The sequence below is a fragment of the Myodes glareolus genome, chromosome 18 (genome assembly GCF_982192425.1).
Source record: "Myodes glareolus chromosome 18, mMyoGla1.1, whole genome shotgun sequence".
Taxonomy (NCBI): Eukaryota; Metazoa; Chordata; class Mammalia; order Rodentia; family Cricetidae; genus Myodes; species Myodes glareolus.
In genome coordinates, this window is record NC_142043.1 from 60,506,116 (window position 1) to 60,575,869 (window position 69,754).

At 46.9% G+C, this 69,754-nt stretch overlaps 4 protein-coding genes across 5 annotated transcripts; all 4 read right to left on the bottom strand.

Moving 5' to 3' along the window:
- Positions 1-2,116: 2,116 nt before the first annotated feature.
- Positions 2,117-4,610, bottom strand: LOC125411412 (D-dopachrome decarboxylase). The gene is made up of 3 exons (XM_048451478.3): positions 4,414-4,610; positions 3,917-4,092; positions 2,117-2,391 (listed from the first exon to the last, which is right to left on the bottom strand). The coding sequence occupies exons 1-3, from the start codon at positions 4,519-4,521 to the stop codon at positions 2,319-2,321; spliced, it is 357 nt and encodes a 118-aa protein (XP_048307435.1). The 5' UTR covers positions 4,522-4,610; the 3' UTR covers positions 2,117-2,318.
- A 686-nt stretch (positions 4,611-5,296) lies between these two features.
- On the bottom strand, positions 5,297-15,247 carry LOC125411408 (glutathione S-transferase theta-3). The gene is made up of 5 exons (XM_048451476.3): positions 14,646-15,247; positions 10,077-10,164; positions 7,626-7,776; positions 6,943-7,119; positions 5,297-5,924 (listed from the first exon to the last, which is right to left on the bottom strand). Exons 1-5 carry the CDS (start codon positions 14,755-14,757, stop codon positions 5,730-5,732), a joined length of 723 nt encoding a protein of 240 aa, XP_048307433.3. The 5' UTR covers positions 14,758-15,247; the 3' UTR covers positions 5,297-5,729.
- Positions 15,248-16,365: 1,118 nt separating this feature from the next.
- Positions 16,366-31,828, bottom strand: LOC125411407 (glutathione S-transferase theta-1). Of its 2 annotated transcripts, none has more exons than XM_048451474.3 (5): positions 31,625-31,828; positions 30,645-30,732; positions 26,899-27,049; positions 18,276-18,452; positions 16,366-16,729 (listed from the first exon to the last, which is right to left on the bottom strand). In XM_048451474.3, exons 1-5 carry the CDS (start codon positions 31,734-31,736, stop codon positions 16,535-16,537), a joined length of 723 nt encoding a protein of 240 aa, XP_048307431.1. In that variant the 5' UTR covers positions 31,737-31,828; the 3' UTR covers positions 16,366-16,534. The 2 variants fall into 2 exon arrangements, with proteins under 2 accessions (XP_048307431.1, XP_087754365.1); XM_087898239.1 differs by lacking the exon at positions 31,625-31,828 and adding an exon at positions 31,410-31,520.
- A 25,575-nt stretch (positions 31,829-57,403) lies between these two features.
- LOC125411410 (glutathione S-transferase theta-4) lies at positions 57,404-65,102 on the bottom strand. Its single transcript, XM_048451477.3, has 5 exons — positions 64,828-65,102; positions 62,629-62,716; positions 60,395-60,545; positions 59,158-59,334; positions 57,404-57,728 (listed from the first exon to the last, which is right to left on the bottom strand). The coding sequence occupies exons 1-5, from the start codon at positions 64,937-64,939 to the stop codon at positions 57,534-57,536; spliced, it is 723 nt and encodes a 240-aa protein (XP_048307434.2). The 5' UTR covers positions 64,940-65,102; the 3' UTR covers positions 57,404-57,533.
- Between the last annotated feature and the right edge of the window lie 4,652 nt (positions 65,103-69,754).

The following is a 69,754-nucleotide window of genomic DNA, read 5'->3' on the forward strand; positions in this document are numbered from 1 at the left end:
CTGCCAGCTTTGGAGGCCAGCTTTGCCAGAGAACAGGTGGAACTAGGTTCCTTTGGCCATTTTACCCAAAGCCTTAAGTTATTTCTCTGAAGACTGGCCAATGAGGAACAACAGTAGCCAAATAAGAGGACAATACTCTTCCAAGAAATAGCTAAAGCACTCTGCATTGGCGGTCTTCTCTCCATAAAATCTCCCACTTCCATACATTATGGAAACGTCTCTTGGCTTGTTCCTAATGTGGATGTTTTTTCACCTAATAACTGTTTAGGGAATAATGTCTATAGCCAACTGTGATTTCTATTTTTTTTTCACTCACTTGAAAGTATTTCCAGGTAGCCCAGAGTATGTAAAAACATAAGGGACAGGACTGCCTTCTGGAAGCTCAGGGGCCACGGCACACGGGGAGACTGCCAGGGCTCCGTACCTTGGTTTTAGCGCTGTGACTCAAGGTGGTTAGGTTTGGTTGTCTCTGGCTTTTCAGGACCTGGTGTTCTAAAGCCCTAGATTTTTTTATTAACAGAAAGCAGCATTTCCTGGGAGGTGTGCCTGTGCCCACCGTCACTATGACTCGCCCTGTACCATGCAGGCCTGGTACAGCAACTCTGCAGACATCCAAAGGGCTTAGGACCATAGATCTGAAGGTATTAGTGGTCAGGGGCCTTCCTTGGTGTTGTGGCTTAGATATGGTACATAGGATGTCAACACTGGGGAAATGCAGTGGGAAGAGAAGGTACCGTGGTCATTCTCCAGCCATCTGGGGGCGGGGGGGGGGGTATTTTCATCTCCATATGGTACAGAGGAGGAAAGAAGCTGAAAGGGTAGGCGATTTGCCAAAGGTCGCACATCAACGCACTGGGCCATTCCATCATCTGATCTCAGGATGTCACAAAAGAAACAAAACCTCATGAAGGACTTGGATCCATTCCCGCCATCTCCCCTAGAACAGACAGAGCTAGCAGCAATGCTACTGACCCCCTTACTCTCCTGGGGTGAGAACATCCTCTTAGGTAACAAAAGGCCACTGCTACCTATCCTCTGGGAGTTCCTGGAATCTCTCATTCCTCTTCAAGAGACTCACACCTCACATCTGGTCAATGGCCTGAATATAACATCTTGCTCATATAGTTGTTAGAATATGCTCTGTGAATTGGACTCTGTTCCGGAGGTGTTGTATGGTCTCAGTACAGGATACTGTCTCCCTGTATCTCCATCAGCTGCATGCCCGGAGGCTGACTTTGTCTCCCATTATCCCCCACATCTATGGCCAATACTTCTGCAAACCCTACAGCTAGCACCATGTTCCACATCACTCAGCCAGCTGCCCTCACCTCACATTACACGTTAGTAGCTTCCTCACTCCAGCCTGGGAAGTATGCTAAACTACAGGGGAGCCCAAAGGGTCTCCAAGGCAGAGCCTTCAATGAGAGGCCCCAGCAGCATCACTCACAAATAGTAGGTCTAGGCAAATACTACTGGAAACCAACTTTATGAGCTTACGGGATAAAAAGTATGATGTGAAGTTTCATCGGTGTCTAAAGATGAGGATAGGCAACCCATCTAGCCATGCAGAGATATCTACGAGTTATAAGCAGTAAGCTCTGCAGAAAACGTATGGAAAGGAAGAGATGGAGACTCCTTTGGGCTCCTCACTCCGCCTGGAGAGTCTGAAATACAAAGCCATGTAGATGGGAAACGGGAATAGCAGCTGTTCCGTTCCTAGTGGAAAGAATCGCATCTCCGGACCTGGCATGCTAGCAGATATTACATCTCCACATTTGGCATCAACAAGAGTTGGGGTACACAGTGAAGCCCCTGGGATGATCCCTGAAATGCAGCCAGCCTCATTCTCCAGGCCCAGCCGAGCAGTCAACAATGATAGCCCAGGCCAAGGTAAGGATCGTCTTTCCATCCCGCCAGACCAGTTGCTCTCACGACCCCAGTGGGCTGCACACGGGTGTGGAAAGCAGGCCTTCCAAGTGTCTGCACCAGATCTTAGCAAACATGAAACAGCAGCCCCGTGAACAGGAAACACCCCATCCTTTGCCCTCGTGAACAGATCACACCCTCGAGAGTGTCCAGGATGCCAAAGAGGGGTGACAGAAGCAGAGAAGTCATGTTGGGGTTACACTCTCTTCGTTTATTTGACCTCATATTTATTCATGAGACCGGAGAAGAAAAACCGAAGTGTGCAGTGAAGCCACAGACACATGTACAGAGGAGTATTTGGCAGTGGTTTCTACCCAGCCACAAGTCTGCCAGGAAGCTTCTCTAGAAGGGCTCTGGACAGGCTCAGCAGGCACCTGGATTCTTTGTTTCAATCACAGAAATGTCATGACAGTTCCTTTCTTTCCAATCTGCCAGGCCTCCAAGGGGATGAAGCGGATACATATCCTTCAGCAAGCAGGAAAAAAAAAAAGTCAACTCCTTGGCAAACTCCTTATCTGCCAATGTCCCTGGCAGACACGCCAAGGTAAGATCTCAGGCCAGTCCATATCAGACTATAGGGCATTTTACCAGTCTGCCCACCCCAGCTAATGATCCTTGCACCGAGAGAGTCAGGTGCACGATGATAGCTGTACATAGGCCCAGGACAGACATAAATATACTTTGGTAAGTTTATTCTGTACACAGTTGCATATGTCAGGCTATATATAGGCTGAGAGGGACAGTCCTCCTCCTAACTTCAGACTCCTCTGGGCATGCCCAGGTCACAGTTATTTCATTTTTAACCAAAGTCCAGCTCAAAGCCAGGCATAGGTCAACCCTGAGTCAAATCTGTGGAATTTGATTCATCAGAGATATTTTTTTAAAGTGCTTAGTGATCGCTTGGCACCAGGGGGCGCTGTGCTCAGGGCTGACACTGTAAAGTTGGTCTAATGCAATTATCTACCTCATCAAGATACCAAATCTGCACAGAAGCACTTGTGAGGGTCAAACGAGGTCATGGTTGTAGCAACCCTGGTACCTGCCCAGCTCGAGAGTGTTACAGTTAAAAAGTATTCAACTGTCTCTAGAACTGAAGGATGGGGTTTAAGCAGCCACCCCAAGCAGTCATTATCAACTTTCCTGAGCCCAAAAGGACTCCATTTTGGAAGGTTCTTTCAAAGTTATCCCTAGTTCCTCACAGGCAAGGATTAGGCTCAGGAATATGAGACCCTAACCCTGGTCAGCATGTAAAGTTTTTTTTGTTGTTTTTGGGTTTTTTTTTTTTTTTTGGTTTTTGGTTTTGTTTGTTTTTTGTTTTTTGGATTTTTTTTTGATTGGTTGGTTTTTGTTTTTGAAAGAAGGAAAGGGGGCACCTTCTTGTCAGGGAAGGAAGTCACTTAGCCTGATCGACTACTTTTATGAAAGAGAAGGCTACAAATTGGAGATGGTTCACATCCAGGTTTATCTGGGATCTCTTAGCTGTGGTAGTCCTCAAATCAAGGTGTTTACAGCTACCTGCGCCAATGGTCTTGTAGCTAGCTACCTGGTGACTCACCTGAAACCTAATCTTATCTAGTCCAAAGTTCTTTGCCTCAGAACATAACCAGATTCCCTCTGGAAAGGTTCTCCCTGAAGACCAGACACCCTGGTTCTGAGACAGGGCAGAGGCGATCACCCACAGTGGTTCTCAGGGTACCTGACCACATTCTCAGTACACACAGAAACACGGGCACTTCCCAAGCCATCCTTACTTGGGGCTAACAGGGATGGCTGCAGGTCTTCGAAGAAATCAAAATCTTACTACCATTCTAACCACAGGCCCACCGTTCCAGGGCCTAAGGAGCAGATGCATCTCCTTGCTCTAGGTCTTGGAGTGCTTTCTGGAACCAGCAGATAATGTGTCCCCCACAACCTCATTCAGCGGGGAGTCAGGACCACTGCTCTGGCGGCTCAGCAGTCCCAGGTAAGTTCCCTCACTTGCCCTACTTACCGGTCCTGGTTCAGGGCCAGCTCCTTAGTGAGGAACTCGAAGAAGCGGGAGCTGTGGCTGCGGTTCTGCTCTGCCGTGCCCACAACGCCGATGGAAGAGACCAGAAGCTGGACGCAGGGCTCTGTGGATCCGTTCATCAATAAGGTCATGCCAGGCCTTAACGTCACACTCACGCGCTGCAAGGGGCATAAAAGTTAAAGTCCTAAAGCTTAGGCAGGCCGGCTGGAGTCCGGGAACCGGCAAGCCAAAGTCTTAATGTGGGGGAGTCTGACGGATGAGGGTTTGGGGCACTGGCCTAGGAATCCTGGAAGTTAGACACGGCAGGGTCACACCTGGGAGGGGCGACCAGGAAGGGACCTGGGGAGGGAGGATGGGACACACAAGGTCAGAGGTTAGCAGGCGGGTGGGGTCTCTGGTGATAAGAGTTAGGGTCATTGGGAGATCTGACCCCTAGCCCACAACTTCCGCTCGCCCAGGGCTCCCCGATCCTAGCTCACGTCTTCGGGTTTGTCCAGGATGGCGGCAGTGGCCGAACACAGCCGCTTCTCTAGCCCTGCAGGTATGCGGCTAGCTGGCAAGTTCGTTTCCAACTCAATGAATGGCATGTTGGGGGGCGAGAAGAATCGCAAAGCGGCAACTGTGCGGAGAGAGCCGCCGAGCCCGCTGAGGTTCCAGAAAAGGGACGTGGGGCGGGGCGTTGAGAGGGGGGCGCAGCTAAGCTTCTCATTGGCCGGGCAGCGTCGACAATTCTGGATTGGCTACCTGGGCTACTCCTCTTCTGCAATCACGTGTGCGGGCTCCAAATTACCTAACTCCTAGCTTCAGAGCCTTTGGCCCTCCCAGTCAGCAGGGGGCTCTGTTTCCCTCTGAGCGTCCCAGCTAAACACCCACAACGCATACATTTCTGTAGACTTCACAGCGTTAGGCTGACTTTCTTGAATGATTATGATTATTTCAAATTCAATATGAGAATTACACTTCTTTTGAACAGTCTTGTTCAAAAGGCATCACCTGTGAGTGAGATGTGTTTGGGCGAGACCCTAGGACAAGGGCATCTCCAGTTGGACCTAAAGCTACCTAAGTTTGTAGCCTCTTCTGCGCGTGATGAGTCATTGTCCACTAGAGGGTAGCAGAACCATTTAAAACAAGGCAATCTGGCCGGGCAGTGGTGGTGTACGCCTTTAATCCCAACATTTAATCCCAACATAGGCAGAGGCAGGTGGCGCTCTGAGTTCAAGGCCAGCCTGGTCTACAGAGAGTTTCAGAGAAACCCTGTCTTGAAACCCCCCCCCAAAAGAACTCCCCCACACATACACAAAGGCCATCTAGGTGTACATACTAAAGGAAATGTAAGCAAATGGATTGACTCAACCATCACTCTTGTTCTATTAGCAATTTATTTATTAGGTAATTTGCACAGACCAGAGGTCCTACAGCACAAGATTAAGTAGCCTGACAATTTGGAGTTGGAGTTAGAGGAGCAACAGGAGAGCAGAAGAGGGGCCTGAAGTGAATGCAGCCAGAAAGGTGTGACTTGGAGGGAGGGGCAAGCTTACAAGTTCAATGGTTTATAAAGTTTCAAAGCAAGTATTTCCCCAGGGCTTTGGTGCAGCTCTCTCCAGAGGTCAGGTAAAAGCTGCCATCACAGCACAAGCAGGGTGGGGACACAGAAGGGACACTGATGATGTCTAAAGGAAATTGTGAACCAGAGACTCCACGTCCTAGTGACAGCAACGCGGACAGTCTGCCTCATCTCTTCACTTGCACAGCCCAGTGTCTTCCCTTGATGGCGCCACGGGTTCGGGCCACTCCCTCAATATAACAAAGACTGCACCGAGAGCTTTAGTTTCTCCCTCAAGTCAGGGTCCAAGGGAGGCATATCCTTGGCCTTCAGGACAACTGCGTGGGCCTCCTGGAAGAGGTTCTCCCCCACGGCAGCTTCCACGCGCTTACGCCAGGCATCCAGTTTGGGTCGGCTCTCGAAGATTTTGCAGCCAGCACTGACAGGCTGTGGGGAGGAGTCAAGCAGAGGAAGGGCTAAGTTCCACGGTCTACAAGGCAACATGGCCTGTTTCGGTCTTCTCCCCACTATACTCTCCCCACCGCATTGTCCCTCCTCCACCACGTGTGATGCACCTCTCAATGCCCCCACTGGCAGAAGTTATAAAGATTTACTTGATAATGCTAAGAAACAGTGATGGTCAAAAGCTCAATTATAAATCAGGCATTTTATGCCACCCCCTCCCAAGGTTTAGGAAGGAAATACTGGGGAAGAAGTGGAAAGAATATAAGAGCCGGCAGAAAAGGAAAAGAAGTCCTGTGGAGGGGCTGGAGAGATGGCTCAGCGGTTAAGAGCATTGCCTGCTCTCCCAAAGGTCCTGAATTCAATTCCCAGCAACCACATGGTGGCTCACAACCAACTATAATGAGGTCTGATGCCCTCTCTGGCCTGCAAGCAGACATGTAGGCAGATATTGTATGCATAATAAATGAATAAATATTAAAAAAAAAGAAGTCCTGTGGAACACTGACTTCCAGGAATGGAATGGTATGGCATTTGCATATTATTGGACCCACTAGCATCCTGTCCCAAAGGGACAAGGGACCCTTGGGGTCTCACCCCTCTCTGAGGATAATAGTTGTTGAGAGAGGACATTTTCTTCCGTGGCCACTGGCAAGGTGCCCACGCTTTTGCAAACAAATCCTCACCCATCCTCCTGTGTAAGCAACCTTGATGAAACTCATTGAAAGACAGACAGACAGACACACCAACATGATGGTAGAATGGAAGCTAGTGAGAGACGAGGAGGGGACAAGAGACAGAAAGGGGTAAATCTGATCAAAATACATTATGTACACGCACGAAAGTCATACGAAACCTATTATGTACAATTAATATATGCTAATAAACATTTAAAAAATCACATTATAGATGAAGACTCAGGCTCAGAGGGAAAAGTGACCTATCCAGGCTCCCCCCAGGCCTTGCCATCATCCAGCAGATCGCCCCAGTCCACAGCACTTACATGCATCAGCTCCGTGATGGCCACCAAGTCAGCCATGGAGATATGGGGTCCCGTAAGGAAGGCCTGGTCCCGCAGGAACTTGTCCTCCAGCATCTGCAGGCACCTGTCCAGTTCAGCCAAAGTGGATGCCAACGTCTCTGGGGGCACCAGCTGCCCCAGGTACTTAGGGAACATCATCTGGTGGACCGGCAAAAAGAAACATTTGGCTCTGCCCAACACTCATCTTTTGTCTTGCTCTTACCCATCCCATCCATTTCAGCTCCTAGGGCCTTCCCTTTCCCTTTTCCTGCATCAAGTCATTCCTGGCTCTCAGGACCAAGACCTCAACACAAAGCCCTCCCCGTCCCCCCCCCCCCCCCCCCCCCCGTGTAGCAGCTGCCATCCTGTCCCTATTCCGGATTCCCTTTTACTTCAAGTGGGACTTCTCGAGAGAGACTTGGTAGTTGATACACTGTTGAGGGAGTTTACTGGGCTAAAGCCGGTACTCAAGGCAACTTGCAGGGACCGGTTCTCTCCTTCTACCATGCGGAGCACAGGGATTGAACTCGGGTTGTCAGGCTTGCTGACAACTGCCTTTACACCCACTGAGACAGACCACTGGCCCAAGAACTTTCACTTCAACCCGGAGCACCATCTCTGATGCAGCCTGAGAGGGGACCCTGCCCTTCTGTCCTGTGGCTCACCTTCTGCCACATGGCCCTGGTGCAACAACTCCGGACGGCTGTGTGCTGCCATGACAGGTACTCATCTACACGGGCTCGAGCCTGAAGGTCCTGAGGGTACCAGTGGTCAGGGGCCTTGTACTTCCTACTCAGATAGAGCAGGATGGCCACACTGGAGGGAAGCAGAGGGAAGGAGAACACGCCCCGGTCATTCTTAAGTCACCTTGGTCCATAGCCAGAGTGCCTTGTGCCTGAATTTCCAAGTGCCTTCTTATCCAGCCTGGGAACCCTTTCAAACACCAGGGGGATGGGAATTCTCCTCTGCTCAGGTTCCCCTGAGGCTCTTCCTGCCCACAGGAAAGGTTCAAGTCTTTCTCTATCTCCCAATGCCCCCCCCCCAACTCCTTCACCCCAGCAGTGCTGACCTCAGTCCCTTCATCCTGTACCCCTGCGTGGTTTAATGTCACGGCCTTTGCCTTTGTCCTTCTGGCCAGAGCACACCTTCCACATACCCGGCACATCCAGACTTCCTGGAAGTTCCTGCTTGCGTCCCACCTCTGCAGCAAGTCGCCCTCCTAACCCCTCACTTGCAATCACACCCCCGACCTGTGTCTCCTCCATCTGTCATGTCATTGCCATGCCTCCCTCCAAAATAAGAGTTCCATGCGGGCCCAGATTATGGTCTGCTCAAGCTCCAAGGATAGACAGTGACCTGGTGCTGCTGGGTGCTCGGCTGAAAGTGACTAAGTCCAACAGGTGAGTCTTTGGCTTCAAGGGAAGCAGCTCCCACTCCCCTGCCCAACCCCAGGATATGTGGTAGATGTGGTATTTGCAGAGCCTGGTATAGCTGCTCTTTGGCACGGTCCATCCTTGGTACAGCCATATCTGATACGATCGGCAAAGGTGATAATGCCAGTCCAGATGCCTGACAAAGCTGAGCCGCATGATGGTCCCTGTGTCACCTTTGGTTTTCATCTCCACCTGTTGTCTTGAGGGACTTTTAATATTTGTACAATTTGGAAATATTGGATTGATGGAAAATTTCTTATGAATCATTTACGTCTTCTCCCAGGACAGTCCTGAACACACTTTGAGGGAGTCAGCCTTATCTAATTGAAAGTCTTCCTTATGCCTTGAAGGTTGTGACATACATAAAAAAGCCAGAGGTCTCTTTATGAGGCTACGAGACATTCTTGAAACATCTGTTCCTATCCCTATGCAGGAACAAGATATTCACAACAAAGTAAACTCAAAAAGGTCAACAAGATTTGGTGGGCTGGAGGAGTTGGCCACAGATCAGATGGTATATATAGTGTGTGTGAAGAGGTTTATATATTTTATATAGCTAAGGTTACCTCTACCTTATAGAGAGACTCATATTGATGGGCAAAGGATGATGTAGAAAGACGATAAAAGAATGAGAGGTCAGGACCTCCCTTTCTTAGAAAAGTTAGCTCACACAGAGCCACTGTGGTGTCATATGGCCAAGGAACCACAGAATGCCAGGACTAATCCTGGCATTTGACATACAGACAAATTCTATAAAGATATAAAATATAAACATTGTATTATTCCAGAATTTGAATAAGAACTTTAGCAGCTTTGGTCTGAGAACTTTTCTTGGGCCCTCTGACCATTAAGAGTTGATAAAACACTGCTTGGGACATGGCAATATGCCCAGGCTGGCTTGGAGATTTTGCTTTGGTCTAGTGTCCTTGTAGCCACAAGAGCTGCCAGCCTGAGAACAGGCTGTCATATGCCCCTAGAGTCTTAAAAATTGGGTCATGGGGTTAATAAGTATGATTTAAAATGATAACTGTTTACCAATGATGTCAAAATGAGGGGAAATGATTGGAAATGATAACTCTGTTCTGCCATTGCTTATTAATGACGACTAAAAGATGAGCAAAAGGTAGTGAGACAATGTGCAAAAACAAAAATGACATGATCTATGTTTTGGAACAACATAAATGTATCCTGCTTACTAAAGTCTGTATAAATAAAGAAGCACTCTGGCTGCTAGTCAGGCAGGCTGCAAGATTCTCCTGACCATCATGGCCTGGATCACTTCCTTCCCTCACCAACTCCTTACCTCCCCTATTGGCACCTGTGTCTCTGTCAGGGATGCACTTCCTCTCTGTCCGTCTCTCCTAAAACAAACTACGAAGTGTTTGATTCCTCCCGTGTTTGATTTCTCCCACTGCTGCTCTTGCATCCATCCATCAAGGAGCTGGGAAGCAGCCTGTCCCCCTCCCCCCATACCCCTGGCTCAGTTTCCCCATCCAAAAAAATGCAGAGGATGGCAGGAATAGCATATCTTCAAAAGCCCTATCTCAGCCCCGGGTACCTATCTGAGTTTCATCCAATTCTACCCCTGGGGCTGACACACAACCCACAGTCCAAGTTGTTGGCAGTGGGCTCAGACAGGTGGCCTGCCTCACACAGCTTGGTTGCGAGCCAGAAACACATTACCTCTCTGCCAAGAGGAAATCCCCATCCTTCAAAGCGGGCACTTTCCTCAAGGGGTTCACCCGGGCAAAGTCATCAGTGTAGTGCTGGCCTGCAGAGAGACCAGACCGGTCAGGAAGAAGACTCCGGGGCTGTCAGTACCCTTCCCTCCCTCCACTCGGGCACGACTTTTCCACACAAAGCCTCAGCGAAGAGGAAGCCACCGTGCTGGACAGTGGATCACAGATATTGATCCTATCGCAAATCCATTTGTTTTCACCTCTGTGTCCACTTGGGTATGGGAACGAGGTGGTTTTGTGCAGTTATGGCCTACAGTCACCTTAGGCAGACACCTAGTCTCATTCCTGGGCTCTGAACCATCTTCCTGTCCCAGGCAAGAACTTGGTGGGTTCTTCTGACCAGACCAGGTGACCTATGCCCACCCCAGAGCTCCAGCCCTCCCTCTTCTCAGTTCTCAGCTCAGCGTGGCTCTTGCCAGGAACAAGTGCCCTATTTAGCCACCTGGCCCCTAGCAGCTCAATTCTTCCTTTTCTGTGCCATGTCTTCAAAACTCTTCCCCACTTGAGGTTCCCAGACCAAACTCATTGCCTCTTTCCTGATCACTGTTGCCTAAGCCAGATCTGATGATACAAGGGGGGGGGGGGGCTGCCCAGTCAATATGAGTTGAGTAAGCAGGCATTTGGTGAAGCCAGGAGTCTAGACTCATCTGTGGGCCTCTGTCTCCTTCCACTAAATGGATCCCATCACCTCGGTCCATTCTCCCAAACTGCCTATGTGCAGCCCCTGTCCTGCACAGTAGTCCAAGTTGAAAGTCCCAAAGACTGCCAGTGGGAGGTGTAACATGAGGGGGGCCGGCTTGTTTGTGTTTTTCTGTCCTGCCTGGTACCCCCAGCTGTTTAGTCCCAGAGAAAAAAATCACACTGAGATCTCTATAAGTTATAAAGCTGATTGACCCATTAGGTCAGGCTACTTATTAGCTAACTCTCTCATCTTGATTAATCCATTTTTCTGATCTATTTTAGCCATGTGGCTCAGTACCTTTTTCAGTGGGGCAGCTCACATCCTGCTGCTTCGATGATCTCGACAGGAATGGGAGGAATCAACTTTCTCCTCCCCAGAATTCTCCTGCTCTCCCTGCATCATTTCCACTTCCTGTCTGGTTTTCCCACCTACACCTCCTGCCTGGGCAATCAGCGTTTATTTAAAACATGATTGGCAGAATACAGACAATTCTCCCGCACCACTTCCCCCTCTTTTTTAAAGAAACAAAGGAAAATATTCATAGTCCATTTTTTGAGAATGTGGGCGTAGTATTCCAGGCTTCTTCCAGCTGTTTGGAGGTGCTGATAATCTTATAGGGACCTAAAGAAAAATTTAGAGTTATGATCAAGTCCTGACTGAAGTATCCTGTGAGTCTTGATCATCTCGGGCAGCAGTCTTGAACCTGTTCTGGAGGAAGAACTCAGACATCTGGGCCATCTATTCCTGTCAGAGAGATTTTTCAGGTGTGACCTCCCTTTGTCAAATGGGATTTTTCTTAACTCAGAATAAATCCAGAGCCTCTCATTTTCTGTGGAAACAAAAGCAAAATCTCTTCTCCAAAGTAACATACCTTTTGACTTCAATTTTGAAGCCAAGGTATTTTCAAAATACCTATCTTGGATTAATTCTGCAGCATTTATAAACAAATATCTTTTAGCAGCTGTTGCTCCTTCCTCAGCATTTAAACAATTCAAAGAAAGCATAATAGCATACAGTATCAAGATTCTCTGTGTATTTTCCATCTTTACGTGGCTTTATTTTAACCTCTATTTCTTTTATTTTTACTTTTAACTTTTGGCTTACTGAGACAGGTTCTCTGCATATCTTTGTCCTGGAACTCCCTCTGTAGACCAGGCTATCCTTGAACTCCCAGAGATCTGTCTGTCTCTGCCTCCCAGGCTACTCTTTCTTTTTTTTAACTCTGAGAACTTTAACCTTTAGCCTGTATATATTTTTAACACAATGTAAACCATTTAGAGGTTCTCTTACTCTTTGAATCTCTCTTTACTGTATATATATCTCTCTTTTTCTGACCACATAGGTCTTTAATTTGCTAAGGAATATGGAGAAAACAACAGTCAAAAACTCTTAAGGCATTTCAAGGTCCTTGCCAGGAAGCAAGCTGCAACAGTGTTTCCATAGTCTGGATTGCCTGCTTGAAAGAGTCAGAGTTTTCCCTGGCAGGACTGCCCAGAAAGCCGGCGCAGCTTTTTTCCTGCTAAGGCTGAAAACTGAAATGCTTTACTCTAGTCTTTCCCAAGCTTTCTCAGACTTTCTGCGGATGCAGTTATCTACGTGGGCGCCATTATGTAACATGAAAAGGCCGGGCCTGCTTGTCTAGATTTTCTATCCTGACCAGCCCCCCAGCTGTTTAGTCCCAGAGAAAAATCACACTGAGATCTCTATAAGTTATAATGCTGATTGGCCCATTATCTTGAAAGACCCCCGCCTGGCTGCTTAGCTGCTGTAACGCCATTATAAGCAAGGCTTGAACCAAGAACTGGGGGCTCATAACAAGGTCTTGGAGCTCATAACAAGGGCACAGATGTTATTGTCGAGTCTGCATAACAGGATGCCTGTGGCAGGATGCCTGCGGTTAGACACCAGGAGTTATGCCACCCGCATGAACAAGATTAAGGGGGAGAAATGAAAAGTCCTCAAGCTGTCTAAAAGCCCCCAAACTGTCAGGCACCCAGCAGAAAGCCGACACCTGTCTTAGACATGACCTCATGGCCTCATTAAAATTGACCAATGAGACCCCTGTAACCATGCATCTGCTTCTATACGCTGACTTCTGCTTACCCCAACCCTATATAATCTGTCCCAAAATCCCGCCCGGGGTGCTCAGTTCTCCATGTGACTGCAGCACCCACAGGCCCTGTGTGAACAATAAAAATTGCCTCTTGCTCTTGCATCCAGTGGCTCAGACTCGGTTCTTGGGCGAGAGTCTCTGAGTGTTTAAGACACCCTCTGGGTGGTCTTTCAATCTCTAGTCTCTTACTAGGTCAGGCTTCTTACTGGCTAACTCTCACATCTTGATTAATCCATTTTTCTAATCTATTTTAGCCATGTGGCTCAGTACCTTTTTCAGTGGGGCAGCTCACATCCTGCTGCTTCGGTGATCTGGACAGGAATGGAAGGAATCAACTTCCTCCTCCCCAGAATTCTCCTGCTCTCCCTGTATCATTTCCACTTCCTGTCTGGTTTTCCCACCTACACCTCCTGCCTGGCCAATCAGCGTTTATTTAAAACATGATTGACAGAATACAGACAATTCTCCCACACCACTACATCTGTGGGCCTCTGTCTCCTTTCACTAAATGGATCCCATCACCTCGGTCCATTCTCCCAAACGGCCTATGTGCAGCCCCTGTCCTGTATTCCAAGTTGAAAGTCCCAAAGACTGCCAGTGGGAGGACTCAGCAGAACAATTAAGTTCTAAATTCTCTGCCTGTCATTCCCCCACCCCACCCCACCCCGCATGACCATGTGACCCTGTCCAGTTGTAGTCCTGCCTCCACTGAGTTCTAGCGCAAGGGCTGTTTTTTGTTTTGTTTCAGGCTAACCAGAACAACATCCCAGCTCCAAACAGAGTACTGGCCTCTCCCATTGTCCTTTTACGGAGCCCTCTAGCTGACAGAAAACACCCAGAAAGCAAACTTCTAGAAGGGGAGGTGGCATGCCCAAGCAAGCCTGTAATTCCAGCTGTGTGGGAAACTGAAGGATCCTGGGCTCAGGGTCTAAAAGGGGTAAGAGTGAATGCAACGCCTGGACAACTCAGCAACTCTGTCTCAAAATGACAAGGACAGAGGCCTGGGAGTGTAGCTCAGTGGTGGCTACTGGTTTGGTCCCAGTAGCACCAGGCACGCGCGCGTGAACACACACACACACACACACACACAGGCAAGCAAGCCTGGCTCTTGACTCTGGTGGGTAGGAGACATGCAAGAGTCCTAAGTGAAAGACCACACACCCAAGTAAACCAACTCTTTTCGGCCCCAGAATGCAGAAACGTGAGATGGGGATCCTCCGCATAGAAAATGAGTTAGTTCAGCCTATTTTCTCCCATGACAGGAGGTGGGATTTTCATACCCTGCCCCCCCACACCAGAGGTTCCACGGCGCCTTAGCATATGGTATTTGAAAGGATGTTATTCACCAGGCAAAGGGTCTCTAAAAATTCACAGTTGAGGGGACTAGAGATGTAGGCTACTCTTTCAGAGGACCGGCGTTCAGATCCCAGCACCCACGTCAGGTGGCTGACAATCATCTGTAACTCCAGGTCCGAAGAATTTAAAAAGTCCTCTTTCGGCCTTCCGGGGGACCCGTGCACACACTGTATACATACATAAAACAAACAAATAAGCTCTAAAAGAATCACAGCTCCTAACCGATACAACCGCTTCCTCACGGGAGCAGCAGGCGTTTCCTCTCCCGTTTGCACTCCTGGCCTGACCGTTCGCGGGCTACAATTGGCAGAGGTGCAGCGTACACAAGACTGCAGACTACCCAGCCTGCCAACTCGGCTCACCTTTGAGCAACTCTATGGTACGCAGCTGGAAGGGGATGCTGTTCTTCTTGGCGAAGATGTAGACAGCACGGCAGGGCTGGGACAGGAGGTCCAGGTAGAGCTCCAGGCCCATGATGGAGGCTGTAGGAGCGGCCGGTGGCAAACCTCGGGGACTGACCTTGAGGGAACTGCTCCCAGAGACAGAGCTGGAAGCAGCAACGGGCAAGCAGAAACCGCTGGGTCCAGACCCTCCGAGGGCGTCTTATCCTATACCCGAGCCAGATCGCAGCCTTTCCTCCCATTGGATGCTCATGAGAACTTTGGGCCAACCAGAGGCGGGCTGCGGGTTAGTTCTGCATCGATCAACCTAACTGTGTACCTGGGTGCTCCTCCTCGTACCTCCGTGCTCAGGTCGAATGAGGAACAGAGCACACTAATGGGGAAAGGGACGCGAAGGAAATTCCCATCGCTGAATTTAGGGGCAAAGTGTTGCTGCCCGCAGTTCACTTTCTCTCCCTCCACTCAGGGCTGAGAGAGGAATGGCTTCAGAGATCCTTGATGCGGAAAAGGAGAAAGTTCAACTGCCTTCTCACCCGGTTCCCCGGGCCCAGAAATCAGGACTGGGGTGATGTTTGGCCAAGTGTGCAAAGGTTAGGCCCACAGCCTGCGAGGAAACGACCTGGCCCGCCCCCATTATTATTTAATTCCAGCTAATCCTCTTCTAGAGGCTAGGGGCAGGGAGGATTGCAGATGTGCCTGGGATTGGACAAAACTTCTCCACCCAGTGCAAAAAGCGTTCAATAGCACTCATGGACACCTGAGGCCTATGTGACTACATCTTTTCGCAAGAGAAACTCCCCCGTCTCTCAAATTACAATTTTGGAAAACGTGTCTTGGCAAGACAATAGGTCGCTGGGAAAGCTGAGAACAGCTTCATCTTCCTGGTCCTAAATGTTTCCTGTTAAGGGGAGACCTATCCCACCCCCTGCCCCCAACAAAGTGTCTTCTTGTCACAGTGGAAGCTAGACTGAGGGGGAGGAGCCCCTTCTCCATTTTCCCACGGCTTTCCTTGGGTACTTGCTAGCTCTCCACAAGCTGCCTTTGTCTACCCACCCACCCCCACCCCCTACTATCCAGCCTCTCACAGCTCCTTCTGGGCTGCCTTCTAATCCACTCCCCCATCCCCAACAGCTAGACTGTGATCCCAGAATGCAATCTGAGCCCCACATTCCTGCTGTGGGCTTTTTCTCCTCTTGATCAATTCTGTAGGTCAGGAAAGGCTGATGATTTATGAAGGGGCGATGTCCAAGAGCTGGTCTGGCCAAGTGATGGATTTGCATGCCTGCAGCTAAGGCACCTGCTGATGGCATTCCCCAAGAGCCAGAAGTTTGAAGGGCATTTGTGATTTAGCTTGCTCTGTTTGTTGTTGTTTTGTTTTGTTGTTGAGATAGTCTCACACTGTATCCCAGGTTGGAATCGACGCTCAATGTGTAGCCCAGGCTGGCCTTGAACTCTCTCTCAATGATTCTCTTGCTTCATCCTTCTGAGTGCTGGATTACATGTACGAGTTACCATACCCATCATCTATCTGTGATTTTATTCTCGGCAGCCACGAGGGGTGAGGGGGGCAGGGAGGGGGCGGGGAAGGATCCACAAAGCCTGGAAAATGGAGTTGTCTTTGGGAAAGATAACTGGATCTGAATAGAGGAATGTCAAATAAACAACACAGAGAAGCTAAAGCTCAACTCGAGGCTAGGTTTATTATCCGAACTCAGAAAGTTAAAGCTAGCAATTTAGTTGTGGTCATGTGTGGCTATCGTGGAAAAAGGGAGAAGATGGAGCCTGGTCTAAGAACCATGCTGTGAGGCTTTGAGAACTGCCATGCATCGCGCAGGGAGGAGGGTCTGCCCTCACTGGATCATGGCCAGCACTCGAGGCATCACCTTCTGCTTTATGATGAGGTTGACAGGTGCAGAGTCCTTAACCTTCAGGATGACCTCATTGGCCTCACGGAAGAGCTCCTTTCCCACCACTGTCTCAACTCGATGGTACCAGGCAGCCAACTTGGGATGCCCTTCAAAGACGGGGCAGCCACCACCTATAGGCTTTATCAAGAAGGGAACAGAATGGGGGTGGGTGAGCGTGTGGCCAAGTTTGGGTTGTTCACTTGACATACATGGAAAAGACAGCACTCAACCGAGCAACTGTCTCCATCAGATTGACTTCTAGGATGCCCGCATGGCATTTTCTTGCTTGCTGATTGGTGTGAGAGGGCCTAGCCCACCGCAGATGGTGTCACCCGTGGGAAGATGGGCTTGGGCCATATAAGACAGTGAGCCGAGTGTGATCCTGGAAGCAAGCCAAGTTGCTTCTGTGGTCTCTCTGTTTTCAGTTCCTGACTTCAAGCTCCGTCCTTCCTCCTACCCTGGTTTCCCTTGATGATAGACTAGAATGTATAAACTGAAATAAATTTTTTTCTTCCCCAAGCAGTTTTGATTGGGGGCAGGGGAGCATGTTATTTATCACAGGAACAAAAAAGCAAACCAGAATGAAAACTGGTGACAGAAGTGGGTGTTGCTGTGATGGTCCTGACCATGTTGTTTTTAGGGGAAGGGTTGTGGAAGCATTTGGAACTTTGGGCCAGAAAAGTCGTCAAGTAGTCAGAGGTGAATGGGCTGTTCTAAGGTAGTTTGCAAGAAACAAATGTTGAAAGTAATGCAGATGATGGAGACCCACAGTGAAGAAACTAGATTTTTGTTGTTGTTGTTGTTGCTGTTGTTTGTTTGTTTGCTTTTTGAGAAAGAGTTTCTCCGTGTCACCCTAGCTGTCCTGGAACTTGCTCTGTAGACTAGGCTGGCCTTGAACTCAGAGATCTGCCTGCCTCTGCCTCCCGAGTGCTGGAATTAAAGGCCTGTGCCACCACCCACCTGGTGGTGAGATTTTGGATCTTTAAAGAGAACGTGTACTTTTTAAACCATCAGGCGTTTTAAAAGACTATGGGACATTTAAAATTGTTCTGTGCTTTGTGATACTAGATCTTGGGGACAAAGAAATGGAAGGTGACGGTTTAACAATGATGTGTTCATGTGTCAGGCAGACAAGGAGAACACTCACTAGTTAATGTTTTCCCCACTTGACACAAATGTAGATATACCAAGGAAGAACAAATTTCCATTGAGCAATGGTCTCCATCAGATTGACCTGTGGGGATGTCTGTGGGGGTGCTTTCTTGATTGCTAATTGAGGTGGAGGGCTCAGTACACAGTGCATGGTGCCATGCCTGGGTGCTGGGCCTGAGCTGTGTAGTTGTGTAAGAAAGCAAACCACAGGGCACAAGCCACCGGTAAGCAGCATCCCTCCATGATTTCTGCTTCGAGCTCCTGCCTTGAGTATCTGCCTTGGCTTCCCTCCATGCTGCAGTGTAACAAGTAAGCCAAATGAACCCTTTCCTGCCAAAGTGGCTTTTGGGTTAGTGTTTTACACAGCAAGAGAGGAGCAAACTAGAACAGCCAAGGACACACATAAATCTGGAAGGAGTCTCCGGAGACATAGGAACAGATCTATAACTAGCAAGGGTTAGCAAGACCAGGACTTGTGTAACTAGCCAGTACTCCCAGTATCTTCCGGGCCCTCTCCCTTTAGAGCACTCACATGCATCACCTCTGTGATGGCGACCAAGTCAGCCAGGGAGATGTGGGGCCCAACAAGGAAGGCCTTGTCCTGGAGGAACTTGTCCTCGAGCACCCGTAGGTTCACATCCAGTTCCGCCAGTGTAGCTGCCAGCGTCTCAGAAGGAACCTGCTCACCCAGGAAAACGGGGAACATCACCTGATGGGTAGATAGGCAAAGTAAGGAATTGGCGCCTCGGGAGCAGGGAATCAAGTCTCCCAAGTCGGGAGCTGCCTTTGGGGCCTGTGCCCCTTCCTTGGGGACCTGTTCAGACCTGCAGGGAAAGGTCACCCAACTGATTTTTTTGTTTAGAAATAAATTGTCCTGTTTCCACACCTCTGGTTCACTGGGCCTCAGAAAGAATCATTCTTTATGAATGACTGAAATGGGAACCTGAAAAAAATAAATAGAACAAATTATTTTTGAGGAAAGACGAAATTATTTTTGAGGTTAAGAATCACAGTCATGTGCCACACATTGTTGAGAATGAAGTAGTTATTTTGTCTTACAAATATCACATGCTCTCACACCAGGAATAATGTAGGTCAGTCGCTCGGACAGCCTCTTCATACAGCCAAGGGACAAGGTAAACGCGAGATCATATGGAAGCACAGAAGACCCTCACTGAAGCAATCCCAAGCAGAAGAGCAATACTGAAGGTATCACAGTGCCCGGCCTCAAACTAACCTACAGAGCTACAGTAACAAAAGCAGCCGTAAATGCCAATATACGCCAGTGTATAAAATAGAGGACCCAGAAACAGACCCAATGCCAATATATGCCAATGTAATAAAATAGAGGACCCAGAAACAAACCCAATGCCAACATAAGCCAGTGTAATAAAATAGAGGACCCAGAAACAGACCCAATGCCAATATATGCCAATGTAATAAAATAGATAACCCAGAAACAAACCCACACGGCTACAGTCTCCTAACTCCTAACAAAAGGGTTAAAAACATAGGTAGGATAAAAGGACACTACAACAAGCCGTGCTGAGGAAAGCAGATATCCAGTTGTAAACGGATGGAACTAGATCGATAAGTTTTACCCTGTACAAGAAAAAAATTCAACATGGATCAAAGACATTGGCATAATGAAGAGTCAAAGAGTAAGAATAGAAATGTAGAACAAAGATATAGAAATAAAGAAATATAAAGTTGTAAGCCTAGGAGAATGAAAGCAAGCTGTCAGCAGCTTAAGGATTAACTATTAACAGTGGGTTAGTGTGCTTTTTGACCCATAGCTCTGTCTGCAGGGCTGAAGAAGCCCTCTGCAAACTGAGGGTCAGCTTTTAGATACCCCCCCTGGTCACTCATGGCCAGCAATTGACGTGAACTGACTTAACCTGAAAATGATGGGATGCACCTGACTTTTCGGTTGTACATTTTCCCATACCCTTCCCTGCTACACAAAACTGGCATTATCAGGGGGAGTGTAGAGCTTTGGGTAAGTACCAGCAGGAAGTGCCAGAGAGAAGGAATGGGCAAAATACAAACACTAGTTCAACTGAAAAACTCCTCAATGGAAATTGTAAAAAAGGCAATTTGTACCTGAGTTTTACCTCGAGATTGTAAAATTTCTTTTGTTTGTGCCTAACGCCTGCTTCTTGCTATAGAAAGAGGAGCTCGGAAACAGCCCATTGCCACAGGCAAACAAGTCCATCTCTGGCTGCGGGCTCAGCAAGCTGGTAAGCTTCTGTGCCCCACGGAGATTTGATTCTTTTCTTTTTTCCTGGAATAAAGTTTGCTCCTGGTTTACTGGACTTTGGTGGTCTGTCTCCCACCTTTGCGCGACCCCCGTGGACCCAACAATAAGACCTCAGACATTGAAACTGCCAAAGAAAAAGAAAAGAAATATAAGTAAAACACTTGAAGATATAGTCATAGGCAAGGACTTTCTGAGGACTTCGGAAGTATAAGAATAATCCTAAAACTTGACAAAAGCGAAGCAAAGGAAACAATCACTGGAGTAGACGGACAGTCCACAGGATGGAAGAAAATACACCAGACAGAGTGTATGGCTTCTAGATTCTCAACTAATATAACAAACTGCAACAAGGAAACACTAAAACATTCCAGTGGGCAAGTGAACCGAGAACACAGTCCTCCAAAGAAGAACTTCAAAGGGCCAATACGCTTGAAAAGCAGAGCCAGCGGTTGGTCCCATAACCATGCACACACAGGCAGCACCAAGTGGACTCAGTGGGCTTAACGAAAACAAACAAAAAAGTGCATGAATTTGGTAGGGGAAAGTGTTGGGGGGTGGACAGGGGAGGTATTAGAGAGGAGGAAACAACACATTGTATGCATTTATAAATTTCTCAATAAAAAAGAAAGGAACAAAACAGGCTTTTCAACAGCCTTAGCCATCAGAGAAATATATACCGGCTTTGAGAGATCATGTCTCACTGCGGTCAGAACAGCTATCACCAAAATAAACAAACAAATAAGGAAGCACGACAGGGTCTGGGGAGACAGCTCAGTTGGGAAAGTGATTGGCACATGAGCTTGAGAACTGACCAGATCCTCAGCACCCACATAAAAAAGATGGGGGGGGGAGCTCCAGGTCCAGCGAGAGGCCCTGTCTCAGACCATAGGTAGAGTCCCTAGGGAAAGACACTCTACACACATGATCCCGCACATGTAACACACACGTGTGTGTTAAGTGAACTAAAACAAAGAGAAGCCAAATGACCATAATTGCTGGTGGAGATGCTGGGAAAGATTTCTCATACGCTGCTTGTGGGAGCGTAACCTCCTACAGGCATTATGGAAGTCATTATGGAGGCTCCTTAGAAAAGTAAAGACAGAACGAATGCAGGACCCAGCTATACCACGCCTGGTGGGGGGGGGTTATCAGCCACAAGGAAAAATGAAATCATAACATTAGTTAGAAAACAGACGCAATTGAAAATTGTTATTTAAGCAAAATGAGCCAAACTCAGAAATGCAAATATGGTGCACACGTATGTGTGTACGCATGTGTGTGTGTGTGTGTATGTATGCACACCCATGAGTGTTGTTCATAAAAGTAGAACGAGGGCCATGCATGAAGGAGAAGAAATCTTAGGGAAATAGGAGTAAGGAAAAACAGAGTAACAGGATATGCATGACATGAACAAAAAAATTAGTGGGGGTGGGGAACTAAGGGGTGGTGAGATGTCCTGGCAGGTAAAGGCTCTTGCTGCCAAGCTTGATGAACTGAGTTCTGTCCCTAAGACCTATATGGCAGGAAAAAGCCAGCTCCCAAAAGCTGTCCTCTGATGTCCACATTTGCACCAAGGCACACACCACCCTCCCACGCACATGCGCACGTACACACACGTACATACGCACATACAAAAGCCACAATAAACAGACAAAAATGTACGTTTTAAGAGCGGGGGTAGGGGATCAACAACGGTAGAGAAGGAAGACAAGGGAGAGCAGTGGAGGAGTGGGTGAGTCAAAGCAAGTAGGTATGGAAAGGCCAGAATAAAAGGTCAGCCTGGTCTACAAGAGCTAGCTCCAGGACAGGCTCCAAAGCTACAGAGAAACCCTGTCTCGAAAAACAAAAACAAAAACAAAAGCCATCGCTTTGTGCACAGGTTAATGGCCAGGTTGGTCACATAAGCTCCAGGATTGAACTTTGAACGGATAGAATTAGATAAGGAAGTTATCTAGTTAGATAAGCCTTACTGCTATTGCCCCACTAGTAGAATTAATCCATAAAATTGATTTTCCCCTGTAGCTTAATCATACCAAACAGCTAATAGCTGAAATGTCATGGAGTCTTGTGGGACATATTTTATTTGACCTAAACCAGAGGTTTGGCTTTGTTTTTATTTTTGAGACAGAGCCTCGTGTAGCCCAGGCTATGAATATAGCTGAGGTTGGCCCTTGAACTCCAGGTCCTTCTGTGTTTCTCTCTGCCTCTACCTCCCAAGAATTTGGTCGGGTATGCGCCACCACATCAAGCTCCAAACTGGGGTCCCTTTTCACCACCAGAAAATAACTCATTTTTAGCTTCTGATGTCCAGTTTTGTGACTCTTGTGTAATTGTCCTAAGAAGTTGTCTCCTCCCCTGTTTCTCTTTTTTAGAGACTGTCATACTATGTAGCCCAGGCTATGCCCACAGTCTTCCTGCCTCCACCTCTCAAGTGCTGGGATTGCAACAGGCACTATCACCGAACTCAGCTAAAACCATCTTTGGAATTATCTCCACGGGGCCAGGACAAAGTCTTGAACATTGAGTCTGGAAGGACAGTACACTCAGCAATATTACTGGTGAAGTGGTTTTCTCTAGCCTCCATGGTATCTAATTTCAAACAATTCAAAACATTTATTTATTTATTTACTTACTTACTTACTTACTTACTTACTTTGGTTTTTCAAGACAGGTAACTATGGAGCCTGTCCTGAAACTTGTTATGTATACCAGGCTGGCCTCGAACTCACAGAGATCCGCCTGCCTCTGCCTCCCGAGTGCTGGAATTAAAGGTGTGTGCCACCACTGCCTGGCCAATCCAAAATCTTAATTGTTGAGAGCTATACTGATCCATCCCAGGCTTTCTCAGGGGCCCTGATGAAAGGAGTAAAGGAACCTAGTTTTGTGTCTTGCCCAGGAGCAGATTTGGCAAGGCCAATCTGGGGCTGGGGACAAGATCTCAAAGGAGTTAAGGTTTCCGTTCCTGGGAACTTGGCTTTTCCCCCACAAAGAGACTGGAGTTATGGGTCCCAAGGATGCTATGTGCTTGATCTGCAATGCTGTTGAGACATCCTGTGTTCCCTTTGTGCAACATCTCTTGATTAGCCTCCTGCTGGCTTCGTCCCATTGTGTGACAGTTTCTGCTGACTCTGCTCTGTTTCTCCCCCGGAAATATTCATACTCCTTAATAAGCTTGCTTGGCAGAAAAGACAGCTTGTACAGGACCTCACAACCCTAGCTTTCCTGTCTTCTTTACTTCCTCATCTCCTGGCCAAATCCTACTTAGAACTGTCACTGAAGAATGACTGGTCCAGGCCACTCAATAGCCAAATCCACAGGCAGCTAAATGGCATCTGCCTGGGTTTTCCTGGTACCGTGAGAGAACACGTTCCCAAAAGGAACGTAAGGAGCCAGGCTCACAGTGCAGGGATACAACCATCATATGGGAAGGTCGTGGCAGCAGGAGCTCCAGGGAGCGGTCACATCGCGTCCACATAGAGTGATGGACGTGCTCAGCTCATATCCGCTCTCCCCTTCCTCACAGTCTTCTGAAGATTTTATTTTTATTTTACGTGTGCGAGTGTTTTCTCCACATCTATGTCTGGGCACCATATATATCTCCAGTGCCCACAGAGGGCACAAGAGGAAATCCGTCAAATTCTCTGGAACTGCAACAGCCATTTGGGTGCCAGGAACCCATCCTGGGGCCTCTGGAAGAGCAGCAAGTGCTCTTGAGCTTTTGCTCCGCGTTTCATTTTCTCTTTTTTAATACAATCCCAGTGCAGGAAACAGCGCTGCCCGCTGTGAGGGAGTCTTCTCATCTCAATCAACCTAGTCAAGACAATCCCCCAGATGTTCCCAGATGTTCTTCTCTCAGAGGATTCTAGATCCTATCAAGTTGACAACCAAGATTAACCATCGTAACAGCTAATGAAACTTTTACACAAAGGCTATTCATGATTTTTTGTTTGTTTGTTTGTTTTGATCTCCACTAAAGTGAGGAAACTACTTTGCTTCTGTAACATTCCCAAATCACAAACAACTCCAAAAGTGTACTCACTTCCTATGTAGAGGTTAGAAAGTTTCCCTTTAACTTGTCAGGCTGAGGGGGAAATGGGCATTGTCTCTCAGGCCTGGATCATTAACGCCAAGAGGTTGCTTCAAAGCCTAACAATGCATGGTCTACACTGTAACTGGCCTAAGACTGATCAATACAGTCAATCCTGCAGGGAATCAACAGTGATCTGTTACAGCCTTAACGTCTGGCTTTAAGGGGAGAGGAAAGAGGGCGGCAGGATTAAGGCAGGTACAAGAGGATAGCGTGGGCACCAGGCAGGGTTGAGATGCAAGCCCAGCACCTGGGAAGCAAGAGTTCTTGCTTTTCTGCTATCGATTATGGGTCACATTTTCCTGGATAGCCTGGGCTACATAGAGTTCATAGTAAAATCCCATCTCCAAAAGCTAAGTGCTGAGGATAGTATAGCTCGGTGTGAGCACATGAATAAGGAGAGAGATAAGGAAAAAGATGACAGGGAGCGGGAGAAGAGAAGAAAGAAATGATGATGGTGATGATGATGATGATGATGATGATGATGATGATGAAATATTCCTTGGGGCACAGGCTGACCTCAAGCTCACAGCTGTCCTCCTGCCTCAGTCCTGAACACTGGGATTACAGGCTTCTGCCACTATAGCCAGCTCATGAAGGCTCCTTTTTCATAGCCTCTGCCAACTCAATCTGTTTGGCTTTGAGATCAGCAACTCCATGTTCTACAGGATGTATTTCAAAGTACGCAGTTTGGTGTACAAAGCTACAGATGTTCATGTTGCCACGCAACCATCACTGCCATCTGTCTCCATCCTGGTTCCATTAAACGCTAACTCCCCGTTCTGAGCAGGGTGACCTAACTTTCCTCCCCTGGCTCCCTTCAGAGCTCTCACTAAGATATCTGTTGAGGATGGGTTTCAGACTTTGTGGTTAAATATACGGAATTTCTTTCGTGTGTGTGTGTGTGTGTGTGTGTGTGTGTGTGTGTGTGTGTGTGTGAAGGGGTGGGGTGAGGTTTCAAGACAGGGTTTTTCTCTATAGCTTTGGAGCCTGTCCTGGAACTCACTCTGTAGATCAGGCTGGCCTCGAACTCACAGAGATCTGCCTGCCTCTGCCTCCCAAGTGCTGGGATTAAAGGAATGAGCCACCACTGCCTGGCTAAATATATGGAATTTCTAAAAATGAAAAATACTTATCTCCAAAAAAGTACTATTAAATGAGCTTAACAATAACCCAGACACAATCAAAGAAATAATTTAATCCGTGAAATAAAAAATAAGACAGTGGAAAATAGCAGAACTGAAAGGAAGAAATTGATGTCGCCTGAGCGCTTCTCAGCCCCTGCATCATCAGTCTGCTTTTCTATCTTTTTTAAGTGTGCATTGGTGTTTTGCCTGTGTGTATGTCTGTGAGAGTGTGTTGGATCCCCTGGAACAGGGGTTACAGACAGTTGTGAGCTCTCCTGTGGGTGCTGGGAACTGAACTCAGGACCTCTGGAAGAGCAGCCAGTGCTCTTAACCGCTCAGCCATCTCTCCAGACCCAGTCTATTTTCTACGCTTACATTCCAAAGACTTGCTGGAAAGAATTCCAAGATATAGGTGTTCTTTGACTTAAGAAAGAAAGAAAGAAAGAAAGAAAGAAAGAAAGAAAGAAAGAAAGGAAGGAAGGAAGGAAGGAAGGAAGGAAGAAAGAAAGAAAGAAAGAAAGGGAAAAAAGATCCCTTTGTATTATTTTCAGCTGTGCTAGCAGGCAATGTATGGCATGGAACAGTAAGTCATGAAACATGAGAGACAGGAGGGAAATGTGACCTGTAATCAAGAACAGAAAGAACAACCAGTAAAAACAGACCCACAGAGGACCTGGGTGCTGAAATGAGCTGACAAAGGACACACACAAACACACATACACACTCATGCACACACGCGCGCGGGCACACACACACACACACATCCAAGGAGCTGAGGCTTGAACCTAAGACACTGTGCTTGTTACACAGGTATTCTACCACTAAGCTAGCTTACCAGCTAAACTGCAGAGGACATTTAGGTTATGGTAACAGGTAGCTCAGAAGGTGAAAGTCCTAGCTGGGCAAGCCTGACAACCCTAACCATCTCAGTTCAGTCTCCAGAACCCACATAAAAAGCCAGGTGTGGTGTAACCCCAGCTTTTCTACAGCGACATGGAAGGCAGAGACAGGAGAACTGTCCGAGACAGAAGCTCAAAGGTCAGAGGTCAGATATCCTGGAGCACACAGCACAGTGGCAGAGGCCAAGGCCAGTCTGCCTCACCAAAACGGATTTCCCAGAGTTTTCCTCTGACTTCCACACGCACAAGGTGGCCCCTGGGACATATACACAACAAATAAAGTAAGTAACAGTCACAAATAGATTCAAAATTTTCAAATAGAAGATAACCAGAGTGTGTGACAGATGGTAAATTTTGGCTGAGAAATGCAACTCTACAAAAACGACCAAATAGTATTTCTACAAATAAAAAATAAATGTCTCAGGGGCTGGAAGATGGCTCAGGGGTTAAGAGCACTGACTGCTCTTCCAGAGGACCCGGTTCAATTCCCAGCACCCACATGGCTGCTCACAACTGTCTGTAATTCCAGTTCCCAGGGGATCTGATACCCACGGCAAAACACCAATGTGCATAAAATAAAAATAAATACATTTTAAAAAATAATAAAATAAATGTCTCAAGTAAGTAAAGATGGTCTTGAATAACAACCTCGGCACAACAGGATTAGTTAAACTAGAGGCAAGACACTGGGAAACACCAAACTGAAAATGAGTTGCTATAGCCTGAGTCTCTTTGGGGTGACATCTTTACTACCTTCCCTTCCCCCACATTTCCAGTCTCACCTTATGCCACAGGGCCCGGAGGCAGCTTCTCCGAAGGGTTGTATGCTGCCATGCCAGGTACTCATCCACGCGAGCACGGGCCTGCAGGTCTTGGGGGTACCAGTGGTCAGGAACCTTATACTTGTGCGTTAGGTAGAGCAGGATGGCCACACTGTGCAAGCAGAGGAGCAAGGCGGCTAGTCAATCATGGGGTTGATTCAATGCCCAGTACAATCCTTTTTTAAAGATATATCTATATGTGTTTGTGTGTGTGTGTGTGTGTGTGTGTGTGTGTGTGTGTGTGTGTATGAGTGCTCTGTCCGCATGTTTGCCTGCATGCCAGAGAAGGCATGCGATCTCATTACAGATGGTTGTGATGCCATGTAGTTTGCTGGGGATTAAACTCAGGCCCTCTAGAAGAGTAGCCAATGCTCTTAACTGCCGAGCCATCTCTCCAGCCCCTACCTTTTCTGATCTTTCTAACAATTTGCCAGTCTGAGCCTCTTTTTCAGAACATGGAAAGTAGGCTCAGAAAATGGATGAGCCTTGTTCCGCAAGGACACCCAGTTCTTAGTCTCAGAACTGAGTCTTCTTTTCCTGAGGTCAACGCTCAAGACAATTCTACCACCGGGCAAAATCTCACCACTGAGTGTGTCCTGACAAGGGTTGAGTTTCTGAGTACAGGGCCCCGCAGCTTCCTGGAGAATAGGCATCCAAGCAGAGCTTTGAGGAAACTTGGTTTTGTTTTATTCTATGTCCACTCTCATCCTTCAGCCTTCAGACAGCCTTAGATGGCCTGGTAGCCCCAAAAGGCTCTCGCAGTTCTCCCTTTGTTCTTTGTGACAGCCTAGGCTAGCCTCAAACCCCAAATCCTCTTGCTTCACCCTCTGGGCAGTGGGCATGAGTCATATACCTGGCCCTCTGTTCCTTGTGGCACTCCTAATGCTAAGGGTCAGGTTGGTTCTTTAAAATCTTACTCAGACACTTGGGGCACTGTAAGATCCTGGAACCACAGTACATAGAAGACAGCCTGAGACTCTCTTCCTGCCTTGGGTTATGCCAACTACTGTGGAGAAGGACTCTGAAGGACACTTGAAAACAGGCCAGTTGTGGTCATATGGAAATTCCATCCGTGCTGCCTGGAAGAAGTTTAGACCAACTGAGTCACTTAGAAAGGGAACTCTCAGCAGTTCTATCCAGACACCGAAGAAGCAAGATGTGCTGCCTCATTGAAAAAGGTTCTGAGCCATGTGGCTTGCATAGATAAGAATAATGGGCTAATATAAGTTATAAGAGTTAATAAGAGGGGGCTGGAGAGATGGCTCAGTGGTTGAAGACTGCTCTTCCAAAGGTCCTGAGTTCTATTCCCAGCAACCACATGGTGACTCACAGCCATCTGTAATGAGGTCTGGTGCCCTCTTCTGGCCTGCAGGCATACACACAGACAGAATATTGTATACATAATAAATAAATATTAAAAAAAGAGTTAATAAGAGGGCTGGAGAGATGGCTCAGCGGTTAAGAGCATTGCCTGCTCTTCCAAAGGTCCTGAGTTCAATTCCCAGCAACCACATGGTGGCTCACAACCATCTGAAATGAGATCTGATGCCTTCTTCTGGCCTGCAGGCAGACACACAGACAGAATATTGTATACATAATAAATAAATAAATAATTTTTAAAAAGAGTTAATAAGAAGCCTGAGCTAGTGGGCCAATCAATTTATAACTTAACTCTCCAGCCTGTTGAGCTGCCTGAAAGCTCTGCAGTGTTTCCCAGGTTCCTAGCCATGCTGGGGTGGTCTTTAGTGATGCAGCTGCCTGTTTTGTAAGAATTCCTTCACCCATACTGCTAGAAGAGACCCCAATAAAACTTGCTAGTTAACCAAGTTGGACTTTGGTGGTGAAGGGACTCTAGCTGGCCTGGAACTGACAAGCATGGTGCTGGTAGGCCTTACCCTTCCCCCTTCCCTTCTCCTTGTAAACCAAGATTACACCCCTAAAGCTAGCCACCAAGGTCTATTCCCTTATTTGGATACTTTCTTGTGCCAGACTCATTCCTGAGGAGGAAGTACCAAATTCCAGCAATCAGAAGCCCCCTTTGATTCACCTAATTAACATGCCCCATCAAGATATCCTACGACATCCTAGCCCACTCTAACATAGACCCCCCAACACCCTTTCTTTGCCTCTTAAAAATTACACCTACAAGGGCATTTGTTGCTGTTTTTCTGCCTGAGTCATAAAGCAAACACTTTAACTTTTCTTCCCTGCTTAGTAAAGGATCTCTCTGTGAAAACAGGTGTTTGGGTGTGTTTTGTACCTAACCCAGGGTCTGGGAGGGCGCCTCCACTGTGTGTGTGTGTGTGTGTGTGTGTGTGTGTGTGTGTGTGTGTGTGTGCGTGCGTGGGAGTCTCCTTCAGGTAATGTCCATATTTTGATCTATCATGGGCCCCTTATCTGAAGTGAATAGATACATGTAAAATGTCACACAACATACAATTGCAGCACCCAAGAGGAACAGGCAGGCAGAAGACCTGACTGAGCTCTCTAGTGATGAGGGCATGTCTAAGACAGAGACCTATGTCCACAGCCCAGCTTAACGCCTCAGGCTCTTTGTACTAAGTGTTCACATCACCTCTGAGGAGGGCTGCAGGTTCTTCAGAGTCACAGACCTTCCCAGGGTGACGTCAACATGCAGAGGGGACATGCAGAGATGGCAAGCTGTCCCTTGTCTGTCCCTGGTCAGTGCCAATTAGGGTGCAACTCTCTGCAAACTGAAGGGACCTAGGACAGCAGGAGCAACAGGAAGAGAGAATGGCGGTGCCTTTGTTGGACTACGTTGATCATGAGATACCAGAAATGAGCTCAAAAGCATATGCTCTAGGTTTCCCTTGCTGTGGAATTGGTGACTTCAGCAACAACTGAGAAAAAGGTTTAGCTTCTCTGAAGAGGGAAGTCGTACCATCTTGGGACATGCCAGGATATAAAAACATCTTTATCTCATAAGGGAGCCCCAGGGACCCCAGTACTTGAGAGTCCAGGAAGCCCAGATGCTACAGGCCCGGCGGCCATGGTGCGGTAAGTGTCCCATCTTCCCTGACCCAGGGTATTCTAATCAACAACCACAGCCTGGTACAGAAGTCAAGTAGATGTACTATCTTCCCCAAAACCAGCACAGTGAACTTGGGCAGTGGGTGGGCAGGGTCCTGGGTTCCAGCGCTCACTCTGTAGAGTATGAGGCACAGCAGCCCTTGGCCTCGAGGGCAGAGGTTCTCAGCTGCAGGCTGTGGCCCCATTTGGGGTAGAACGACCCTTTCATGGGGGTTGCCTAAGACCATTGGAAATATCAAGTATTTACACGATTATTCATAATAATAATATAATAACCAGTAGCAAAATTACAGTTATGAAGTAGCAATGAAAATAATTTTATGGTCGGGGGTCACCACAGCATGAGGAACTGTATTAAAGGGTCACAGCATTAGGAAGATTGGGAACCATTGCTCTAGGGTTCAAGTGCATGTCTGCATGAGTTTGTGTGCACACAGACACTATGAGGGCAACGGATCCCCAGAAGTGGTGCTATGTATGAATGGCTGTGAGCTGCATCTTATGGGTGCTGGAACCAAATCCAGGTCCTCTGCAAGAGCGGTAGGTGCTCTTAAGCACTGAGCCATCCCTCTAGCTCTAGCTCTATAGTTTATAACAGAGAGGGTTACAACAGGCTGATTCCAGTAAAGATTGACCAAAGCCCCAGCGCCCGTTACCTCTCGCTCAAGGTGAAGTCATTGTCCTTCATGGCTGGTACCTTCTTCACGGGGTTCACCTGGGCGAATGCATCGCTGAGGTGCTCACCTGCAGAAAGTCCAGCATGAGAGGGATGGGAGTAGAACGCTGGACCTCTGATAGCATGGGCCAAGGTTCTAGGACACCAAACACTAAATTCATGGTTCTTCTTGGAACTAGACTGCCAGCTAGATGGGAAGTGCAGGCAGGGCTGCCTTGAGAAGAGGGGAAACAGCCCCTTGCCCTTGATACAAAACAGACTTCACACTCTATTGGCAGGTCCTCCAGGCACTTGCCTCCGAGACAGCCCTGCAAAGTGTTCCCAGTGTCCCCTGAAATCCTGGTCTCTGCTTGAATTAGCCTAGATTCATTTTCTTCCTGTTGATGCAGCCAAGAACGTTTCTATGATTATGTCTTTGCTGCTCAGCCCAACAGACCTCAGTGGTTCCCACTCCCTTGGATCAGGTGGAGGGCTTTCACTCTCCTTCTTTTCCTGGTGGAAATCTGTCTCCCTCTGCACCCTTATTTTTGACAGTCAACTTGAGCAACCCCTTTGTCAGTCCCCCAACCCACAACACCCTACATCAGACCCTGCAGGGGCAGCGCCTGGAGGCGGGGAGGTGAAGTCTCAGTCGGAGAGACAAGCCGTGGGGATACCACAGCGACTTAAGCAGCCATTCTGCTACAACCCTGTCTTGCTGGGTTTGGGGCTCCCTCAAAGGCCAGCAGGGAGGAGGCTGCTGGACCTGTTGAAACCGAATAGCAAGCAGACCCGGCCGTCTATTCCACGGAACAGCAGAGTTTGCGGGGTCTCCCTGGTGGCTCTTTTCTCACTTGGTCTCTAAACCAGAAAAAAAAAAAAAAAAAAAAAAAACTAGGAAGGGGGCGGTGCAGAAAGGAATCCCCTAAGCTGGGCTTGCCTCCCCATCTCTCAGCTCTCCAAAGCCGAGGCCCTGCCCACCCTTGCGCAGATCCACCGTATGCATCTGGAACGGGATGCCGTTTTTCTTGGCGAAGATATAAATGGCGCGACAGGGCTGGGACAGCAGGTCCAGATAGAGCTCCAGGACCATGGCGCAGGCGGCAGGAACCAATTCAGTAACTGGCCAAACTCTGAAAAAAACAAAACAAAACAAAACCCAGGCTAGACTTCTGAAGTTGCGTCAAGGCTTAATGTGGCCACGCCTCCACTGGGCCGATCCTGAAATCTGGCCCTTCTTTCTAAAGGGGAACCGACCTGAGCTTGTGTTCCAAGAGAAAGGCACTAAAATCTAGCATGGGTGAGACAGAAAAGACTGCTGACCTCTCTCTCCTGAGAGGGCAGAGGAAGTGCACAGGGGCCGGCACCTAGTCCTTCTGTGACAGCTTTATTTGATGGCAAAATTTCTTCAAAGGCATCCTCGCCCTGTCTAGTGTGTTAGAATTTCCAATCGTCCCCGTTTCCCAAATGGGAAAACTAAGGTATTGCTTGATAGACACAAAAAGTCTACCCCCAGCAGGTTCCTCTAGGCCTACAAACCAAAGATATGGATGCCAGCAAGCAGCAAAGGTTCTGGCTCTGCTCAGTACGCCGTGGTCGCTAGTGACATTCCAATCGCGTCCTTGGCATTCCACAAGGTTAGCCTTCCTGTTCATGAGAACGCTGGGTTCTCCATTCCTCGAGCATCTTAGCCCCCTTTGCACACTGATAGCAAAGTGCCTTGGATATAGTTTTTGAACAGGGCAGACTCCGTGTCTAGCGAAGGCTAGCTCTCTGCTTTACGGTGGGCAAGTCTTTGCTACCTGCACACACAGTGGAAGGTTCCCCAGATACAGGTTCCCCAGATATAATCCCTTCCCCACAAGGCCCTACCTCTTAATACTATTTCCAGCAAATTAGTTTAGGCGTAGCATCACTATTCAAACCGTCACACTGGATTTGTGTCTTCCTTCCTTTCAGCCTCAGTTTCTCCATCTTTAAAATGACTATAGCCCTTGAACGCCCAGCACTCTGGACTCTTCTGCTGAGCCAAAAACTCTTGGTCTGCACCTTGTTGTTAAAGTCCAACCTCCTCCCCAGAGCTTACCTCCTAACTGGGCAAAGGATATCAGTGTTGCCCGCTATCTTAAGACAAGCCCAGGTGACATTGTCAGCAGGAGCATAGCATAATTTGCTATAACATAAAGAACGTTTCTCCTAGGATGAAAGGATGACTCGTTTGTGGCTGCTGCAGAGGACCAGAGTTCAGCTCTCGGCACTCATATTGGGTGGCTCACAACACACTAAAATTCCAGTTTCAAGTGATCTGATGTTGTCTGGCCTCTTGCAGGTACCAGCAGGCACATGAGCAAACACACACCCACACCCACACCCACATATACTGTTATGCCCAAATCTGCGAAGTACCTGCAAAAGCCAATAAGGAGACCAAGTCCTGTATGTAAAAGCAAAGGAAGAGCCTTTTATTTTAAGCAAGTTTGCAGACTCGGTCTCTCCGCATGTCCAACATATTAGAATAAACGGAGAGTCCTGAGGTCAATTAGAATAGTAGTAAAGGTGGGGATGAGGGGTTTTTGAGGTTTTAGGACTCCTGATTGGCTGACATTTGTCTAGGGGTGTCCCGGTGAGTATGTGCTGGAGGGGGTCCTATCTACAGCTGTTGGAATGTTAGGCATTTCCTTTGAATGGTCCATTCTTGGGTGGAGGTCGGATAATCTCAGCTTGTGGTTCTTCCTGCAACCAGGTATTGCTTTGCTTCAGGGTAAACTACTGAGACTCAGGCCTCTATTTAAATCTGGCAGGTGATAATGGTTGGAAGCAAAGAACTTCCTTTGGGTGACCTGCCCATACTTAGCTTATCACGACTGGCTCCCATATTTCCCTCTTCACAAGCACCGATGACAGCATCCAATCTTGGGTCCTGCTTGCCCCTGGTTTTAAGGAGGCATGGAACTATTTAAATTAATAAATCTATTAATTGACAACTCTTGACCCAGTATTTTAACAGGCACTGTAGCTAGTTATCTTGCCCCCCATGCCAGGGAGTTCCCCCTTGTCTCACCCTTTCAACCTATTTTGGGCAGGGAGCATGGGATGGCATGTTCCTTTCCGCTTCTACTTCAAGCTGTTATTGGGGCGTTGTTATCCAGGCCCAAGTAGGTTGAAAGGCTAGCCAAAGGTAGGGAAGAAATTCAGGCAGCGGGGCACTCATCAGTGTAGGACCTTCATCTCTTATTCTCAAAGGAACAAGATGTTTCCCAGCAAAGTGTTTTAAAATTAGAAACCCAGACTAGCTTAGACTAGTAGCTTCATTTTCCCAGGAAGATAATGGCCTTCCATCCCCACCGCCCCCCCTCCCGAAAATTCCTAAGTGCCAGGACACTCGGCCATTCTGGTGATAAAACACTCAGCCACCTAAACAAAGAGGAGTAGTCTGGCTCTAAGAACAAAGGGTAGGGCAAGAAGATCTTGCACTCCTGCCAAATCAGCTCTGAAGGACTTGCTTGTAGCTTTACCTTTAAAAGACTAACCCCTCAGGAGGATAGTTCCTCCACCCTTGCTGCATAGAAGGATATTTTTGGACTATCTCCCAATTGCAATTCGAGCTATGCTAATTAGCAACAATAAACCTTGATTTTACAGTCTGGTCTTCTCCCGTTTCTGGTGGCCTCTCTGTGGGGGTAAGAGAGAGTCTGGGTGCAACAATCAGACTCCATTGAAGAGACAGGGAGCATTCATGTTCAAATCAGCTGGACTGGTCCACATCAGCTTTCAGGAAGTCCAGGGCTCGCCACCATTTAGAGCAGGTTGTAGTCAGCAACTGATGCTTAGATGTGTCTGCCAGCCAACTGGAAGTTTAAACTAAGTTTAAACTAGGACAGAAGTTAAAATCTATTTACTTAAAGAAAAACACATATTGTAGAAAAAGAGCAGACAATGGGTATCTATCTGTAAACAGAAGGAATAGACTCATACCTTTGGGTCCTAGCAAAAACTACAGATTTTGGTTAGAAGCATGTATGTTTTTCTGCTGTCCAGAGAACCATGTGTGGTTTGGACAGAGATGTCTTTGGCCTAATGAGAAACACCTTCAAGTTTTTATTTAAATGGCAACCAGAATAGATCTAAAATCTTGAGCTTGTGACCCATACAGTAAGTAGTCATTGCTCTATTAGAACTACCATGGGGGGGTGGATTAGAAACATTTTTAATATCTTCTTAAGTCATTTTTTTAGGCCCTCAAAGCTTTTGAACTTTTATACTTTCAGACCTTAAAGCATTTTTTTTGAGCTAACAAGTTGACCGTAGCTGTGTGGGAGGATCTGGATGACTTTTGCTGCTAAACTGACATTATAACTTTTTTTCCCCCTCACAAATCCCAATGACAGGACTCAATCGTGGGTCCTGTCTGCTTAGGGGCTCAAGGGGGTGATACTGGGTCCACAATACCATCAGTTAGACAGTATTGACCTGTTCTCAAACAAAAGCCATCAGTCCATTGATGAGACGGCTGAGGGTAAGTAGCAGGAACATGATCATTAGGGTCCTGTTAGGACTGACAGAAGATGGTTAACCAGGGAAACCGGTCGAACAAGTTTCCGTGCCAGTCAGCTTCCACGTGAGCGTGAGTGGTCTGTTCCCCATCATTAATCTGTTTTCTTAACAAGGTCATTGAATCTCTAACTACCCCAGAGTCATTAATTAATGTAGAAACAAAATTCTTCCCCCAGGGCGACACATAGGCCTCCCTGTTGCGCTAAGAAGAGCTCCAAACCTCACTGGTTCTGTAAGGCAATCTCAGCCAGGGAATCTAAAGAGGTCTCTAATTTGAGTATAGACTGTTCTATGTTTTTGAGATCCGAATTGATGGCTGACTGTAGGGCCTGGTAGGTTTTATCTTGGAGGATTAACTCCAAGGTGCACATCCCTGTTGCTCCAATTATCCCAATCCTATCAGGGAAGAGAGCAATACAACTGTTGCTCCTATAGCCCGTTTTCTTCCTGACAGGAACAGGGGATAAGGTCCATTTGGGTCTCTGTACAGTATTTTATGTTGGGGAACAATTGGAGCATCACACAAAAACCTTGTCCTGTGTTAAGGACTGTCCCACGGATGCAGGGAGTGAAGTGCAGGTCTGCCACCCAGCAGATGCCGAATAGAGGGTGTCATTTTGTATAGTGATGGTCTGGTTACGTAGACCTGCTGGGGCCTGACTTCAGGGGCACTATACAGGTCCCCGTACCTGTCTGCTGTTGTAGCAAAATTTTTCCTTGGTTTTATCAAGGGCAGACTTTTGGGGAGACTGAGGTTGAAAGACCTGGATAAATCCAAGACCCCCCCCCCAAGCAGGAAAATAGAGTCAAAAATCTAGCAGGAGAGAAGAATCAGAAATCTAGGATTAGCCGGTTTCAGGAACTAGCTGAAGATAAAGGTAGATTGTAATCTTGAGAAACAGGGAATTTCCCCCTAGTAATTATCATTGGTATTTTTAGAATAGGAACTAGCTGATTATGACCTTGAGAATGATCTTGAGAGGCAGGGAGTTGCCCCCTTGTAATCTTCACTGGAATTTTTGAAATTTTCTGTGACACTCTCCCTGCCCCCCTTTCGGATTACTGGGCTGTGTGGTTTCTTCCTATAAAAACTACTTCTCCCGTCACTCGGGGTCGAACTCTTCCCTGCGTGGGTTCTGAGTCTCGGCCCCAGTGCACTGGTTCTCGTCTCATCGATTAAAACTTCGTGTGATTGCAGCAAAGACGGTCTCTTGTGAGTTACTGGGGGGGGTGGGGGGAAGGTGTCATGTCATCCCGGGGCTTGAGTGAGAGTCTCCCCAAATTGGGGGTCTTTCAAGGTGTAGCTTTTTGGTGACTGTCTGGGCAGTTTCATGTGTGGTTGTGAAGGACCCCAACTCGTTTTAGCCACAGTTATACCGTTTTGCAAAGGTTCACAAATAACAAGCTCAGGGCCTCCGGAATGCTGAACAAATAACAAGCTCAGGGCCTCCGGAATGCTGAACAAATAACAAGCTCAGGGCCTCCGGAATGCTGAGCAAAGATACCTGAGGTTAGAGCAAGGACAGCCTTATCTGGCTGCAAGACAGGGGATTTATGGACTGGCCATAGAAACAAAGAAAGAAAGGATTGCGAGGCCTGAGTCACGTATAAAGCGGGGCTCGTCACGAGTCAGGGACTGTGCAATCAGACATCTGGTCGCCAGCCAGGGAAGGGGGACAGGATAAGAGGAACAGTAAACCGCTGAGTAGTCCCCTCATTGTTATTTAGGTTAAGAATTTACCACCCTGCATCTTGCTTCTGTAAACCTCGCTTTTTGCTCTCCTATAAGAACCCCTCACCCCCAACCTGCGGCGCGCAAGTCCTCGGAGAGACTTTGTCGCCCCAGGTAACTGCATATCCAATAAACCTCTTGCAGTTTGCATCCGGCTGCGTGTTTTCGACTGATCTTTGGGCGCGGGGTCTCTCCCGAAGGAAGACGCCCTCGGGAGTCTTTCAGTTGGAAAGGCCTCTGACCATCCAGAGAAAGAATCTCTAAATACTAAAAGATATTTGTAACCGTCTTTGCCAGGTTTTACCTCCGTGAAGTCTGTCTCCCAGTGGAAACCAGGTTTGGTGTTTCTAAATCTGTTTCCAGGATTTTTTGATTGATTGTCTGCATTGGTGAGTCGGCAGGCCAGACATTTCTCAGTTATTTGTTCAATCTTGTGCCGAAGGTCAAAGATTTTTTCAATGAGACTGCCTTATTAGGTCTTCTGGTTTTCGGGTACCAAGGTGGGTAGAACAGTGAACCTGACAAAGGAGAGTTTCTGCCAGCTTTCCTGGCAAGATGAGTCTTCCATTTCCGGTCATTCACCAGTTCGCTGGCTGTTGTGACTGCCATGCTCTTGGTAAATGCTGTAAGTCGGAAGGAGTATATGCTGGATCCTCCGGGAAGGTTAGGCGGTCCTGGGTCAGGTAACGTCAGGGCCAGGACAGCCATCTGCTCTGCGGCTTCTTTTGCCACTCGATCTGCCCTCTGGTTCCCTCTAGCCATTGGGGTATCAGCTCTTGATGCCCAGGACAGTGAATAATGACCAATTTGGTTGGCAGCCATGTTGCTGCCAGTAAGTCTAAAATCTCCTGTTTGTTTTTGATAGTTTTTCCTTCAGCAGTAAGGAATCGGCGCTCCTGGTAAATGGCCCCAAGGACATGGGCTGTTTCCAAGGCATAGCAGCTGTCCGTACACACATTTAACCTCTTTCCTTTTGCCATCTCACAGTGCCTTAGTCAAGGCTATCAGTTTGGCTTTTTGAGCCGATGACCCAGCTGTTGCCCACGTAGTGTCTTCTTGTGTCACCGCGGCCACTCCCGCGTACCTCTTGCCATCATGTGTAAAGCTGCTCCCATCCGTATACCAGGTGAGCTCGGCGACCGGCAAGGGATGTAGTGGGGGCATCCAGATCCGGGTCAGGGAGTAGGAATGCAGAATTTAAGGTCAGAAGACATTACAGTCTTCTCCCTTCTTTATCATCACTAATGAGGGAAAAGAAGCCACTCGTCCCCAGCAGGCCAATCCTTCCAGTGCTGACAGAAGGGGCGGATAAAGGCAGGTACCCTAACCTGTATTAAGAACCAGACCTAAAAGAAAAAAAAATATTTGATGCTTTGTGTACTCCAGCTTGGCCTAAAGTTAGACTATAGGTTGAAAAGTGGCCTTTAAGGGAAATTACCAACCAAAGGTTATATTATCCTAAATCTTGATCTCTTTGTAAAAAAGAGGGTAGCTAGCTGTTAAGTTTTCAGATTGTCTGATTTCATAGGCGTAGCTAACTGAAGTGGGCACAGGACTTACTTGCTGCTTGAATGTTCCCAATCCGAACACTCTAAAGAGGAAGAATGCTTTTTGTCAATTGGCAGTTCCAAAGCATGAGTCACCAGATAAGACTCATCCAGAAGACTCTACAAAAATGATAAGGACAGACACTTTGGGTCCCCTTGAGCATCACTGAGCTCAGTAGCACCATAGAATTCCATCTCTCTCCTCTGAGTCTTTGAAAAGTAAGCTCTAACTGTCTTTGCTTTGGCAAAGGGATAGGTTATACTGGTTAATTGCCAGGTTCCATTGGATCTCACTGAGAAGCTGACTCTGGAGATGGGATTGGGTCCTCCCACGTCCGAGCCAAGCATGTCCATCTCAAAGTGTCCTCCAAAACCTCTGCCCTGGGTCAGAACAGCTTCCTGACTCTGCCACAAGGAGAAAGGTGTGGAGAACAGCTCCAGGATAAACCCCGTGTCCTTGAGAACAGCTAAGGAGCAAACTGTTGCCAACAGCGGTCACTATTCTTATCTCATGTTATTAAGATGCCTACAGTGGAGACAGCTAATGGGATGCTCATTGGCAGGGAAGACGCAGGCTCTGACTAAAAAAATCTCTCAATCAGTCGCTCCAATACGGTATTTTAACAGGGATTTCTCAGGTGGTTTCTACTGGAAGAGGTCTTAAACATCAATTTGATGATGTTTTGCTGTATATCTTCTGGCTTTCTCTGTATTCTGTTTACACTCAACCAAAAGGAAAAGCACAGAGCTGGAGAGGTGACACAGACATTAAGAGCTTTGTTACTTTTGCAAATGATCTGGGTTTGATGGATAGCACCCACACAGTGGCTCACAACCATCCCTAACTCCATCTCCCGGGGATCAGATGATCTCTTCTGACATACACAATACCTTAATCAAGAACAGAAATACACACAGAACAAAATTGGCCTAAAATATGTATCAACAGATCAAAATCCATACCAACACAAATTATTCATATCTATAGCATATCCCCCCATTAAATGTAAACAAAGATTTATAAACAATATTTGGGAATTTAGGCATAGTTTTCTGCAAACTGCTTCCTGCTTTATGTTGGGAGAAGTATTTTTGGGAGTGTTCACAGCAACCATTTGGTGGTTCTTGGTCCATCAAACCACATTAGTCTGGAATTAATTCACAGGTTCTTCTGTGGAAACAAAAGCAGATCCTCTTTCCAATGCAACAAATCCTTAAACCCAAATTCTGAAGTCAAGATACCCTTATGTTGGTTTAACTTAGCAGTCCATACAAGGAAATGTCATTCATTATGTAGCTCTTTAATAGTCAAATTATTTAAGGGAAACACAATAATATACATAATTCATACTCTCTATGTATATTACATCTTTACATGGCTTATTTTTCTTACTCTGTTACTTTTTCTACAAGTTTCATATTTATTTTATTATCTCTATTCCTTTAATCTATGATTGTCTGTGCTCTTTTATATTAAATCTACTATCTCTTTACTCTTTTTCTTCTCTCTCCCAAGCATATGTACATTTTAAAAACACACTGTGTCTCATTTTGAGTTCTTTCTTGTCTGAATCTGTCCTATTGTGTATCTGTAATTATTTTCTGACCAGAAGTGCCTTTTTTTAAATTGCTAAGTAGGCATGCCTAGGGCCAACATGTCACTGCCTGCTTGCCCCACCCAGCATGGTGGAGCTGTTCACTGCCTCAGAGCTATATACATTGCCCCTTTTATAGGCACACAGTGGGTCTATATACATTGCCCCTTTTATAGGCACACAGTGGGTCTATGTTACCATGAAGCAGTTGTAGCACTCTATTCACAAACCCCATTTAAATGCTCCATAGCCAGACCTCCTGAAAGAGTCAGAGCCATTTGTGTTGGTGAACCAGGAAGCCATTGTTCTTTAAAGAAGCCGTGCAGTTTTTACTGCACCTCTCTTAAAGCAGCTGCAGCGCACCTGCTCGCTGTGGGCGTATGTAGGAAAAAAACTGTGGCTACCAAAAGCCATGCTTCACTCTGTTCTTTTGTGTCTAAAATTCCAATTTTTTCCTCTCCTCTCTCTAATGACACTTCCAAAGCAGCTGAGGTCCATCTTCTAGGACCACTAAGATTAATTGAAGTCAATCATGTAGGGTAGCCTTTGTGCTTGAAGCCCACATTTTCACCGTTTCCCTAACAAAAGGTGCATGTAGCCCATAAAAACTATTGCTTGTTTTAATTCTTTTAGATTGTTCATGCGCATTGGTTCCCATGAATATTCTTTGACTACCTTACAGTACTTTGTACCAAATAGTCTTTCTGAGGCAATTACTGGCTATACAATTAAAACTCTGGGTAAGTCACCCCCCAAAGTCTGGCCTGTACTGATGAGGCTAAATCCTGTCCTTGCATCTTCTGTCCTTGCTCACTAATTTCAATAAATTGCTCAATCTTTTCAAATATTTTTACTACTGCCTTTTGTAAAGGCCGCAACTCCTGTCCAGTGTTCTGTTCTAATGTCCTCGCTGAGGAGTTCATGGTATGAACCTTGTCCAGTAAATATAATGTCTCATCCTTGGATGTACTTTGATTATGTGAATATTACCTTCCTAAAGAGATATCTTATCAATTTATCTATGATAACTTTTCAACAGATTCCAATTGTTAAATTCAACACCACAAACTCTTTCAGATAATTCTGTCAAATTGATGCTATCCCTCTCCAAAGTATTGATGTTCTCAAATACCTGTCCATTATTAGTCTGTAAAGTGCCTCGTTCTTGGCCCTGTTATTGAACCATTTTTAATGAGATAATATTGAAAACAAAACTAATTCCTAGAATCAAATAAAAGGATGTAGAAGGAAAATCACACAAGCCTTGCAGAATACCTTCTATAGTATAAGGAAAATATTTATTAAATTCCTGGATAGTTATGCTACCAGTGATTTTTGTAGTGTTTCAGATAGTACCTGTTGTAAGGCACTACAACAATGAATTGGAGGTGTAATAATTGTTAGTGGCCAGCAGGTGTCGCAGTTGCAGGCACATGGCCGAGAGGTGCTAGCAGCAGTGAACAGCACATGCTGCTTACTTAGGTACTGAAAACTACGCTTTGTTTAACATATTAAGAGCAGTTATTAAGGCAATCAAACGATTCTGAGAGGTGGCGCCCAGGATAAAGAGAAAACCCTGAGTTTTCCATCAGTGTGAGTTGTGGACTGTGTGCACCCCTGGGGTCACAGGCAGCAGGGATCCAGAATTTTTCCTACAGGAATTTTAGTGCAGAGGGTGGATATTGTCTTAGAATTGATCCTTTTTTTGTTTTGTTTTGTTTGAGACAAAGGTCTCAAGGGTTTCTTTGTAGCTTTGGGACCTGTTCTGGAACTGGCTCTTGTAGACCAGGTTGGCCTCAAACTCACAGAGATCTGCCTGCCTCTGCCTCCCAAGTGCTGGAATATTAAAGGCGTGTTGCCACCACTGCCCGGCTTAGAATGGATCTTTTTACCACATAAACCAAGTAAAAAATTAAAAACTTATGTGGAAAAATCACTGAATTAATTATAAAAGGTAAATTGAGACTTCATCAATTAGCAGGTATAGACCCAGCAGAGATTATAGTGCCTTTTACTACTGATGAAATAAAAAAGTTATGGGAAGACAATGAACCATGGCAAAGAGCTTGTGCTATTTGGGGGGGGGGGGAATTAATAGCAATTATTCCAAAAATGATAGACTTAACCTTATAAAAAGAACTTCTTGGATTCTTCCCTGAATTGTAAGTGATGCTCCAATAACTGAGCCCATACATTTTATACTGATGTTAATAAATCAGGGAAGGCAGGTTACAAATCAGAAGAATTGAGTAAGGTGGAACAAAGCCATTATAATTTTGTCAAGAAGGCAGACTTATATGCTATTCACATGGTGCTAAGGGATTTTAAATAACTTCTTAAAATAGTTACTGATTCACAATATGCAGAAAGAGTTGTATTGCATATTGAAACCACCGAATTTATACCAGATGATACAGAATTGACTTCATTATTCATATAGGTTCCAGATAAAATCAGAACTAGGCTTTGTCCCATTACATAACACACATCCGATCCGTTACAGATCTGCCAGGTCTTCTAGCACAAGGAATAACAGAAAGGGTTTCAAAATACCCCCAGAAATAGATTACACAATGCTGCCTGCCACCACATGGCCCGCTGCCACTGCTTGGGGACTTGCAGCGTTTCTGCTGCCTGATCCCGCCGTTTTTCCATTACATGCCTAACCTGAATTTAGTGAGGGGCCCAGTGTAACTTCCAGAGACTAAATTGAGTTTGGTGAGGAGTGAGTCAGCACAGCCTGGCCTAGGCCTACCTCTGCCCATCCCAAGACTCCTGCTCCCTATCTCAGCCCTATATAAGTTCCTGCCTGGTGGAAGGGAGATTCTGCTTTGACAGACTCCTGAGTCAGTGTGTGTTTCTCTCTGGTGGCCAGGGGAGGTCTGGGTCGTCAACACTCACCCCAGGAAGTGATGGCTGGCAGGATCAGCTCTGCCTCAGCCCTGTCTGCTGGAGAACCCTGCGCTGCCCAGATAAGATCACAGGACATCAAGACCTCTGCCCAAGTAAACACAACAGCACTAGCGACACCCAAGAGAGACAAGCCCACTATTGCTTCTTCCCCTCCCTCTCCAGAAGCCATTGAAGAGGGACTCACGCTGTGAATCCAGCCACTCCAACAGTTGCCAATGTGCCTGAATGCACATCTCTGGTTCGTATTCTAAAGTTCGTATTTTAAAGGGAGGAACTTGAGGCATGGATGCGCATGTGAGCCCATCGAGAGATCCTAAAGCACTTTGAATTAAACCCTTTGGAAATGTCCTGTGCTCTGGCTCCTCCAGTTTCTCTGCTCCGGGCACACATACTAATGACTCCTAGCTTCTCTGCGTATCTTTATCCAGACTTCCTTTTCTCCCTGCCCCTGGCTGTTACACAGACGGAACTGTTGACACGCTTTTGGGATGTCCTAGTACTTAGGTCCCAAGTGACCCAACCCCAAAATGCAGAAACGCTGACAATATACTAAACAGGACTTTGATTGGGTAAACAGAAGCCTGAAGTCAGGTTTCTGTTTACCAGGAATCTTCTCTGATCCATTCCCAAAAGTTCAAAAGTCCAGACAAAGGTCGTGCTAGGGCATCTAGCTCCAGGTTGACCCTAGCTTTGGAGTATTAAAGACTCCCAAGTTGTAGAGAATACTGCAGCAGTCTGATCCCCAATAAGCCTCAGGGAGTAGTCCAGTTCAGTGGTTACAGTGATTCTCTACCATAAAGTTCACTGGAGAGGCTCCTCCTGCCTCATCTGACAACCCCACTTAGTAGGAAGTCAAATATGGTTGTCATCCATGAAAAATTTCATACCCCAATACAATAAATCGTATCAGGCCGAATTAATAGTCCAGACTTAATGAGCCAAGCATTCCTGATGGTCCCAGGGCAAAAGGAGAATCCACGAGGTTGAACACATGGCCAGTCAGGGACAGCTCAAATAGCCCGTAGGAGTGGTCTTGAGCATCTCATAGGAGGAGTTGCTGATGGCAGACTTTCTCAGAGGCAGGGTCTGGAAAGGGTGGAATGGGGCTGGGTGGAGCTTCCCAACATCCAAACTCCCTGAGTGACAGGTGGGGTGACCTGTTCTGAGGGGGAATAATAAAAACAGGCAGTAGAGACAGAAAAAGAAGTTCAGGGCAGGGGCCCAAAAATGTCTTTGAGTCTCTCCAAGAAATGTCAGAGGGGAGCTCTGGGCTCTTACCGCCTACTGAATGAACACCCCTGCCTAGACAGCATATGTGATAAAAGCTCAAACCTAGTCCCAAACACGAATGCCTTTGGTGAACAACTTGGAAAACAGATCTCTAGATTTTCGTGGTAAAAATAAGTTAGAGCTATTCCCTAATTTCAGGCCATCTCATACTTACTTTTGTGGATACCGCTAAAGACGGCTCTTCAGATGCAATTGGTGGATATAAAGATGGAATCTACCCCTGGTCTGAGACATGCTCCTGACTCCTCCTTGAAGGGTTAATCCAATGGTGCAGGTCAGAGCTCTGGCTTGGGGGCCCACCCCACAGAAGACAGAATGTGCTTCATTCCCTTCAACAGAATGTGCTTTTCTTTCCAGAATTCCCATCCCCTGCTGCAGCCCCTACCAGATGAGGCACTACGAGATTCAACTGGATCTGGGTCCAGCCACTTTTCTGGGGCCTGACTGTCTTCATTTCTTCACTTCTTTTTTTCCGTAGGATGCTAGTCACAGTCTAAGGATGCTTTTAAACTCCCTGGCTAGTGCTCTGAGCTCTTCATGACTCCTTTTCTAAAGTCACCCCCCTGCCCGTGTGACTCCCTGCCACCAAGTGGCTGTTCTCCGTGCCACCTAGTCTCAAGCACCGAGACATTTGTTCTTCTCCATTCTCCTCCTTCCTTCCAGGCAGCTGTGAGACTTAGAGCAAACCCATCCTGGGGGTTTCTTTTTAAACTCTAATAAATGGTCCCGTGGCTTCTGTCTGAGTCTGGTCTGGGTCCTTGAGCATTTTTCTTTCTTTCTTTCCTTTTTTTTTTTTTTATGTACCCTGGTGTTTTGCCTGTATATGTTTGTGTGAGGGTGTCAGACCCCCTAGAACTGGAGTTACACATGGCAAGCTGCCATGTGGGTGCTGGGAATTGAACCACAGGTCCTCTGGAAGAGCAGCCAGCTTAATTGCTGAGCCATCTCTCCAGCTCCCGTGATCATTCTTAAATTCTTTTATTAATGAAATTGAGGATCCCAAGAGAGGACCCTGATTTCCCAGTTATCACATGTTTCCCCAGGGATCCCTCAAGATTCTCAGTAACACATCTTAATTGGCTTTTTATTATTGAATTGGAAGAGAGAACGAGCCCATTCCTGCAGTGATACGTAAAGTAAAACCCTTATGTCAGACTCTAAGGGAAGAAAGGCTTTTGTGTCTGGCTTTGAGAGAAATGTTTTAGCAAAACCTTAGCTATATTTGGGTTAATCAGCAGAAGCTGAGAAATTGTTTTGAGGCTGTTTAAACCTCGAATAAATGTTGTTTCTCTGGAGAGTCTGCACTTGGTGCTACTTAGCACCATGTGAGAGCTTACAGCTCTACCAACCTTGATCTGAAGACACTCTTGGCAGACCTGGAGTTCTTATTTTTGCTTACGGCCATAATCAAAATGAACTGAGATTTGTGTGGGTTGTCTGTTCTCATGGACAGCAAGAACAAGATGACTTTGGTAGTAAGAACATTTTCCCACCCCTATTAACGTTGTATATGTTTGAATAAAGTAACTGGAGTGAGCTAGATGCTGTGGGAGTTTCTTCCACTCCTTCAGCCAATAGCCTTTAAGATACCAGCCCACTTGGGCATGGTCTCTTTTGCTTTAAAAAGCAGCAGTAGCCCTGCTCTCCCTCTCTTGCTTCTGGCTACCAGACTCAGTTCCTGTTTGTGCAAAGGGATGTTGTCTAGGACAGTGATCTGTAAGCTTTCCCCTTAAATAAATAACCCTTTTATTAATCATAATTCCAAACTGGTATGGGATTGTTTTGTGACTTAGTCTATACCTGGCACCCATATGGATTTAAACTCCACACTTCCTGGGCTCCACAGGCCCAGACAGTCTCTGCCTGCCTGGTTTGCTCTTTCCTGAGCAGTTTTGAAATCCCCATTGCAGCACAGTGCCTATGCAGCATGAGTCAGAACGCAAGTGGTTGCCCAATGCTGCAATGCCTCAGAGTAACTCTTTGTCACATGGCGGCTTATGTGGCTTCTGGGTTGCTGTTCTCTGCCCCTGGATCCTGGGTTTCTGGCTCCGTGTATGGAATTGATTTGATTACATTTACTTTGTTGAGCAACTCCTATTTCCCAGTCTTTAACAAATGCCAAGGCAGACGCTGAAACAGGACCGTTTCTGTCACCTTTGCAGTGATTTTAGGTGTGACTCAGCAACAGCGCCACCTGCTGGATAACAGGTAATTTGGCCGTTTTTATTTCCAATGCAACTTTTACTGCTTTCTTTACTAATACAATGGATTATATCATGAGAGGCTTATGTGACTATGGGGATACCTCAATTTACTGGTTACTAGGTTTCAGTTTTCTTCTCCATATCCTATCATTAAGGAAGAATATGGCACTCCTAGGAATGATACAATCTTTATGGACTAATAATGAACAGCTAATTGACAGGATTAAAATAATCGAAAGGTTCAGAGGTTATCTGAACAAGTGGATACTATGATAGATAGAATTGACTCCATATCTAAGGGTATTAAGAAAATATATGAAAGAATTCATACTGTTGAATTTGACATTCAAAAGTTATCAAAAAGTTTTGATAAAGTAACAGACAGAATGTACCTCCAGGATGGCAATCTACACAGTATTAAAGAAAATGACAAGGAGGAGATGTTATCTTTAAAGGAGAACATTAAAACCTTGGAATCACAGGTACAGAATAAGGACTAGAGACTTGATGCCTCCATGAAATCACTAGAAATATATACAGGCCAGGGCATTCAGGCTTTATAAAAAAAAAAAAACAGTGATAAAAAGATTTGAAATGATTGAAGAGATTATTGGAGCTGATGAACAGGGAAAGAAGGCACAAGGACAGGATGCAACATCACCAGTGACTGTCAGAACTGGATTACCCAGGGTTTTAGCATCCTACCCTGTAACTTACTCTGATAAAGCATCAACTTCTAAAGGCTTGAAGGGAACCAAAGAAGGTAGATGGACACCAATAGGAATGAATGATCTAAAAGAAATTAAGCAAGCTGTTGTAACTTAAGGCTTGCATTCTGCATTTGTTAAGGAGATGATAAAGACCTGGGTTTCTGATGTCAGGGAAACCCCCCCCCCCATGACATTTTTCAGTTAGTTTCAGCAGTCTTGGATGATGGACCTTCCTTGATGTTTGGAATTTATTTCAGGGAGGATTCAAACGTATGGAACAACAGGGAAAAGCTAAAGGTCTTGAGGTTTCCCAAGATCAACTTCTTGGTGAAGGCCTGTATGCTGACTCACAGGTCCAAGCTCTTTACGACGAAGAAATCTTGTCCCTATGCCACAAAGCAGCCTTGATTGCTTGGGACAGGATCTAGGAAAAGGATAGAATTATATACCAGGGTTACACAGGGACAGAAAGAATTCTTTACTGACTTTTTACAGAGATTAATTAAGGCTGTACAAACAGGAGTAACAGACCCAGTAGCTAGACGAATAATTCTTGAATCTCTGGCTTTTGAAAATGCAACTTAGAATGAAAAAAGATAATTAAGCCTTTAAGATCTAGATCAGCACCTATGGATGAATGGATTCAGCATACGATGAATATTGAGACGTTTGACTATAATGATGAATCTTAGGTAGGAGAAGAGATTTCCAAAGCAATGAGGAGACATCAAACTACCAAATGTTTCAATTGTGGTAAAATAGAACATCTGAGAAGAGATTATAGGCAAGGAATTTCTAGGAATAATGTCTCCTCTGGGAATGGCAAAAATAGGAGACCTCGGTCTTCAGATATATGTAGAAGGTGTGGTAAAGGCCAACATTGTACCAATGAATGCAGGTCAACAACGGACAAACAAGGCAACCTGATATCATTGGGAAACTCCTTTAGGGACCTCTTGCAGACCCCCAAGCCAAAAGTGACCCAGTCATTCCCAGTTGCAGAGGAGAACGTGTCTTTTCAAGAAAATTTTAAAAAATCTAATGCCTGCTGTAAAAAGCAATACAGGTCTGAATGATGGGTTAAATGTGGAGGATGAGTCAAAAAAAAATCCAGTAGGACAGAGTAAACATATAATTTGGCAGACTTCTATTAACAAACAAAGACCAAAGCTAAGAGTTTGTATACATGGTATTTTTATTGAAGGCTTATTAGACATGGGTGTAGATGTAAGTATCATTACTCCAGAATCTTGGCATCTGAATTGGTCTCTTCAAGAGGTACATGTTCAGTTCCTGAGAACTGGAATGCTATCTTGGATGAGACAAAGCACGAGATGGGTTGAATGCATAGGGCCTGAAGGGCAAATAGGAAGACTAAGGTCATATATAGCCAACATTGCAGTGAATTTGTGGGGTCATGACCTGTTGCAGCAATGGAATATCCAGATTACCATTCCTGAAGCCCAAAAAACTTACATTTCTGAGGAAAATATTAGAAGATATTATAGATGACAGACACCAGGCATTTGGGCTGTACAAGAACACAAAGCAATTGATAAACCTTCAGAGGTACCAACAGCCCTACCTTTAAAATGGTTAGCTGAGAAACAAATATGGGTTAAGCAGTGGCCTCTATCTGAGGAAAAGTTGCAGGCTTTAGAACACCTAGTACAAGATCAACTAGATGCTCGACATAAAGAAGAATCTACTAGCCCTTGGAATTCTTCTGTAATTGTTGTTAACAAGAAGTCTGGAAAATGGAGAATGGTGACAGATCTATGGAAACCAGGAGATGTACTACTTTGGGGAAGGGGTTTTGCTCTTCTTTCCACAGTAGAAGAAAAAATTATACATACCATCAAAATTAATAAAGATTTGCTTTGAAAAGGAGAAAGCTATTGAAACAGAGAAATAACAGCTCATCCACAATGGTGACAACCATACAGGTGGTAAGGAAAGCCATATAGGGTTGGGGCAGGTTTCTGCTCTTATCTTTGCAGGAAAATACACATTATCAAAAATTCAAGAGACCCTGGATATTTGAATGCTGACAGAAGAAAAAATAACTATCCACTAAGGAGCATCTAGAAAACAGAATATGGTTTATGAATCCAGGTATGGGTTATACTTACATTTACACACACACACACACACACACACACACACACACACACATGTATAGTAATATATTCAGCTGGTTTTGGAGTTGGACAATGGCTCTGTACTTCTCTAAATCCAGGCATGTTGTCAAAAGGAACATTCAGAGTTTCTGTCTCATATCAGGATCCCAGAAAAGTTTGTCCATAGGATTGGGAACACTGTTTAGGGGTTGTTGATTATTACTTGTATTAGATAGAGGATTGGGTGAAAACTATGTTTGTTAAAAATAAAAGAGGGGATAGTAATAGTGGGTAATAGAGGGAATACTTGTGAGCTATTATTCATGAATAATTTACATTGGTATAGTTTTTGTATATTGACACAAGTTCAAATTATATTTGTTACTTTGTTTACATTATTTGTACACCTACACAAAGTTATTCTGTCAGATTGTATATATGAATGTTTCTAGCTCTATTTAGGACACTTTGTATACCGATACAACTTTTAGGATATATTTTCATATTGCATTATATATTGCTCCTACCTTTCGTCAAGATACTTATATATTGTTTACATTTTGAGGTCATTGTCTTCATTTGTTGCACATTTGTCTACAGGTTATTTAATATTCTGACATGAAGTTTTAGTCTTTAAGTTACACAGGTATTAATTATTATAGGTCAGTAGTTGTTCATGCTTGCTGTACATACAGTCAGATCAATTAGGTTCTTTAGATACATAGAGATTGTATTGTCTAGATAGGTAATCCTCAACCACTTCAAGGATCTGTGGAACATGTCATTTAAATAACTTAGGGTTGGGCTGACATGAGACACGACTGCCTCTGACAGCACCAATCTATTCCTGAGAGAATGTTAAGCACCAAAGACACTCCATCTTGAGCCTCTCTGGAGAGGGGCCACCATTTGGTGGGCTTTCTCATAGGTTTAGTCTGGATTGAGGCAACCTCCAGAGGAGGGGCCTTGTGATGGAACTTTCCACCCAAACATTCCAGACTATTTGGGTATAAGGATACCAGGGGCTGGGGTGATACTTCCAACCAAACAGATATGGTTGTCAGTAAGGGTCTTGAACTGATCATTTCCACGAACCTCCTCCAATAAAGCCACACCGCCTGATCATTCCTAAACAATACACCAACTGGGACCAAACAAAACTACGAACCTGTGGGGGCCATTCTCACACAAACCACCACAATCACCCATGAGCTGTGTTTGAAGGTCCTTTCTTCTCAATGCTTTTGTTACAGGAAGGGGTCCAGTGAGAAAGTGCTGGAATTTCCAGGTTCGTGTATTCTTGAATAAGAATTCAGACAGAGACATATACACAGTAAGGAGAAAGAGTTTATCAAGAGGCATTCTTGTTTTTTAATTGATTTTTATTGTGCTCTACATTTTTCTCTGCTCCCCTCCCTGCCTCGCCCCTCCCTTTAAACCCACTACCAAGGTCCCCATGCTTCCAATTTACTCAGGAGATCTTGTCTTTTTCTACTTCCCATGTAGATTAGATCTATGTTTGTTTGTTTGTTTGTTTCGAGACAAGGTTTCTCTGTAGCTTTGGTGCCTGTCCTGGAACTAGCTCTTGTAGACCAGGCTGGCCTTGAACTCACAGAGACCCACCTTCCTCTGCCTCCCAGTGTTGGGATTAAAGGCATGCACCACTACTGCCCAGCAGATTAGATCTATGTGTGTCTCTCTTAAGGTCCTCATTGTTGTCTAGGTTCTCTGGGATTGTGATTTGTAGGCTGATTTTCTTTGTTTTATGTTTAAAAACCACTTATGAGTAAGTCCATGTGATAATTGTCTGGGTCTGGGTTACATCAAGAGGCATTCTTAACCCCATCCCCTCCTAAGGATTTATGAGCAATTAAGGGTTGATGGGAAAGACGTTTCTTAGGTGGCATAACCACTGGAAAGTGGCTTGTGGTGGTTGTGTGATGATCTGAATCATCAGGGAGTGGCACTACTTGAGCAGGATTAGGAGCTGTGGCCTTGTCTGAAGAAGTGCATCACGGGGGTGGGCTTTGGGATTTCACAGGCTCTGGCCAGGCCCAGTGTCTCTCTCTTCCTGCTGCCTGCAGATCTGGATGTAGGACTCTCAGCTACAGATACAGCAACGACATCTGCATGTGTGTTGCCACGCTCCCTGGCCTGATAATGGAGCAAACCTCTGAAACTGTAAGCAAACCCCAGTTAAATGTTTTCTTTTATAAGAGTTGCTGTGGTCATGATATCTCTTCACAGCAACAGAGTAATGACTGAGAGAGTGCCCATGTGTCTTTTCACAAACCCCTACCCATGTTCCTGTAAACAGCCCTAAGGGAGCTCACAATTACATACTACTCCAGGTCCAGGGGATCTAACATCCTCTTCCAGCCTCTGTGGATACCTGCATACACACGGCACATGCTCAGACAAACAAGAAAACATCGTAGGAAGGTGAGATGAAGTCAATGTTGAGGAATAGTCCTGTACTCTGTGTCAATATATGTCTCTATGATTGGTTTAATAAACAAGCTGACTGGCCAATAGCGGAACAGGATGAAATTAGGTGGGAAAGTCAAACTGAGAATGATTGGATGAGAAAGGGCAGAGTTAGAGGAGTTGCCAGCCAGTAGCAAAGGAAGCAGGAGATGAATATCCCATGCTATTAAAGGCACTGCTGCATAGTAGAGCATAAATAAGAAATATGGGTTAATTTAAAATGCAAGAGCTAGTTAGTACAATTACTATAAGTCTCTGTGTCGTAATTTGGAAGTGGCTCCCAGGATGGGAGAACTCTGCCTACAAGCCACCATCCTAGCAAGACCAAATTCCTTACTGGAATAACACTCTCGTAGTGGCAAAAACAAGACTGAGCTCCTTGGATGCTGTATTTCTTTACTTATGGATCGTCTGAGGCCCAGGTTAAGTTCTATGCCTGTGGGCACATGGAAAGGTGAGATCTGGAGTCCAATGCACATTTTCATCCTCCTGGCAGGCTTCCTGAGGACCAGAGGTGAGGAGGGGTCATGGGGGGGCATACTCTACTAGGCCCCCCAGCAGGGTCCACAACAAGGGAGCTGAGACCAAGGGGACCAGGTTAAATATGGAATTGCAAATATAACTCTCATGGAGTAGAGACTGAGTTTTTTCTGCTCACCATTGGAGAAAGGAACCTTGCTGTGTGACTGTATTGATCTGTGGGAGAAAAGGGAGGTGAAATCTAAGGGATTCCTTGCTAATACCATAGCAACATGCAGGAGAGAACTGAGGTACCAACCCAGACTACACACACACACACACACACACACACAATACTTGCATATAAAACACCTTTTTATAAAAATCAAAAGATAAGGATAAACACGAAACTCCCAGAAATAAGCTGTGTCTGGGGAGACTGATTGAGGAATTAGAATTTCAATACCATGGAGGGATTGGAATGTTGCAGGTTCAGAGGCTAATTACCTTACTTGGGCTGGGAGACCATCAATCTATTCTGGAATGTGGCCATTTCAGATATACGTGGAGTCACATAGTATCTGTCCTGTCACAGGCTGATTTTCCCCCAGAGCCATCTCTCCAGCCCCAGATTATGCCTTTTCATGGGTATTTTTACAGATATGCCTTTTCTGCTGAGTTTTTCTTATTCTGTGTCCCATCAATTTTGGTATGTTCTTTCATTTTATTGGTCCAAGATATTGGGAGCTACTGAGTACCAGTCTCAATGCTCTCTCAGGGCTCAGAACAGGACTTCTATGACAAGAGAAAACCGGCTTGGGAACGGGAATTGAGAGGTAGAACAAACCGACTGATTTGGGCACGTTTTTCCTGCATGTTTCTTTATTCTTTGGGGGAAGAAAAAAGGAGAAGAAGTGTAAGAGCATAAGACATAAGGGCATAAGAGGAAGGCTAAGTGTAAGTGTTAAGTTTATTTTCTTACATGACCAACCTCTCCACTGATGCAAATGATCCCAATCAGACCGAATTAAAAGATACCCAGGTTTAATGGCTGCCAGCACTCCGGGGTCGCCCTGGGAAAATACGGAGAGGGAAAGAGGGAAAAAGAAAGACCAGGTGTTCATTCTCTGGGGGCAATTAATTAGCCTGTGGGAGTGGTCTTGACTTTCCCTGGGGAGGGGTCACTGTTTGGCGGACTTTCTCAGAGGTGGAGTTTGGATTGCGGCAACTCCCAGGGGAGGGGGCTTGGAATGGAGTTTTCTGCCCAGCATTTCAAAAATGGATACCAGGGGGCTGGGGTGACGCCCCCTACTAAATATTCCAGACTCTTTGTTTAAAGGGGTTTCAGGGAACTGAGGTGGCGCTTTCGACCAAACAGTAAGGTATAAGGCAAAGCCTAGGGTAAGGGCAAAGCTTAGGAAGGGAGAATCTCCACCAAGCTTTCCGTTTATATAGGTGTGCAGACAAGTTAGCAATCCCATAGGTGCTAACAATGGTATGGAGCATACATTTCCAGAGTCACAAAACCCGGTGGATCTGGCAAGGAGGCGCCTTATGCGTCAGAGGGGGCGTGGCTGTGATGTTCCCCTGGGGCTGAAACACAGCCTCGGTCTTTATACTAACCTGTGGGCTTGACCTGCATTAATATCTAACTGGTTGAGTTATAAGGGATTTCTTCTGGGGATCTTGCTTTTGACTCCAGCAGGGTGCCCAGGTGAGAAGTTTTCTCTCTGAAGCTCGTATAAGCGACTTAGGCAATTTCCCTGTATAAACAGTTGATTTCCTGGGCTGTATCTTATGTTAGGTGAAACCATGGTGAAGGGTTAATAAAGAGTATTAGTAGCCTGTTACTCTTCTTCTGTTACTCGCTCTTCTCTGAGCGAGAAGACCAGCAGATTACACCTTTCTGAGTCGCGCTCACTTCTTATCACTGAGTACTGTCAATAAAGGAGGTTTGTAGATTTTGGCTGTGAGAACAAAGACTTGACTGAATGAATCCTTTCCACACCATGGCTTCATGGTGTGAGGGGAGGTATCCGGTTGCCCTATAGGAAAAGTCAGGCTTATACATTGCTGGGATACTATAGAAGGGAGAAATGCCATGATTTCACAAGATTTCTGCAGAATTTACAATATTTGTAGGCTCACCAGAACCAATTCTTTCTTTTGTTACTGATTCCTTTTTTGAAATGTGTTATTGCGTTTTTAGTTGTGTGTGTGTTTGTGCGCGCGTGTGTGTGCGCGCGCGCTCAAAGGTCAGAGGACAGTTCTGGAGAGTTGGTTCTCTCCTTCAACCCTAGGGGTCTCAGGGATTGAATGTGGGTCATCAGGTTTGGCAGCAGACTGCTTTATCTGCTGCACCATCTCACTGGCCCTGTTAATGATTTCTAACTTCATTACGTTTTGATTCAGAGAATAGAGTTTCCGTGATTCCCTCTTCTCAATGTTGTAATGAGTCATACAGTGTCTTCATTCCAGGTGAAGTTGAGAAAAGTATTTATTCTCCTGTGGGGAATGGTCTAGAAGGTCAACTCTGTTGTATCTCATTGTTCCTTAATAATCGTCTGTCCAGATACTCTAGTCTATTATTGAAAGGAGGTATTGAAGTTGCTGGGGTTTTTGTTGTTGTTGTTGTTTTGTTTTTTCCGAGACAGGGTTTCCCTGTAGCTTTAGAGCCTGTCCTGGAACTAGCTGGTGTAGACCAGGCTGGCCTCGAACTCACAGAGATCCACGTGCCTCTGCTTCTCAAGTGCTGGGATTAAAGTCGTGCACCACCACCGCCTGGCCCGAAATTGCTGGCTATTTTTTATTCTTATTTTTGTCTTTTTTTTAAATTATTTTTACTGAGCTATATATTTTTGTCCAACTCTCTCCCTTCCTCCACTCTCTTGTGACCCCCACGCTCCCAATTTACTAAAGAGATCTTTTTTCCCCCTTCCTATGTAGTTCCATGTATGTCTCTCTTAAGGTCCTCTTTGTTGTCTAGGTTCTCTGGGATTGTGAATTGCAGGCTGAATTTCTTTGCTTTATGTCTAAAAGCCATTTATGAGTGAGTACATATTATATTTGCCTCTCTGGGTCTGGGTTACCTCACTCAAGATATTTTTTTTCTAGATTCATCCATTTGCTTGCAAATTTCAAGATGTCATTTTTTTTTATTACTGAGTAATACTCCATTATGTAAATATACCACATTTTCTTCATCCATTCTTTTGTTGAGGGGCATCTAGGTTGTTTTCAGGTTATGGCTATTACAAATAAAGCTGCTATGAACACAGCTGAGCACATGTCCTTGTGGTATGATAGCGCATACTTTGGGTATATACCCAAAAGTGGTATTGCTGGGATTTAAGGTAGATTGTTTCCTAATTTTCTGAGAAATTGCCATACTGACTTCCAAAGTGGCTGTACAAGTTCACTTCCACCAGCAAAGCAGGAGTGTTTCCCTTACCCCACAACCTGTCTAGCATAAGTTGTTATCAGCATTTTGTTCTTGGCCATTCTTACAGGTGTAAGATGGAATCTCAGAGTTGTTTTGATTTACATTTCTCTGATGACTAAGGTTGTTGAGCATTTCCTTAAGTGTCTTTCAGTCATTTTAGATTCCTTTGTTGAGAGTTCTCTGTTTAGGTCTGCACTCCATTTTTTTTATTGGATTGTTTGTTCTTTTGATGTCAAGTTTCTTATGTTCTTTGTATATTTTGGAGATCAGACATCTGTCTGATGTGAGATTAGTGAAGATTTTTTTCCCAATCTGTAGGCTGCCATTTTGTCTTCTTGACCGTGTCCTTTGCTTTACAGAAACCTCTCAGCTTCAGGAGGCCTCATTTATTAATTATTAATATCGGTGTCTGTGCTGTTGGGGTTATTATATTTAGGAAGTAGTGTCCTGTGCTAATATGTTCAAGTGTACTTCGCACTTTCTCTTCTATGAGGCTCAGTGTGGCTGGTTTTATGTTGAGGTCTTTGATTCATTTGGACTTGAGTTTTGTACATGGTGATAGCAATTTATTTGAATTCTTCTACATGTTGATATTTAAGGTTGCTGACTATTATCAACAAAAAAATGTAATCATATACAGTCTTTGAATATCCAAATTAGACCAAATCAGACCAAATTAGAAGATGCCCAGGTTTAATGGATGCCAGCACTCCTGGGTGGCCCCCAGAAAAATACAGAGAGGAAAAAAGGAGAATCAGAACGACCACCAGAGAGGGAAAAGGGGAGGCCACGTGTTAATTCTCTGGGAGGCAGTTTAAATAGCCTGTGGAGTGGTCTTGACTCTCCCTGTGGAGGGATCACCATTTGATGGGCTTTCTTGGAGGTGGAGTTTGGACTGAGGCAACTCCCAGGGGAGGTGGCTCAAAATGGATGCCAGGGGCTGGGGTGAAGTCCCCAACTAAACATTTCAGACTCTTTGTATAAAGGGGCATCAGGGAGCTGAGGTGATGCTTTCAACCAAACAGGTAGGTGCTCCTACAGAGACCATATGCTGATGTTGGATGGCTTACTCTTTTGCTTTCCTCCTTGTTTTTGAACTAGCATCTTTGCTGTTGAACCTGGGGCTTGCCATTTCTGCTGAACCGGCTACTTAGCGAGCTCTGGGGATGGCACTTGTACCTGGCTTTAGTGTGGGTAGTAGAAATGTGAACTAAGAACTAAAACAGTGTGGTAGTTTGAATGTAATTGGCTCCCTTGAGCTCACAGTGTGGCGCTATTAGGAGGTGTGGTTTTGTTGGAGTGGTGAGGCCTTGTTGGAGGAAGTGTGTCGCTGTGGGGGTAGGCTTTGCAATTTCCTAGGCTCAAGATACCACCCAATGTCACAGTACACTTCCTGTTGCCTTTTGATCGAGATATAGCCAACACCACGTCTGCCTGCATACCACTAGGTCCCACCATGATGATAATGGATTGAACCTCTGACAATGTAAACCACCACCCCAATTAAACGTTTTCATTTATAAGAGTTGCTATGGTCATGGTGTCTCTTCACAGCGACAGAAACCCTAACTAAGGCAGGCAGAAGCACTTTACCCTCTGTGCCATCTCCCCAGCCTTATATTCTTTTTAGAAACCAAGACTTGTGACCGTCACCTCCTCCTGTACCATTCTCTTCGCTCACACCTACTGTCCTCATAACAACCATGGTGACTGTTCCAGGTTTTGTTTTGTTTTTATTATTAGGTAAAGGAACAGGGTGTTTCTTAGTGTCTTCCCTAAGGGAAGAGGCTCAGATGGCGGAGACAGCCAGACCCTGCAGAACGAACAGCCTCTGAGGTCACTTATACTTCTTCAGAAATTCACTCATCCTGATCTTGACCGTGGGGTCCAGCGTCGAGAAGTCCCAGCTGGGTAACTTCACCAGTCGGTCGTGAGCCTCCCAGAAGAGGGCAGAACCAATGGCTAACTCCACTCGCATCCGCCATTCAGCAAGTTTGGCGCTGTTGAAGACATTGTGGTCACTCCCCATCGGCTATGGGTACACAAAAGGAAGATGTGGTCAGCGTCAGCACCAGCTGCGCTCGGGGCTTCTGTAGCCTCAAGGGTTATCTGTATCTGCTTCAGCAGAAAAGGGATGCTTTGGTGCTAGAGAGATGGCTCAGAGGGTAAGAGCACTGGCTGTTCTTCCAGAGGTCCTGAGTTCAATTCCCAGCAACCACATGGTGGCTCACAACCTCCTTGCCAGCAGTACATTGTATGCTTAATAGATAAATCTTTTTGGAAAAGGAGCGGGAGGATGAGTCTTTCTTGGCAAGTGTCAAACCTCTACCGTCTATGTGAAACAGGCTTTGAGGGTCCTGGTCAAAGATGGTGACTCCTGACCCAGGTGACTCCCACTTCTCATTCCAGGAAGGAATAGAACGTAAGTGCTTCCTTCCCTAGTGTCGGACCTCCTTCTGTGATCAGGAAAAGAGCAATAAGAAGAGGCTCAGCATGCAACGTGCTTAGAGGTTAGCTGCTTCATTAAGAAACATGTGCCCCAGGGTTGTTTTGGCACCAGCCCTTAATCCTCGTACTTGGAAGGCAGAGGCAGGCGATCTCTGTGAGTTTGAGGCCAGCCTGCTTGGTGCAGGCCAGAATGGTTTTCCTTGAGCTGTTCCACATCACACATTGTCCTAGGACTAAAGTTGCTACTTTGAGTCCTCGCGGGAAACTATAAAGTCCTCTCAAGACACTGGCCAATGGGCTGGGCATGTGACTCAGCAGACAGACTTACATAGCATGCACAAAGCACTGGGCTCAGCACCCAGCACACTACAAACCGGGCATTGTGTGCAGGAGTATCAAAAGTTCAAGGTCATGACAACTAAATAGCCAGTTTGAGGCTGGCCTGAGACACGTGAAACCTTAGCTTAAGAAAGGAAGTAAGGGAGGAAGAAAAGGACATTGGACATGTCTAAACTGACTGTCCTGCATACACCAGCTGGCTCGTGTGAACTGAGCATACATGTAAAACACATGAAAAGCCTGCACTCCTACAAGTCTGCCTCCAGTGCACAGTGCTCTCCACTGCTCAGATCCAGAACTGGGAGTGCTGTCTTAATGCTGCTGCTGCCTCTGGAGCTCTGGAAAAGAGGAAACTGGGAAAGAGACACTAGGAATCTCCATACTCTTCCTGGCGAGCCCAGCAGGAGGAGATCTGGGATCTTAGCTGGTATACCATGGTTTTCTCTGCATCCCCGGCTCTCCCTCTGGCTTCTCTCCATGCCATGGAATCTTGTCAAGTTCCATGATCAAGATGCTCCTAGACTCAAAACCTCTGATTCTTTCCTGTCACTTCCAGGTGGGTCCAAGCACCCCGACCTGGCTCCCACAACCCTCAGGGTGGTCACATCTGCCTCTCTTGGTCTATCCCCAGACTCCAGGCCCTGGTCACAGAAACATCTTCCCTCTCCCCCTACCTGCATCATCTCCACCAGGGCCACCAAGTCAGCCAGGGAGATGTGGTCTCCAGTGATAAACATCTTGTCCTGCAGAAACTTCTCCTCAAATTGCTGTAGGTTTCTCTTCACCTCATCCATTGCCTGCTCCATCTTCTCAGCAGGAACCTCCTCACCCGTGATCGTTGGGATTAGCAGCTGGGCAGGGAGGGAAGTGGACAATGGAGAGGCAATATTCCAGCCCATTCCCCCTGCCAGGCTTTGGTATAGAGCTTGGACACTTCCAAGGATGTAAATTTCACCATTTGGGCCTTTCTCAAGGGGCAGTTACCAAGGGCCATGAGTTCAGATGGATTTGGAGGCCTGGAGAGCAGGGAGTCCCATGCTTTGAGTGAGTCTCACTCACCAACGGTTGATGAGTTTGGGAATTCAGTCCTCTTGGTGACATGATAGGGGCCGGAATCTTTAAAACCTGGAGACTAACTGGGGGCACTGACTTCAGAAGGGATCGAGGTGAACACAGCCAGTACTCAAGAGAGCAAGCTGTTTTGGAAAGGCAAGCTCTGATTCCCCGTCTTAGCAGGCAATCCTGGCTAGCACCTGATTCCACTGTAATAGCATCTGCTCCGGGGCCCTCTTCAGAGCTGGTGCCGTGCTGTTTAGACTTCCTGCTTCCAAAACTGTGTGCTAACTAAACTTCTTTTCGGGCTGGAGAGATGGCTCAGAGGTTAAGAGCTCTGACTGGTCTTCCAGAGGTCCTGAGTTCAAATCCCAGCAAACACAAGGTCGCTCACAACTATGTGTAATAAGATCTGGTGCCCTCTTCTGGCCTGTAGGCAAACATGCAGGCAGAATGTTGTATACATAATAAATAAATAAATCTCAAGAAATAAAATAAAAAAATAAACCTCTTTTCTTCACAAGTTACCCGGCCTGGAGCATTTTATCATAGCAATGGAAAATGAGCTAAAAACACAAGCAGAAACTAGAAGTCGGAATATGTGTGCTGGTTGTCACCTTTTAAGTTTACTGGTATTCTCTAGCTCAGAACGAAGTGTCATGAGTCCTGTCTTGACCCTTTCTAGTTGCCCTTTGCCTTTGCCAAGTTTTGTCCTACTTAGTTCATCCCACAATCTCTGAGAGGTAGGCAGATGTGGGATCCTGGAAAAAGAGGCTCGGTCAGCAGAACTAGGCCTGGACTTCAGGCTGTCTGATTGTTTTGTTTTCCTGTTCCCGAGCCCCAGGCTGGGTCGCTCACCTTGATCCACAGTATCTTGTTCATGGGCAGCTGAATGGCTGTATGCTGCCAGGCCATGAACTCGTCCACACGGGCGCGCATGTGTAGGTCTGGCGGGTACCAGTGGGAAGGTGCGCTGTACTTGCGGCATAGGTAGTAGAGGATGGCCACACTACAGAAAGGGCAAGTCGGGGCACTGATTGTACCTTCTGAAAGCCCCGACACCACCCCGACATGGCCTTCAACCACAGGCAGGCCCTAGGTGCTAAATTCCTGCAGGAGAAGGAGGAACCCAAAAAGTTCCTCTGGGAAGCTTACCCCAAGCTGTGATGTCAGACCAATAGTCAGCAAGACACGGGGGAAGACCTGAAGGGCGCTCAGGAATTGATGGATGGCATAAGAAAGGGCAGCACCCCCCTCCCCAAATCGCCAGGCAGTGGTGGTGCACACCTTTAATTCCAGTGCTTGGGAGGCAGAGGCAGGCAGATCTCTGTAACTTCGAGGCCAGCCTGGTCTACAGAGCAAGTTTCAGGACTACCACAGAGAAATCCTATCTTGGAGAGAAAGAGAGGGGGCAAAGAATGTTGAGATTCCAGAGAGAGTGGGGACATCTGGGGACTGCTGAGTGAGACACGTGGCTGGTGGGACGCTTGCCGTGGTGGGAGAGGACAGCCGGAGATAAGTATTTTTTACCTAATTTAGTTTTTGTGTACGAGTGTTCTGCCTGGGTGTATGTCTGTGAACCTCTTGTGTGTCTGGTGCCCTCACAGGCTGGAAGAAGTTTGATCCCCCAAAACTAGAGTTACAGAGTATGAAACACTCCGTGAGAGCTGGGAGCCTGGGTCCTCTGGAGAATGGCTAGGGCTCTTAGCTGTGGAGCCTTCCCTCCAGCCCCAAGACTTAATCTTTTAAGATTTTGAGGGATGAGAGGATATATCCCTCTAGTTAGAAGAGGTAGAATAAGTCTCAGGCAAGCCAAGATGGTGGCTCACGCAATAATCCATCAAGAGGTATTGGTCTTGTGGGGATGGTGTAGGATGGGGTGGTGGGGACCAAAGGATACAGGGCAGAGGTTAGACCAGAGCTTTGCAGGAAGGGATGACCCAGGCTTGCAAACAAACAGTTAGTGTGTGTAGGAAATGCCACAGGACAGAAGAGCGCACAAAGAGGCCAATCAGAAACAAAACAAGCTGAAATCAAACAACCGGAGTTGAGATGGTTTCCAAGTCCCACTAAATCTCAGAACGACATTGCATTCCCACCAGGGGAACTTTAGGAGGTGGGACAGCTCAGGGTGATGGGATCGCAAGGGCAGATTGATTCATGCATGGTTAAAATGATTAATAGGTGACCAGGTTGACACAGGTGGTTTAGTTCTGTAAGCACACACACAGATGCTCTCCCTCCCCAGCTCGCTTGCTTGCTCACCGCGTTGTAATCTCTCTGTTACTAGGACCCAAAGGAAAGGCAGATGCTAAGCCAGATAACAGTTCCACTCTCCTGGACTTTACAACCTTTAGAACCACAAGCGGAAGTCAACCTTCTGCTTGTTAGAATCATCCACACTGCCAAATTCTGTCACAGCAACCCCAAACCGACTAAACAGGACTTAAGAGGGACTGCCGTGGAGGCTCAGTGGTCAAGGGCACTTGCTGCTCTCCTAGAGGACCCTGGTCTGGTTTCTAGCCCCCACATGGTGGCTCACAACCATCCATAACACTGGTTCCAGGAGATTTGATGAGCTCTTCTGGCCTCCCAGGCACCAGACCTGCACTCAGTGCATTTACATACTCATGTATGTAAATGTGGAACTTGAATATGAGCTGGCTGAGGATAAAATCTGGGAAGGCTCGGTAATTTCACCCATTGTCATAATGGTATTGGGCGATGTATGTGTTAGAGTCTTTGTTTCTTAGTGGGATATTTCTAAGCCCTCACGGGTAGAGTGATGGGGTGTGTGGAAGGAGGACGAACAGAGGGAGGTGTCGAGGAGACAAAGTGGATAGCTACAGAAGCCAGGAGATGGCTGTGTGAGGTTTGCTGAAAATCCCAGGACTTGGGATATAGAGACAGATGAATCTCTTTGAGATTAAGGCCAGCCTTGTCTACATAGTGAGTGCTAGGCCATTCAAGTGTACGTCAATCTTGCCTCGTCTCAGGAAATAAACAAACAAACAAACAAATAAATAAATAAATGCTGGCAGGCAGGTCTGTTCCCACTGAATCTCCCAGGAGGAGCAGAGACAGGCCCTTACCTTTCACATAAGATGAACTTTCCGTCTCTGAGGCTGGGGACCTTCCTCAGGGGGTTGATTTCGACATATTCCTTGCTATGGTGGTGACCTGAGGGGGCAGGGAGGATCTGGGGCTTTGGGGACCCCAGCGGAAAGAGAACTTGGGCTTCTAGAGACAAAAGGGGGAAACCGAGGCCTCAAGAACCCTGTAGCTTACCCTAGATCATGGGGAAAGCAGAGATATTGCCGAGGTCAGGGTTAGGAAAGATCCCTCCTCCCCTTGCGACCCCCTTTGCCAGGGATCAAACCATCCCTTTGGCTCCCAGACGCTAGAAGTTCAAGCTTCACCCAAGGCCTAAAAACCACACCCTGTGAAACAACCTCAGCCCTAGGGACCTAAGTGCGGCCTTTGGTCTCATTACTGCTCACTCACTCTTGTTTCCCCTTTGAAGGGATTGGGCCGCTGAATCGTGAAGCTTGCAGAACCCTGCAAACGCACCCAAGGTCCCTTGATATCTACAGAGAACTCCACAGCAAGCGGGAATACTAATCCCTCCTGACCCCTGTTTGCAAGAGGAAACCCAATGGGAGTCCAACACACCTCCTCCATTTCTGCAGCTCCCACGTCTACTGTCTACTGCGCAGTCTAGAAGCTCTCTCTCCTCGGTGTCGTGGATCTTGACCCACCGATCCCCACGGGGGGTGAGGGTCTGTGCATCCTTGAGTACATTTGTTTTCATGTTCCTGTCATTTATCTCCTCCTTCTTCTCCTTCTTTTTTTATTTGTGCATGTGAGTGTTTGTGCGCGTGCGCACACGTGCACAATCTGAGCATCAAACCAAGGGTCTTGTTTGTGGCATGCTAAGCAAGTGCTTTATCACTGAGCCACAGTCCTAATCCCAGAGCAGGTTTGAACACTGGGAGTGGGTGGGCACAGACTGGGGGAGGGTGGGCACAGACTGGGGGAGGGTGGGCACAGACTGGGGGAGGGTGGGCACAGACTGGGGGAAGGTGGGCACAGACTGGGGGAGGGTGGGCACAGACTGGGAGAGGGTGGGCACAGACTGGGGGAGGGTGGGCACAGACTGGGGGAGGGTGGGCACAGACTGGGGGAGGGTGGGCACAGACTGGGGGAGGGTGGGCACAGACTGGGGGAGGGTGGGCACAGACTGGGAGAGGGTGGGCACAGACTGGAGGAGGGTGGGCACATACTGGGGGAGGGTGGGCACAGACTGGAGGAGGGTGGGCACATACTGGGGGAGGGTGGGTACAGACTGGGGGAGGGTGGGTACAGACTGGGGAAGGGTGGGCACAGACTGGGGGAGGGTAGGCGCAGACTGGGGAAGGGTGGGCACAGACTGGAGGAGGGTGGGCACATACTGGGGGAGGGTGGGCACAGACTGGAGGAGGGTGGGCACATACTGGGGGAGGGTGGGCACAGACTGGAGGAGGGTGGGCACATACTGGGGGAGGGTGGGCACAGACTGGAGGAGGGTGGGCACAGACTGGGGGAGGGTGGGTACAGACTGGGGAAGGGTGGGCACAGACTGGGGGAGGGTGGGCACAGACTGGGGGAGGGTGGGTACAGACTGGGGGAGGGTGGGTACAGACTGGGGGAGGATGGGCCCAGACTGGGGGAGGGTGGGCACAGACTGGAGGAGGGTGGGCACATACTGGGGGAGGGTGGGTACAGACTGGGGGAGGGTGGGTACAGACTGGGGGAGGATGGGCCCAGACTGAGGGAGGGTGGGCACATACTGGGGGAGGGTGGGTACAGACTGGGGGAGGATGGGTACAGACTGGGGGAGGATGGGCACAGACTGGAGGAGGGTGGGCACACCCTGAGGGAGAGTGGGGACAGACTGAGTATTATATGCTCTGTCCCATGGTAATGGGTGTGTCCTGCGTCAGCCTGGTTGGTGGGTTCTACAGATAACAAGATGTGAGACCTGTAGAGGTGATGGCCAAAGCTCTGGCTCAGAGTCTGAGGCTGGCCTAGCAGCTCTCCTTCCTGACCGCCAAAGATCCTCTGCACCCCAACAGGGAGACTGCCATTCATGGTGGCTGGCGAAGGTTAGGCTAGATAGGGACAAGGCCTGAGCACCTTGGTATCTCTTTCACCTCTGGTTCCCTTGCTGACCTTTGACCCTCAGAAGCACTCTCACTAGGCACCCTGGGAGCCCCTCAGGACCAGGCTTCCTGGCAGTGCTGAGGACTGACCTTTTAGGAGATCCACAAACTGGAAGTCAAAGGGGATGCCATTCTTCTTGGCAAAGATGTAGACGGCACGGCAAGGTGCTGACAGCAAGTCCATATACAGCTCCAGGCCCATGTTGAGATGTTTGCCAAGCCCACAGCCACAGTGGGTGGAGCACAGACCCGGGCCCGTGTCTAGCCTGAGCTCCCAGGTCTAGGCCCTCTCCCACCTGAGCTGAGGGCCCTGCATTCTGGAACTTACATCCCTTGATGTTCTCATGAGGCCAGGGGACCTGGAATTCTTACAATAGCAAAGATTCTGAGACTTTGGGGTGTCGAGGGGACTTCCCAGAGGGCTGGGACAGGTTCCTATTGAGCATGTACTCTGTGGCTCAGCCCCACAGACATCTGTCTGAGAAAAGTTCACGTCTGAGAGCATCCCCAGGGCCAGGCCTTCTCTGAAGAATAGGATGAAAGGGAACTTGCAGGTTCGGAATAAGAAAAAGACAAGGACTGAGTCTGCATGGCCTGACGTAAAGACTGGGCTATCCACGGGTAAATCTACTCTGAAATGTGGCTGGGAAAGAATTGGGAAAAGTTAAGTGCTCCATCGAATTTTTTTTTTTTCCGAGACAGGGTTTCTCTGTAGCTTTGGAGCCTATCCTGGAACTAGCCTTCCCCCATGCTTTTCACGGGATCTGAAGCCTACCAGAGGGTAGGACTTTGGGAGATGGGCATACACCCCACAACACACACATTCACATTGTGTAGGGATGACATCATCCATAGTTTCAGGAACAGCTCATGCCTTGGCTGGGTGAGTGAATACCCCACATAAGCCTTTTGTCACTCTGACAGTGACAAGCAAGGTCACTGTATTGGCTAGTTTATGTCAACTTGACACAAGCTAGAGTCATCAGAGGGGACAGAGCCTCAGTTGAGAAAATGTCTCCATAAGATCAGGCTGTAGGCAAGCCTGTAGGGCGTTTTTTTTTTTTTTTTTTATTTATTATGTATACAATATTCTGTCTGTGTGTATGCCTGCAGGCCAGAAGAGGGCACCAAACCCCATTACAGATGGTTGTGAGCCACCATGTGGTTGCTGGAAATTGAACTCAGGACCTTTGGAAGAGCAGGCAATGCTCTTAACCACTGAGCCATCTCTCCAGCTCCATGTAGGGCATTTTCTTAAGCAGTGATTGATGGGGGAGGGTCCAGCACATGGTGGGCGGTGCCATCCCTGGCCTGGTGGTCCTGGGTTCTATAAGAAAGCAGGTTGAGCAAGTAGTAAGCAGCCCCCTCCATGGCCTCTGCATCAGCTCCTGCCTCCAGGTTCCTGCCTTTCTTGAGTTCCTGACCTCCTCCTCTGATGAACTGTGCTGTGGAAGTGTGAGCTAAATAAACCCTTTCCTCCACGACTTGCCCTTTGGTCACTGTGTTTCATCACAGCAGTAGAAACACTCAGACAGTCACTGTAGCTTCTGCCCCTGGAATGAGGAACCAGGACAAAGATGTAGGACTGAAACTTTGCCAGGTCCTTGGTTCTCTTCAAGGATAAGCTCTACCCTGTACACTATTGCCTCACTGGTCCACAGTGGAGAAGCATGCCTGAGATAGGAGCCAGAGATGGCCCAGAGCCCAGGCAAACAGAATCTGCCTTGCGAAAGCAGACAGGACCAAGAGAGCAAGGGGTCTCACCACTGCCTGGCGGTGGGAATCTAGGCCCTGATCTGGCATCTTCAGATGTGCCAGAAACCCCTAGCCCACATTGCCTTTGGACACAGCAGCCCCATCCCATGCTGGTGGCCCTGTAGAGACTTGGATTTGTCACAGTCCTGTGAATGAATGGAGCATGGACAGCTAGCTCAACAGGAAAGCAAAATGGAGCAACAGGGCTAAGCACAGGGGAACGGACAGGTGTTTGCTCACTGACTTGTTGATGTCACCCCCCCCCCCCATTCAACAGTGAGTCTTGGAGACAAAAATCAACAGTCTGGTCTACATGTCAAGAGTCACATGGAAGGAAGGCACTAGATAAAAGTCAGGGTTCTTTTGTGTTAGCCTATCAGGCAGCTGGGCTTAACTGTTGTCGCAAGGGGGAGGGACAGTACTCAGCTAAGTGTGGTTTGAATAAAAATGGGCCCCAAAGGCCCATAGGGAGTGCACTATTAGGAGGTCTGGTCTTATTGGAGGAGGGGTGGCCCTGTTGGGGAAAGTGTGTCACTGGTGGTGGGCTTTGAGGTCTCAGATACTCAAGCCATGCCCAGTGTGGCATTTTCTTCCTGCTGCCTACCATTCTGGATGTGGATGTAGAACTCTCAGCTCCTTCCCTGGCACCATGTCTGCCTGCATGCCACCATGCTTCCCATGACGATAATGTACTAAACCTCTGAAACTGTAAGCCCGCCCCAAGAAATGTTTTCCTTTATAAGAGTTGTCATGGTCATGGTGTCTCTTCACAGCAACAGAAGCCCTAACTAAGACAAGATCTATTTGCTGGAAAGGGGTTTAGTTTCCTTTTAGGGAGGAGAGATCAACTTGACACAAGCTAGGGTCATGTGGGAAGACAGAACCTTAACTGAGAAAATGCTTCAATCGGATTGACCTGCACACAAGTAAGTCTGTGGGTTGTTATCTTGATTGATGATTGATGTGGGAGGGCATGTTCTTCTGGGCAAGGGGTCCTGGGTAATATAAGAATGCAAACTGAGCAAGCCATGAGGGGGCAAAGCAGTAAGCAGTGTATCTCCAAGGCCTCTGCTTCCGTTCTAGATTCCAGATTCCTGCCTTTGAATTCCTGGCCTTTCTGAATAATGGACTATGAGTTGTATGATGAAATCAACTCTTTCCTCCCCAAGCTCCTTTAGGTTGTCATCTTTATCACGGCAACAGAAAGCAAACTAGGATTAGCTGCCTGTGTGGTTAATCAACTCTGGAGTGAGTTGCGTGGGAGGATGGCCTGATTTCTGGAGAGAGAATCACACAAAGGCTCTGTGATCAAAAGGTCCCCAGCCACAGCTGTCCCAACAGCATGTTGCAGCTGCCCTCCCATTCTTCAGACGCTAACAAAGGGGAGGGATGCATCCCTGAGCCCTCCTGAGGCCCCAGGCAGAGAACAATTCCAAGATCTAAGGGGACCACTGACTGCCAGGGACAAAAAAAAAAACAAAAACACCTGAGAGTCAGCCTAAGAAGGACAAGAGCAAAGAAGGCTGCATGGCTGCTCTGAACTCAGTTGGGGTTCCTAGTGGCCTGCAAGGGGACTTGGGGATTTGTGATCAGGGTGGCCTGTCTGCCCAGCTCTCTTTAGAGACAGCCAGCACCCGTCAGCAGGCGATGGAAAGATGAACGCAATCTGGACTCCTCCCCTGTGTCTCTCGATGCCTGTGATGCTATATCTTTTCCCCATACCTGTCCTCATAGGGCATTTTAAAAAATGCTCTGGACATAGTTACCATGCCAGCCTGCACCCTTCTTCATACAGGAGCAGACCCAGGAGATCACTCTCTGGTATTTATGATTAATGATGGACTGGGATGTAACAATGGCCTTGAAGACCCTCAGACGCTGGCCTCCTCCTCCTTGAGGAGCTATAACCAGTGATAGTTCGTGGACTGCCCTGTCCTCTGCTGTTCCCACCCCTACAACCTGAACCACAGTCTGGCAGTCAGGGCCTATCCCTGACTCACACACCCAGGCCGCTCCCCATTGCGTGGGAACCAATGCCCTCTCCATAGTACTTACATCCGTTTGCCAGATGATATTGGGTTCTAACCCCCTTGGGTTCACCCCCGGCCCTTGTAAAATGGCGGGGGGAGGGAGGGGGATGCGGAGAAACTGTTTGCAAGTCTTACATGTATAAACAATTCTTTAATTCTGTTGTGAGGATCTGGTAGTATAGGTATTTGAGTCCTCTCCAGTTGACATGAGTTAAGTAATGCATTTGGGTAGCATTTTGTACCGGCAGAGTTGAGACCTCTATGAGACAGGTCCCTGAAGCTGCAGCATCCACAGCAGCATTCCCTTGGGAAATGAGGCCAGGGAGGTTTTGATGTCCTCTGAAATGTTGAATATACGTGGGATTTTGTCTACCTTCTAAGAGTGATCCGAGTTGTATCATCAAGGCAGAAATAGGATTAGCATCCAATCTGATACAGGCATAGGGTAAGTGTGGCAGTAGGTTCACCAGATAAGAGCTGTCTGAATAGAGGTTGCAGGGTTCTGGCACCTCTTGTGGAGCAATATATACGGCCATTGTTTCCTTATATTGAGTGGATCCCCCACAAGGGGGAATTTTGGTCATCTTTATCTTGGTCCCCCTTGCAGGGAAAACTACAAAGGCAGCCCCATTCTTTTCGCCATCTGTGCAAACAGTGAACGCTTGGGGCAGGGGCCTAGAAGGAAAGAATAAGGGAACACTCCAGTGTAGTTCTTGATATAGCTTCACTAACTGGGACTCCCCAAAGTGGGTGTTCGGGGTCCCCAGAAATCTCTCCAGGGAAAGGCTCAACAGAGAACAATGTCTGGCTGCCCGTTCTAAATCCTTAATTTTGAATGGAATTATTAATTTAGAGGGATCTTTTCCATGATGTCGGAGGGACGTGTCCCTGATTTTTATGATCACATCAGCTGTTTGATCGACTAGAGAGTACACTCTGGGAGTGCCCCCCCCCCCCGCCTTAAGCACTGGATCGTTTTTGTGTGAAGTTGCGGTACCCATTATGGGGTCCCACTCATTTTGACAACTGCTTTGCTCAGGGACCAGCCACTCCACCTTCCGGCGGCACCAGTTGCCAGGCCTCCTTAGCCTCCTTGTTCCCCAGAAAAAGGTGAGCGCGCTATCTGCCCATTCTGCAGTTCCATGGTGCATGACAATCAGATGCTAGAGGGAGTCAAGTCAAAGCAGGAACTCAGTTTATCACCGTGAGCATCAGCTTATACACTTAATGAT

What these genes read in the sequence shown, in the direction of transcription:
- LOC125411412 (XM_048451478.3), bottom strand. Translation starts at nt 4,521, where the DNA reads ATGCCATTCATTGAGTTGGAAACGAACTTGCCAGCTAGCCGCATACCT. An exon ending in TCCTGGACAAACCCGAAGAC is followed by an intron (nt 4,093 to 4,413) that starts GTGAGCTAGGAT and finishes TGCCCCTTGCAG; the next exon opens with CGCGTGAGTGTGACGTTAAG. An exon ending in CTGGCCCTGAACCAGGACCG is followed by an intron (nt 2,392 to 3,916) that starts GTAAGTAGGGCA and finishes TGCTTGCTGAAG; the next exon opens with GATATGTATCCGCTTCATCC.
- LOC125411410 (XM_048451477.3), bottom strand. Translation starts at nt 64,939, where the DNA reads ATGGGCCTGGAGCTGTATATGGACTTGCTGTCAGCACCTTGCCGTGCC. An exon ending in ACAAGATACTGTGGATCAAG is followed by an intron (nt 59,335 to 60,394) that starts GTGAGCGACCCA and finishes CTCCCTGCCCAG; the next exon opens with CTGCTAATCCCAACGATCAC. An exon ending in CCCTGGTGGAGATGATGCAG is followed by an intron (nt 57,729 to 59,157) that starts GTAGGGGGAGAG and finishes GTGTACCCATAG; the next exon opens with CCGATGGGGAGTGACCACAA.
- LOC125411408 (XM_048451476.3), bottom strand. Translation starts at nt 14,757, where the DNA reads ATGGGCCTGGAGCTCTACCTGGACCTCCTGTCCCAGCCCTGCCGTGCT. An exon ending in TACCATAGAGTTGCTCAAAG is followed by an intron (nt 10,165 to 14,645) that starts GTGAGCCGAGTT and finishes GTCTCTCTGCAG; the next exon opens with GCCAGCACTACACTGATGAC. An exon ending in GATTTCCTCTTGGCAGAGAG is followed by an intron (nt 7,777 to 10,076) that starts GTAATGTGTTTC and finishes GCTTCCCTCCAG; the next exon opens with TGTGGCCATCCTGCTCTATC.
- LOC125411407 (XM_048451474.3), bottom strand. Translation starts at nt 31,736, where the DNA reads ATGGTCCTGGAGCTCTATCTGGACCTGCTGTCCCAGCCCTGTCGCGCC. An exon ending in TACGGTGGATCTGCGCAAGG is followed by an intron (nt 30,733 to 31,624) that starts GTGGGCAGGGCC and finishes GACTTTCTGCAG; the next exon opens with GTGAGCACCTCAGCGATGCA. An exon ending in TCCGGGCCCTGTGGCATAAG is followed by an intron (nt 18,453 to 26,898) that starts GTGAGACTGGAA and finishes TCTACCCATCAG; the next exon opens with GTGATGTTCCCCGTTTTCCT.